At 45.7% G+C, this 72,089-nt stretch overlaps 2 protein-coding genes across 2 annotated transcripts; one reads left to right on the top strand and one right to left on the bottom strand.

The window, feature by feature from the left end:
* The first annotated feature begins 861 nt into the window (after positions 1-861).
* On the top strand, positions 862-13,317 carry serpinf1 (serpin peptidase inhibitor, clade F (alpha-2 antiplasmin, pigment epithelium derived factor), member 1). Its single transcript, XM_079566362.1, has 8 exons — positions 862-956; positions 1,148-1,208; positions 4,237-4,426; positions 7,465-7,620; positions 8,758-8,961; positions 9,637-9,776; positions 11,299-11,509; positions 12,980-13,317. Exons 2-8 carry the CDS (start codon positions 1,149-1,151, stop codon positions 13,228-13,230), a joined length of 1,212 nt encoding a protein of 403 aa, XP_079422488.1. The 5' UTR covers positions 862-956; position 1,148; the 3' UTR covers positions 13,231-13,317.
* Positions 13,318-23,531: 10,214 nt separating this feature from the next.
* Positions 23,532-55,714, bottom strand: LOC306970709 (olfactory receptor 8G17-like; the record flags this gene model as incomplete). Its single annotated transcript, XM_079566736.1, has 3 exons — positions 23,532-23,757; positions 32,800-33,728; positions 55,685-55,714. The coding sequence occupies 3 exons, from the start codon at positions 55,712-55,714 to the stop codon at positions 23,532-23,534; spliced, it is 1,185 nt and encodes a 394-aa protein (XP_079422862.1).
* Positions 55,715-72,089: the final 16,375 nt, after the last annotated feature.

A 72,089-nucleotide genomic window follows, 5' to 3' on the forward strand; every position in this document is an offset into this window, starting at 1 on the left:
TGTAGAAACAATGTGTTACTAATGAAACAACCAGGCATGCATGTGAGTAAGCTATTGCACCACACTTGCATGCACACTCATCCTGGTGTTCATCCTGGCTGTTGTACATGTTTTAGTGAAAACGAAGCACCGAGAGCAAACCTACGTAAGGACTGAACCAGGAGCGTGCAAAGCTGAGGCCAACCGGGTCCTCTGACCTTGAGAATGTTGGGGTCATGACCCTGGTCAGCTTAGCCTGGCCCTCCAGACTCGTCTGCTTTCTGTTGGAAACGCAGGAGCGTCTCGGTCTCTGTTTGTTGCCAATAATTGATCCCTGAGGTTTTCTTTTTTGGCTCCGATCATGTCAAATAATAATTCAGCTTTATGACTTCATCTGGTATTGGAAGAGTTGAGTTGTTTGTCTATTGATCGATTGATTGGTCAATCTTCAGTGCCACTTATATCTGTTATTTTTCGGGTGTCGCCACGTTGATTTATCCGCCCTTTAAAACTCGCAGAGATAAAACTGAGTCCTGTGCCACAGATCTTTAGGAAGAGTAGGATGATTTCATTGCTTGACCAGTCAGGCACTGTCCCCTGACCAACTGTCCACACCCCTCAAGATCTTATTGTTCTGCTGATTCTGCAGATTCTTTCTCGCCGCAGCTCAAGCAGAACGACGACCCACAGAGTCTCCGGGTCCAGACCTCCACACAAACGCTTTACACCAGGTTCAGCATTATTCCATAAACTCCCTCTCTCTCTCTCTCTCTCTCTCTCTCTCTCTCTCCCTCTCTCTCTTTCTCCTCCTCCCTCCTCCCCCTCTCTCTCTCCCTCTCTCCCTCTCTCTCTCTCTCTCTCCTCCTCCCTCCTCCCTCTCTCTGTTCTTGTGATTATCTGGTGTAAAATTTCTTCCAGATGTGAGTTTTGACCACTGTTTGAGACAGACAGAGGAGCAGCCGTCGGAGCTAAACCAGGTCAGACTCTTTTTTACAACATAAATGCAGCATTTTCCAGTGTGGAAAGTTTTGACAGGATTGAAATAGGAAGTAAAATATTTTTAAAATGCAAAAGGAACATGTGTCTGTCTGCAAAAAGGTTTGGACTCGGACTAAACCAGGTTCCAGAGCAGATCTTGAGCAGGTCTAACTCAGTGTGTCTGTTGCAGGATGCAGGTCCGGTCCTTACTCTTATTCTGTGCTGTGTTTCTGGGCTCAGCTCTTGCTCAGGTATAGTCTGTTTAACTACATTTCCCAGAAGTCTAAGGCTGGGTTGCACCAACAAGGTTTAACTTGTCAAGAACTCAAAAGAAGAATTGTTTTGCACTACCTATTTGTAAGCTTCATTTAAGATTAGGGAGAGGAACATTTGCTTTATGCAAAAGAGAGACTATTTGTAGAGAGAATCAAGAAGACGTTACATTAGCAAACATTTCAGATCCACTACTTACAAAACCTGGAGTTTAGAGTTAATGAGGGAAATGTAGAGAGATTAGAACAATTCAAGGTCTTTCAGGTTTTAAAAACTAAACTAAAGGTTTTCAGAGGACCTACGTCTTTTAAGTGTGCAAATGTTGTTTTTTATGCTGCTCAAACTAAATAAACTAAAACTAACTAAAAGTCCTACATGTGTAAAACTCCACACATTATTATGTCCTTCTGTTTGACTTTTATATAAATAAATATATAAAATCATGAAAGGAAAGAAAGGAATAGATGAATAGATGACATTGTTTTGTTGGTGCAACCAGGCCTCAGTGTTTAAACCCAGATTGTTTCCATGTGTTTTCTCTGGAATCTGAGATTTCACTGAATCTTGGACAAACCTCATTTCTCTTATATAACACTTTTCTGATGCCAGTAAAATGTTCCCATCCAGTCAAAAAAAAAAAAAAAAAAACGGTTACGGGAAAAAGTCTTTGATTGATTTGTTCATTTGGTAAGTTTTGCTGTCCATACAACATTATTCACATTCACATCATTCTATTATGATCCCAGACAAAAGCTCTTTTGTGATCATTTCTTTAGTAGGCTAATTGTAAATGTGTACATTTTGATTTACAATGCTTTGCAGACAAATGTTCTTGAGTCACCATGACGCAAAAACCTTTGTCTGGGTCTGAGAGCCTACATAGACACGGTAGATATTAGTGTGCTATGCTGCCCGTTTTCACGGTCTGACGTGGCTATGGTGGTAAAGTGGGTCGGGGCCGTCGTGTAGCCGGACAGCTGTGATTCTAATACTACAGACACAGAATGTTGTTTTGTCCTTGACCAAGACAAGCCCCATTGCGGATGACACATATTGGCAGCTACGCCTTCCTCCAGCTACCCATCAAGGCATGTCTGCAATACTTTATCACCACCAAGTGTGGAGTGAATGAATAATGTCCTTACAGTGTAAAGCTGTATAGGCTTGTCTGCGTTATAAAGCGTGTAAACCATAATACAAGTAAGAGTCAGTGGTTCTCAAATCCAAGATTCAGCTTCGACCTCTCATGATAAGCTGCATCCATGATAAAAGATTTACATAAAATGTTTTACAGTGTTATGCTTTTGTAGTGTATGATGTCAAATAACAGTATCTCCATGGAGAATTCTTGGCAATAACTGCATTCCATTAACAACAGTCCTGCAACCACCTTTTAGGACTGACCCTATCTACTGTCTGACATAACAGCACTCGCTATACTAACCCCTATCTACCGTCTGACATACCAGCACTCGCTATACCAACCCCTATCTACTGTCTGACATAACAGCACTCGCTATACTAACCCCTATCTACCGTCTGACATACCAGCACTCGCTATACCAACCCCTATCTACTGTCTGACATACCAGCACTCGCTATACCAACCCCTATCTACTGTCTGACATACCAGCACTCGCTATACCAACCCCTATCTACTGTCTGACATACCAGCACTCGCTATACCAACCCCTATCTACTGTCTGACATACCAGCACTCGCTATACCAACCCCTATCTACTGTCTGACATACCAGCACTCGCTATACCAACCCCTATCTACTGTCTGACATACCAGCACTCGCTATACCAACCCCTATCTACTGTCTGACATACCAGCACTCGCTATACTAACCCCTATCTACTGTCTGACATACCAGCACTCGTCATACCAACCCCTATCTACTGTCTGACATACCAGCACTCGCTACACCAACCCCTATCTACTGTCTGACATACCAGCACTCGCTATACCAACCCCTATCTACTGTCTGACATACCAGCACTCGCTATACCAACCCCTATCTACTGTCTGACATACCAGCACTCGCTATACCAACCCCTATCTACTGTCTGACATACCAGCACTCGCTATACCAACCCCTATCTACTGTCTGACATACCAGCACTCGCTATACCAACCCCTATCTACTGTCTGACATACCAGCACTCGCTATACCAACCCCTATCTACTGTCTGACATACCAGCACTCGCTATACCAACCCCTATCTACTGTCTGACATACCAGCACTCGCTATACTAACCCCTATCTACTGTCTGACATACCAGCACTCGTCATACCAACCCCTATCTACTGTCTGACATACCAGCACTCGCTACACCAACCCCTATCTACTGTCTGACATACCAGCACTCGCTATACCAACCCCTATCTACTGTCTGACATACCAGCACTCGCTATACCAACCCCTATCTACTGTCTGACATACCAGCACACGCTATACCAACCCCTATCTACTGTCTGACATACCAGCACTCGCTATACTAACCCCTATCTACTGTCTGACATACCAGCACTCGCTATACTAACCCCATCTACTGTCTGACATACCAGCACTCGCTATACCAACCCCTATCTACTGTCTGACATACCAGCACTCGCTATACTAACCCCATCTACTGTCTGACATACCAGCACTCGCTATACCAACCCCTATCTACTGTCTGACATAACAGCACTCGCTATACTAACCCCTATCTACTGTCTGACATACCAGCACTCGCTATACCAACCCCTATCTACTGTCTGACATACCAGCACTCGCTATACCAACCCCTATCTACTGTCTGACATACCAGCACTCGCTATACTAACCCCTATCTACTGTCTGACATACCAGCACTCGCTATACCAACCCCTATCTACTGTCTGACATACCAGCACTCGCTATACTGCCCCATAGCTACTGTCTGACATACCAACGCTCTCCCAACTGCCCCCTAGCCACTGTCTGCTGCACTAACTATCTCTCTGCTGCCCCCTAGTCGGACCCAGCTGAGGACACAGCCCCAGAGGAGGAGCATGTGGAACTGTTCACCACACCCACAACAAAGATGGCCGCTGCTGCCTCAGACTTCGGCTACAACCTGTTCCGATCTTTGTGCAGCAGAGAGAGCGGCAACGTCTTCCTGTCCCCGCTCAGTGTGTCTGTGGCCCTCAGCCAGCTGTCCCTGGGTACGGGAGGAAACATTCACATATACAGAGGAAACATTCAGAAATACAGAGGAAACATTCACAAACACAGAGGAAACATTCACCAATGCAGAGGAAACATTCACATATAAAGAGGAAACATTCACCAATACAGAGGAAATATTCACAAATACAGAGGAAATATTCACAAATACAGAGGAAACATTCACAAACACTGAGGAAACATTCACAAATACAGAGGAAACATTCACAAACACAGAGGAAACATTCACAAATACAGAGGAAACATTCACAAACACAGAGGAAACATTCACAAATACAGAGGAAACATGCACATATACAGAGGAAATCAATGTGTTAAGGGTGTCACGGTAGTGCAGTGGTTAGCGCTTGTTCCTCACATCTAGAAGGTCCTGAGTTCAATTCCCACCTGGACGGGGCCTTTCTTTGTGGAGCTTGCATGTTCTCCCCGTGTCTGCGTAGGTTTCCTATACCACTAAAAACATGTACAATAGACCAGGATGAATGCGAGTGTGTTACAATCCGGTGTGGCTTGTTCATTAATATGCACTGTCCCGACCAAATAAACCAATAAAACCAAAACTAAAAAGTACAGTGGGAGGAAGCTGAGTGCACCATCTGGAACTTCTTACATTTCTGCCTAAATTGGTCAGAAATTGTGGTCTGATCTTTATTAAAGCAGTACTAAGTAACTCTTCCCCCTAGAGGCCATAAGCGCAACTGCAGGTGTAGTAGCAAGTTACGATTTTTTAACTTATTAAGTGTCTTGGAGAGTAGACAGGAAAGGCGAAGGGAGACAGGGTTACTGTGCATCCAATTATACAATGGCAATATTTTTTTTCAAAGTGACGTTAGCCCGCAGTTAGCTTTGCCCGTTAGCATATTAGCTTGTTCTTCGTGATTCCATTGGTGTGTATTGCTTTCTCCAGACCGGTGGCAGTCAAGTTGCAAACATGGTTTTCTGGTCAGAGACACCAGGGGGAGATGAAAGACCCTCCAATCATCCCATAAACACTTGTATTACCCCCACAGGGACTACGGGAAGGATTTATTAAGGTAAACACGTTTCTTGGTACTGCTTTAAAATCACAAGAACAGTGTTTGCTTAAACTAATACCAACCAATTACATATTATCATTTTCTTATGGGCCATAACATGTAAACAACAATTACAGAAATGTATGCTGACATTTAGAGTCAGCCAACCTGAAGTCCAGTCACTGAGGTGTGGCTTAAAGCTGGGCACTGAGGAACACACACTGGTTAAGAGCTGTCCCGTGTTGAGATGTGCACCATGCCTCACTTCAAAGAGTGCTCTGAAGACCTACTATCAACAATTGTTGATTTGTTTAAAGCTGGAAAGGTTTACAGAACCATCTCTAAGGGCGTTTTCACACAGGCTTTAGTTAGGTCGACCTAAAGGGACTTTCAGGCCACCTGAGTGCGGCTGTAACAGGTGGCCTTGGAGCAGAGCACCTCACTCTCAGGTTCGGGGCGGGTGTGGTGTGAATGGGTCATCCTCGGACCCAGCTGCGCTCGCTTTGACGCCTCTTTTTTGCTTGAAGAATGAATCCACACTGCATGAGGATGTTTGGGTCATCTCCTGCTGCAGTGAAACTGTCTTCTTCATGAGTCGATTAAAGTGCAGTAGTCCTCGCTTCGACTCCATACGCCTCACTGTATTCAGCCACAAGGGAGAGGAGTGATCATAGTGTAACATCGGGGAAGTGTTCACGTACGTGCGCGCGTGTTGATGCCTGTTGTCATGGGAATAAGTTCATCCAAACATTGCGGCACGTTTGAACCCAACTGATCTTTGACTAACACAAAGTGGAATAGATTGGGAGGAACACATGGAAAAATAAATTCAAAAGTTTATCAAGATATTTTGCAGACAAACTTGATGCCATCTGTCCAGCAGCTGAAGGGGGCGCTGCCAAAGGGGGTCAGCCAGCTATTGAATAGAAGGGTGTACTCACTTATTCCTCCCTGTCCTGTGAATCTTTACACGTTATGGCCAATCCAAATATGATAATATCAATCCCGTCAGACCTTGGAAGCTAAGCAGGGAAGGGCCTGGTCAGCACTCTGATGGGACATGTCACTGGGTGGTTTAAGCAGACACTCTTTCATCATTCCTGTGATTTAAATAAAGATAACAACACATTTATCACTAATTTAGGCAGAAATGTAAGAAATTCCAGACCCCTGACCCTGTGTACTTCTGTGAACCTGCCCTGACCCTGTGTACTTCTGTGACCCTGTCCTGACCCTGTGTACTTCTGTGAACCTGCCCTGACCCTGTGTACTTCTGTGAACCTGCCCTGACCCTGTGTACTTCTGTGAACCTGCCCTGACCCTGTGTACTTCTGTGACCCTGTCCTGACCCTGTGTACTTCTGTGAACCTGCCCTGACCCTGTGTACTTCTGTGAACCTGCCCTGACCCTGTGTACTTCTGTGAACCTGCCCTGACCCTGTGTACTTCTGTGAACCTGCCCTGACCCTGTGTACTTCTGTGAACCTGCCCTGACCCTGTGTACTTCTGTGACCCTGTCCTGACCCTGTGTACTTCTATGACCCTGTCCTGACCCTGTGTACTTCTGTGAACCTGCCCTGACCCTGTGTACTTCTGTGACCCTGTCCTGACCCTGTGTACTTCTGTGAACCTGCCCTGACCCTGTGTACTTCTGTGACCCTGCCCTGACCCTGTGTACTTCTGTGACCCTGTCCTGACCCTGTGTACTTATGTGACCCTGTCCTGACCCTGTGTACTTCTGTGACCCTGCCCTGACCCTGTGTACTTCTGTGAACCTGCCCTGACCCTGTGTACTTCTGTGACCCTGCCCTGACCCTGTGTACTTCAGTGAACCTGCCCTGACCCTGTGTACTTCAGTGAACCTGCCCTGACCCTGTGTACTTCTGTGACCCTGCCCTGACCCTGTGTACTTCTGTGACCCTGTGTACTTCTGTGACCCTGCCCTGACCCTGTGTACTTCTGTGACCCTGTACTGACCCTGTGTACTTCTGTACTGCACAGGAGGCTCACAGTACTCACAGAGGGACCTGAACCGCGCTCTGAGGTACCACACTCTGCAGGACCCTGCTCTCCATTCCACCTTGCGAGCCCTCCTGACCACCAGCACCGCCACAGGCAAAGGCCTAAGCACTGCCGCCCGACTGTACCTCAGCCGCCGTGAGTAATGCCTCCAGCTAGGTACTCCCAACCCCCGACTGTACCTGAGCTGCTGTGAGTCACACCTCCAGCTAAGTACTCCTGACCCCCGACTGTACCTCAGCTGCTGTGAGTCACACCTCCAGCTAAGTACTCCCAACCCCCGACTGTACCTGAGCTGCTGTGAGTCACACTTCCAGCTAAGTACTCCTGACCCCCGACTGTACCTCAGCTGCTGTGAGTCACACCTCCAGCTAAGTACTCCTGACCCCCGACTGTACCTCAGCTGCTGTGAGTCACACCTCCAGCTAAGTACTCCTGACCCCGACTGTACCTGAGCTGCTGTGAGTCACACCTCCAGCTAAGTACTCCCAACCCCCGACTGTACCTGAGCTGCTGTGAGTCACACCTCCAGCTAAGTACTCCTGACCCCCGACTGTACCTCAGCTGCTATAACACCTCCAGCTAAGTACTCCCAACCCCCGACTGTACCTGAGCTGCTGTGAGTCACACCTCCAGCTAAGTACTCCTGACCCCCGACTGTACCTCAGCTGCTATAACACCTCCAGCTAAGTACTCCTGACCCCCGACTGTACCTCAGCAGCTGTAACACCTCCAGCTAAGTACTCCTGACCCCCGACTGTACCTCAGCAGCTGTAACACCTCCAGCTAAGTACTCCTGACCCCGACTACCTGAGCTGCTGTAACACCTCCAGCTAAGTACTCCCAACCCCCGACTGTACCTGAGCTGCTGTAACACCTCCAGCTAAGTACTCCTGACCCCCGACTGTACCTCAGCAGCTGTAACACCTCCAGCTAAGTACTCCTGACCCCGACTACCTGAGCTGCTGTAACACCTCCAGCTAAGTACTCCTGACCACCGACTGTACCTCAGCTGCTGTAACACCTCCAGCTAAGTACTCCTGACCCCGACTACCTGAGCTGCTGTAACACCTCCAGCTAAGTACTCCTGACCCCCGACTGTACCTCAGCTGCTATAACACCTCCAGCTAAGTACTCCCAACCCCCGACTACCTCAGCTGCTGTAACACCTCCAGCTAAGTACTCCTGACCCCCGACTGTACCTCAGCTGCTGTAACACCTCCAGCGAGGCACTCTGAAGCTCACAGGAGATGCTCATGTCTGATGTGGTTCCAGGTCTGCGTCTGAAGCAGGAGTTCTTCTCTTTGGTGGAGCAGAACTATGGAACCAGGCCCAAGGCTCTGCAGGGAGGAGCCAAGGACCAGAAGGAGATCAATGAGTGGGTGTCTCAGCAGACTGGAGCAAAGGTGCAGAGGATCCTCACCAAAGCCCTGCCCCGCAACCCTGGGGTCACCGCCATCACCGCCAGCTACTTCAAAGGTTCTCCTCTGCCTCGCCTGGTCCTCTCTGCTGCACGGTCTAAGCCATCTCACAGCCACCAAATCAACAACATCACCAAAACCTTACCAAAACAATACAATATAGCATGTAATAGCATCTGTTGGAGCCATATGAACCTCTCGGGCTTCTACAGAGTCAGGACTAGACATGATGATGCTGCCTCAGTTTTGTGGCTGCAAGAGTCTTCCTGATATCCGGATATGAGACAAGCGTCTAGTGTGGCAGTGTTAAAAGCAAGCTCCACACGAGCATATGGCAGCTGTGATTTGGCTTAAACCCTTCAATTGTGATTGATTGATTGATTGATTGATTGATTGATTGATTGATTGATTGATTGATTGATTGATTGATTGATTGATTGATTGATTGATTGATTGATTGATTGATTGATTGATTGATTGATTGATTGATTGATTGATTGATTGATTGATTGATTGATTGATTGATTGATTGATTGATTGATTGATTGATTGATTGATTGATTGATTGATTGATTGATTGATTGATTGATTGATTGATTGAGTGAGTGATTGATTGTTGTTGGAGTTTAATCTTTCAATGCCTTTATTGTTTAGTTTTGTATATCTGTGTTTGTGTGAGGCCCATCTGACTCCATCCTCTGCTCCTCTGTGGTTAAACCCTGTGTGTCTGAAGGGAAGTGGGTGACACGATTTGGAAACTCTGGAGCCCGGGGCCAGTTCCAGGTCGATGGCGCTCCTTCGGTTCAGGTTCCCATGATGCAACAGGACAACTACCCCATAAAAATGGGCATCGACTCAGACCTGAGCTGCACGGTCAGACTTTCACACATCTTAAAACATTTAGGATTTTAATTTTGTGATTGATGTGGTATAGAGAAAGGGGTGGTAAAAAATGTAAGCAAGATAAACCTCATTACAAGCTGGACATGTATAATGGGTCAGACCAAGGGCAATCGACAAACTCCTAAGGATAATAGTAATAAAAAAAAATTTAGTAAAAAAACTCAATCTCCTGTTCCAAATTATAATGCAACTCATCGTTTCAATACACTTAAAATCTGGTAATAAACTGAAAATTGTCATTTGTTGAATTTGTAGCATTAGGAGGTCATATTTACTGAAATCAAAAACGATTTCAATCAAAAACATCAGGTCAAGTTATATTTTAACATAGGACCTTCTTTGAGCAGCTTCAAAATTCATGAATCCATTAAACTTGTGAGTTTTTGGACAGTTTCTGCTTGGATTTCTTAGCAGGATGTTAGAATAGCCTCCCAGAGCTGCTGTTTGGATGAAAACTGCCTCCCTGCTTGAGGCTCCAAAAGTTCTCAATAGGGTTGAGGTCAGGGGAGGAGGGGGTCCACATCATGAGTTTCTCTCCTTTTATGCCCATAACAGCCAGTGATGCAGAGGTTTTCTTGTTGTTCGGGAAAGCACGGCTCTTCTTTTTGTACCATAGAAGAAAGTGGTCAGTCAGAAACTCAGAGGTCATTTTCACACTTTCCTAAAGGGGCCGACCAGCTCTCTCCTCATGATTCTGGCCCAAAACATGACTCCGCCCCCTCCTTACTGATGTCACAGCCTTGTTGGGACATTGTGGTCATTCACCAACCATTCACTACTCCATCCATCTGACCATCCAGGGTCACACGGCCTCATCAGTGAACAAGACTGTTTGAAGATGAGTCTCATGTATTTCTGAGCCACTGCAGCCGTTTCTGCTTCAGCTTCAATGAACAGTTTAGGGGAGGCCGGATAGAAGGTTTATGCACAACTGCAGCCTCTGGAGGGTCCTACACCCTGATGTTCAGAGACTCCAGAGGCACCAGCAGCTTCAAATACCTGTATACTGCTTTGTAGCTGCTGTTCTATTCATCTGATGTATTTGTCTGGCAGAAACCGTCCTCATTGTGCCTTTATCTGCACAAACCTGCGTGTGCTCTGAATCAGCCACAAATCTCTTATCAGTACGATGATTACGCTTAATCTTTTGTGAAATATTGAAGGTTTTCATACCTAGACCAAGGCATTCAACTATTCCACACTTTTCATCAATAGAGAGATCCTTTTTCTTTCCCATATTGCTTGAAAATGATGGTCTGCTTAATAATGTGGAATTTCCTTCCCAGACGTCTGAGATTGATGTCAGTGATTCAAAGAGCCCTGAGACACAATACCATCCATGAGTTTCTTCTGTCATCTTTATGAAACTGAAATATCATGTGCATAATACTTTGCAACACACTTTATAGTTTGGGCAGATGTAGTGGTGTTAGGGATGAGGGTGGACATTCGAAATCGGTGATTATCACACTAAGTGCTTGTGTCGTCTCAGATAGCAGAGCTCCCCCTGCAGGACGGCCTCAGCATGTACCTCTTCCTCCCGGATGCTGTGACCTCTAACATGACGGCGGTGGAAGACGCGCTGACGGCGGAGTTTGTCCAGGACCTGTCCATGACCATGTTACCCGCGCAGGTGTCACTGAGCATGCCCAGTCTGCGCCTGGCCTACAGCACCGAGCTGCTGCCCCTGCTCCCAGACCTGGGTAGGTCCAGCTCAGCTCACATGAGTGTCATTAGAAACCCATCACATGACAAGCATGCACCTCCTCAGTCCTTTTTTCTCTTTAGTATGTTACTGTGGCATCAAAACTCAATTGCAATTTTCATCAGTCTTTCAAATGTGTCAAAACAAGACTTTACAAATGTCTTTATCAAGACCAAAACAAGGAGAAAATGTATTTGAGAAATGAGACCTAAAACATAACTTGTGCCCATTATTGATTTCCTGTTTCTTAATCAACCTTTATTTGTGCACTGCTTTACAACAGCCCCTGCTGAAGCAAAGGGCTATTTCAAAACAAAGTAGAAAAGTCAAATCCATGTGTGCAATTAGCAGACAAATGCAGTTTTCAATGTAGCTACAGGGGCAGGTCAATGACAGGTCGTAGAGCTTCATCTCGATGCGACGTGTGTGATTGTTTTATTTTCACTCCACCAGCCCAGTGGAATTCATTCTAACCATGAAACTGAAAATATGAGACTGATTGTTGTCAAATAAAAAGAGGCAAAGAACTAGAGATGCGCTGACTACATTTAATGATTCATGTGGTCAGCGGCACGGTAGCACAGTGGTTAAACATGTTTGTAGTCCAGTGCGTGGTTTTCATAAGTTTATTGAAGCATATGATTCTCTGATCCGAATGCCTGGGCTCAGGAAACCACAGCTGCTGATCGTCATGAAGATTTCCTCTTTTCAGACGGTGTCTCCATTTCACTTGCGTCCGTCGCACCTGTCGCCACACCACCTGTCACCTGCACATGTGCGCATTCACATTGACAATACTCAGGAACTTGCTGTGCGATCCGCGTTAGGTGTGAAGCCACCTTAAAGGAACAGGCCACTGTTCTTCCATACTGAGATATGTTCTTACCTGAGCTTAGACGAGTTGATGTGTACCTGTCTGGTCTGTGTGCCCGTGGAAGAGCTTGGTCACTTCCAACTTAACCCCCGTTTCGAGCTGTAAGAATATACTGGGAGAGGCCAAATGCTAACAACAATGGCACAACGACCAGACAGGTACACATCAACTCAGGTAAGAACATATCTCAGTATGGAAGAACGGTGGCCTGTTCCTTTAACAGTGGAGGACCAGCAGCAGAAGAAGACACACTGTTTGCTCTTGGTCCAGGCGTTGCCCTGCAGAGCACAGCGCTCTATGGGTTGATGTGCAGCAGCAGTTCACATAAATAGGATGGTGCGAATCCACAAATAGATTTGAAAATAAACACTAAAAGTCTAAGATCAACCCAGCCCTGGAGGAAAGTCACTGTGTTCGTGAGCAGATGTGCAGCAGCGGTTTGCACCGTTTGCAGACAATTTAAAGTGTTTTTAAAGTTTTTCTTTTCAACAAAAAAAGGCGTTTATTTCAGTGGGATTGAAGGCCTGATTTATGTGATGTAGTTGATGATGCGTCTCCAAATACCACCATTACCATGACCTGCACTGTCCGCAGGGCTCACGGATTGGCTGGCGGACACCGGTTTGGAGCTGATCTCGACGCAGCCGGTGAAGCTGAACGCCGCGGCGCACAAAGCAGTTCTGGAAACAGCGCCCGAGGGCCTGCAGTACGCCCCCGACCCCGCCCATCCAACCGCCCTGACCTACCACGTGGACCGACCGTTTCTCTTCCTGATCCGCGACCAATCCACCGGAGCGCTGCTGTTCATGGGCCGCGTCACCAACCCCAAAGTCCTGCAGGCCTGAGAGTCACGCCCAAGCGAGGGGACAAACAGGACTCAAACCAGGACTGATCCGGACTCAGGCCATGGTCACATTTGATCTAGAATTGGGACAGTTAGTCTGAGCAGATGTTTGTAAAAGCTGAGACACAAATGTTTTAATCATGTAAATCTATAAATGAATGACCAAAGTATTGGAATCAGACAGATCTTTTCATTCATTGCATCATGATTCACATTGAACATTGATTTTTTTTCCTCTCATAAGCTCTACAAGGCCACCCCACACACTCTTTTACTTCAGATTTGTGTCACTAATAGTGGCGGTTTGCGCTCGTACTTCACAGCTACAAGGTCCGGGTTTGATTCCCACCTGGACGGGGCCTTTCTGTGTGGAGTTTGCATGTTCTCCCCGTGTCTGTGTAGGTTTCCTCAGAGTACTCCGGTCTGGTTGGTGCAGATGTGTGCAGTGGCGACAGGGTTTCTGTCAGTGCCCCCAGGGGAAACTGAACACCAGTAAGTCTGTGAAAGCCGATATACATTAAAATATATTGAATAAAAAACTGGATAAGACGTGGTGCTCGTGGACGTGGCAAACGTGCTGGCCACTGGCTGGTAAGGCCAACCCCTACGCCACCAATGCAAAACCAGGAGCAACATGTTCATTGATCCAACAGCAGAATGTGAGACACACTCATTGTTTGTGATTTGTTTATCCTGAGATACGAGACTTAGTACTCTAAGTCTCGTATCTCAGGATCAGCTCATTTCTCTGAATTGTCTCGTTTGTTAGTCGAGTTGTTTAGCCCATTAGCTTTGTTTTCTCCATTTATTCTCAAGGTTCAGTGGCTAGCATTCACGGTATCACTGGCCCATGTTCAATAAATATTGGCTCTGGCGTGTTTAAAGATACTGTTTGAAAGTAGTAACATTTTTATATTTGATATAAAGAGATTTTAAAGAGCTTGACAGAGGAAAATCCATGAGCAAATGGAGCTTAAGTCTTTGCCTTCTATGAAACTGGAATAACGTTTGAAAAACTGCATGAACGTTATTTTCTTGCTAGATAAGACACAAGGTTAGTCACTCACACAGTGTCTGCATACACTGGTGTCTGAATGAGCTTGTGAATGGGTGACTGGTTCCTTGATGTAAAGCGCTTTGAGCTACTGAAGCAAGTAAAAGGAAGCTTTATAAATGTGCGTTTATCGAAATAACTAAAATAGATCAAAACAGTATCAAGGAAATAAGTGGTGTTTCTGTTTGATTATGTTGCACCGGGTTAGAAGGGCCAGTCACAACATGGCCACCAAACAGTGGCCTTAACAACTCTACAGGATCAATTGGTTTGTAGGTTACCTACCAGAAACTCTTAAAGTAGTTGATCCTGGAGCATCACTGAGGCCACTGTGATCAAAACTAAAGACCATGCTAACCACCCAAACAAGTACGTACGAATAAAACGTTTTTGTTTTTTTTCCACACATAAAAAGTTCCATAATGCACCTTTATGGTCTGGGCGTCCGTCTCTGTCCAGCCGTGTGCGGCTCTGACAGACACAGTACCGCTTTACACATGCTGGCCCTCATTTTAACTTGCGTACGGTGAAATCAGAGCGTATGTGGGGTGTACGAAAAATGACCGCCTGTTTTGGCATTTATCAATCTGAGCGCACCGTACGCCGAGTGTACGGTGCGCTCAGATCCTACACCAAGTCAGGAGGTGGTGTACATGATACACCAATTTTAACTAAACACTAAACAACGCTGGAAAACAGTTTTTAGCAACATGAATTGCATTGCCACACCGCATATCATCCACATTGATGATTTAAACATGAAACAAGGCTACAGCGTTAATGTTTATGGGCAGACTTGATTCAATGTTGCGCTGCATCGACCTGCTCCTCCAGCCACGGGACGAGCTCAGAGGCTCAGCCCGACCAGAGACACTAGAACCTGGACTGCGGGGATATTTTCTTTTTTAAACAAAAAAGGCCGCTGCTGCTGCGCAAACTTTGTGTGGGCTGCCCCGCCTCACATGCCGCTGCCGTCGGGACTCCGGGACTCACCTGGGTCTGTGCAAGGCTGCTCCGTGTTCTGGCTGGTTTGAGCGTCAGGTCTGTGGACCGTATTCCGTGGCGCGAGCAACCCGGGTGTCAAATAAATCCTTCGACAGCCCCACAGCTTTCTTCGGTCCGGACGGGTTCGTACGGTCCGGGACTGGCGCGCGCAGGGTCTGCTGACCGCGCGCTCTCCTCTCCTCAGGGGGAGGATCAAAGCTCGTCCCGTCGTCGGGCTGTCTTCGGTCCGGACGGGTTCATTATTCCGGTTGGCTGTGAGCTCTCCCTCCCTCCGGGAGGGAACAGGTGCGGGCTGAAACAGGCTGAAAGACGTGCAGTTCTGCCCCGGCTCCAGCGGTCAGCTCCGCTGAGTCCGCGGAGCTGACCGCTGCTTTCGCTGGTTCAGTTCATGGTCCAGAGTTTGCTCGGACTGCAGCGTTACATCCACACTTTCTTCTTTTTAGAAGGTGCAGATGTGTATCTGTAGGGACTTTTCTGAAGCGCCCACTTAGTTAATGTTGCTAGGTCCATCAACCCTTCTGAAGCTGACGCTGGAGTGACTGGTGTTGGTGACTCTTATTGGAGCAATATCCAATATACGTGATATCCTCCAGATCGAGGCTAAAGGGATATGCAGCACAGGGATATATTCAAAGTCCATCTATTGAGACTAAAGCATTCAGACAGAGAAACCTCATGATCTCTTCCTCAAATGCAACAGCACAGCCTTGTGGACCAGTCGTGCTCTTGCACTGCCTGGTAAGCTTTTATTTTTGTAGTATTGTTAAAAATATGAGCATTGCTTGCTAAGGTTAGCTAATGCTAGCTAAACCCACAGGTGCCACAATGATAATAGGCTGACAAAAGTATTGTGAACAAAAAGGGAGACTGCTAAATATTTAACAAAAAAACGGTAAGCTTTAGGACAGTTATGTGGCACCATTGTGAGACTGTAGACTGAGGCTTGTAAAAGTTAAAGTTACAGCTCTAGAGCCAGTTTGTGTAACGTTATGTGACTGTCAGTAGCTAGATGTTAGCATGCTAAGCAGACGTATGCTTGTTTATTTTTTTGTCCATTGTAGGCTCCAGTTGTGTTTTCGGCTTTGGGAAGGAAAACACTGGACTCCCCAGACTCACTCCTGTGGTCCCTAGTGTCCGATTTACATCCTCCATAGTCAGATCGCTCCACCATTTTCCTTCTTCTTCTTCGTGGGGATTTTGGTGGTTATCTGCTCACTGCTCCGTGCTGGTATGTCCCATTTCTTTGAGGTCGACCTCGCTTCATAATAACGGTTGTTGTGACGTATGATTGGACAAATACAATTTTGGGGCGGGATTTTGCGAAGGGTCAGTTTGTCCTGTCTTATAAAACCCAGTCGGGTCGACCCATCATTCTGACACCACGCCAATCCGACACACCGTCATTCCAACACCCCTCTATTGCGACATCCCGCCAATCCGACACTTTTTGGTACCGCTTTTCCGACAGTCGTTTTAAGTGTATCTGTCTGTGTTTGGTGAGAATAGCTGATAATGAGAGAGGCGTCTCTTTCCCTGGTCTTCCCATCTCCCATCTATGCGCATGTTCACCGTCCCTCTGCAGCGGCTTTGGGCAAAGGCAGTGACAGGTGCTAGTCTGTATTTTACAACTAAACACTGAAGTCTGCGGGAAAGACGCAGTGTAGACTGTTCAACGCGTGTGTTTTACACTCAGACACTGGAGCTGTCGCTGAAGGGCACACACTGACCGAGCCACGCGCTCCCCTTCGTTCAGAACACTGTCCAAAAACAAGTCCTTCCCCACAAAGCAAAAGAGTTGCAAATAGTTCTGTAGTGACACTCTACATGATCAGGTGACATGTTGATCACCACTTTGCTGCTAGAATGTCAAACACACATTCAACTGCCATTCGCCCGAGACAACCTGTAATTGAAATCTTGCTTCGGTCTTCTAAGACTCATGCCAGAGTCAGGTCTCATCAGGTATGTTTTGAGTGTGAATGCAGCATCGCCCATTATTACATGTGGCATAAGTCCATGTGCTGGTGCATTCGGTAAAAGTCTGTGTGCTGGAACCTGCAGGGTTTTGTCCTCCAGCCCTCTCTTCAGAGGTGATGTAGAAAATATTCCACCATCACCGGCTCCTCCATACTCACATACTCAGGGTACTGTGGATGATCCTGCCGACAGTAGCTACTCCCAGTCTGTACTGGAAGGCCAAACTTGTGAAAATCTCACCAGTGGCAAGGAACCTGAAAGATAGAAATATGATTATAGTACTATAAAACAATAATTCAGGCTGTAAAATGTATACTTTGGAACAGAATGTAATTATAACCTTTTATGTGTATGTTATAATGTAATTACTTTTTTATCTAAACAGCTGAAGAGGTGGAAGCAACTAAGAGATTCCTTTATGAAATATAAAAAAAACCTAGTGGATCTGAAGCTGAAGGTACAGGGTGGCGATATGAAAATCAAATGTCTTTCATTATTCCACACCTGCAACCAAGAAGGTTTGCACCGCTTCCATTTATTTATATATGTTTGATTTACTTCAAAAAACTCAAATGTAAAAACAGTGTCTTCTGTAGATCTAGGGGCTCTGTATCAGTGACACAACTAGAAGAAGTGTCACCTGAGGAGGAGTCGGGGAAGAACAGGAGTCGCTAGATCTGCCTATTCTGGACACTCAACAACTTCTCACGGCACCAACAGTCCGACCACAAATAAGAGCTGTGGATGCAGCGCACCGGTCACTCTCTGCCTCCAACCGTAGTCCAGTGCAAGATGTGGACACCCCTTCTGACCCACCTCGCTGCAACACTCCACAACCTCGGTCCAGCACTCCACAACCTCGGTCCAGCACTCCACAACCTCGGTCCAGCACTCCACAACCTCGGTCCAGCACTCCACAACCTCGGTCCAGCACTCCACAACCTCGGTCCAGCACTCCCCAACCTCGGTCCAGCACTCCCCAACCTCGGTCCAGCACTCCCCAACCTCGGTCCAGCACTCCCCAACCTTGGTCCAGCACTCCACAACCTTGGTCCAGCACTCCACAACCTCCGTCCAGCACTCCACAACCTCGGTCCAGCACTCCCCAACCTCGGTCCAGCACTCCCCAACCTTGGTCCAGCACTCCACAACCTTGGTCCAGCACTCCACAACCTCCGTCCAGCACTCCACAACCTCGGTCCAGCACTCCCCAACCTCGGTCCAGCACTCCACAACCTCGGTCCAGCACTCCCCAACCTCAGTCCAGCACTCCACAACCTCGGTCCAGCACTTCTTTCTCTTAGTTGGGTGCTTTTGGGATTACACATTCTTTGTAAATTAGATGCAAAATTTAAATTTGGCAAAAATTGTAAATGTGCCATAATGTCTTGCATTTGGACTTGATGAAATTATAATGTTGATATTAAGTGCCAAATGTTAAGCAAACAAGCCTAAAATTAAATGAATGTGAAATTGTTATAGTCTACCCACATCTAAGTGACAAAAATTCTAATTCTGAAGACGTTTTTTGTATGACTGGCTGTTAGAGTGACCACTTGTTCCTGGTGACCACAGGTCACACACACAGGTGACCTTTGTCTGCCTGTGCTGCATATTTTGATAAATGTCCCATTTTTAAAGTCAGTTTTATGTAGAGGATGACAAATTATCCTTTTAGCGTTTACTTTGTTTGGTTTGCATAATCATTTTACTCAAATTGTTAAATACCTAAATATGACTCCATACATGTGGTTAATTTACTGTTCTCAATTTTCAGTCAAAAATGCAGAGATGGACAAAAAGCAGAAACAAATAAGTTAGTGACTCTTGGCTAAAATAGTAAAAAGAAAAAAAAAAATTAATCTGAGCTTGAACTTCTCATGTCTTCCATTTGCATGATTAGTCCTCTTTTCACCATTGACATGTTGGGTGTATGGAATGTTACAAGACAATGTAAGCTTGTATGATTTAGCATTTGAGAAGGTGTAGGCCACACCATGCTCTGCAGTTAAGCTTTTTGACAACCATTAGTTTAAGTTTTGCCCAGGTGTGGCCGGTAGTCTCATTTTCGCTTTTCTTTTGTTTTGGGTTTAGTTGTGGAATTATTTGGCCATTAGTTTGGACGTGGGATCTGCTTCTACGGCTGCATAGCAGTTGGCCAGTGAACATGTCTTTTTGTTGATTTTGGCTGGTGCATCTGGGCCATCTTTAATTTGTTACTTTGCTTATTTTTCTTTTCACTTTTTTGACCATGGGAAATGTTTAATTGAATTTTTATGTTAAACTAATGGCTACTAATTACAGTTAACATCTAAAAATAAGAAACGTAAAAAAAAAATTAGAAGAAAATGGTACTAGTTAACAAGAAACGTTTTGACCTTTATTTAAAAAGGAAAATCCTACTGAAATTAAACATTTTGTTCTGACATAAGCCTAAATAGTCAGCATAAACATAGGCTGTGTTGTAATATTGATTCACCTGATAATTGTGTTGTGCATTAACCTCTGTTTATTTTTGAGTTTAGTAACTATCTGACTCAACTGGATGAGATGAAGAGAAAAAACTAACCAAATGCATTTTAGATAAACAGCAGGACAAACGACAACAGTGTCCTAATTCACCATGCTAAAATATAGAAGAGAGTTTTGGTAGAAAATATGTGCCTAAACCTCAAACAATGGACTATCACTAAGGGCAGATCATGTATAAAACCTCTGGTTTGACTGCCTGGGAGAAAATAGAAACTACCTTAATTAACTGGAGAATGAGAACATGTCAATTGTACTAGTTGCACAGTTGCTTGAAAGGAACCGTAAGCAAATGACAAAGTCTTGATGACATCCCCTAATCTACAGAACGTTGCATGAACTTTATCAGAAGCCACACTCAGCTGACAAATCTCCTCAATATGAGGGAGTTCCTGTTTTACCCCCTGGATCTTGAGTATCCTTTCCTAGACCATCCTCGGCATCTCAGATGACACCCAAAGCGGCAGTAACAACAATTAAAGCCGCAAGCGCTGATGGAGGCCCTCACCCCTGGGGACTCGTTCTTGCAACCGCCCCCGCTCGCTCTCGTCCCTTGCGACCACCTCCGCTCACTCTCATGCCTTGCGACCACTCCTTATCACACTAGCCCCTTGCGAGCCCCCCTGACTACTCTAGCCCCTTGCATGCCCCACGATCGAACTCGCTCATTTTGACCGCCCTTGATCGCTCTAGACCCTTGCGAGCCCCCTGAACGCTCTCGCTCCTTGCAACAGCTCGCTTTGCCAAAACCTACTTCCATCTCTGCCTCACACCCAACCTGGCCTCAGCCTTCAGCCGTCAAGAGAAAGCATTACAAAAGTGTCAAAACCATATTTGAACTGACCACCTCCTATACCAAAGACCAGCGCTCTATGACTGAGCTGTAAGTTAACACCAATGTGGGCCTGATGTGGGCGACTCTTCTCGAAACTACCAGACAGAAATTTGTTCCCAGCATGCTAATGGAGGAGAGTGGTCAATTCAGGTCATGTGCCCCCCCATACATTTCCCAATAGTCCCTTGCCGAGACTGTGTCCGGCTCGGGCCTAAATATTAAGAAAACGGAGTGAGATAGAGGCATGGTGTGGTGTATTTTTTTGTTTGTTATTATGAGTAGAATCTATCTACAAAGTTTAGTGGAAATCGAACAAAATAATTTTTCCAAGGTATAGGTAGGGGGCGCTATAGTGGTGAGCACCGTGCAGCTATTGATCTCTATGGAATCAGACCGTAAGTGGCCTTCTGTCAGCCAAGTATGATCCAGACTGGATAGAACGCGTGCCTGCGAGATGTTGTCAAATGTACAGGAAAAACATGTTTTGTGGGGGCGCCATTTGAAAAGGGGGGTGCTGAGTGAGAAAAAGCTGGATGTTTTTTGTAGCCCCGTGTCAGGAGAGTCTCTTAAACCAGGTGTGGGCTTATTCTGCTGAAAATTCAGGGACTAGTTTGTTGAAACACAAGGCACGTCCAGACGGAGTCACAAATAAAAGTCAAAGCCACGCCCACATCTTAGAAAATATGACACACATGTAATATATTTTTTGTTTTGTTTTATTGTGTAGAACATACCTGCAACGTTTCATACAAATCGTCCAAACTAAAATTTTCAAGGTATTGAAAAGTTGCTTGAATACTGTGATGAAGTTCGTCTGAAAATGAGTTAGTTCTGTTCAGCTCGGGGTGCTGCATCAGTGACACGAGTGTGAGCTCAATATTTTAATGCGTGTTTGACTTATAAACAAAAATGTGTCATTTTTGAGACTTTGACCTTGGCCACGCCCACATCTTGTAAAATATGACATGACTGTAATGTATTTTTTGGTTTGCTAAAGTGTTTAGAACATATTGGCATAAAAACTGCAGTTTTCAAGGTATGGCTAGGGGGCGCTATCCTGGGAGCAGGCTACACATTAATGGCTTCATTATGGTCAGTTTCAGGTGGTGCATTAGTGACATGAATTTGAGCTCTGTGGGTTTATGCCTGTGAGCGTGAGCTGTCTTCGGAACAATGCGAAATCTACGCTTTTTTCGCCGCGGCGTTACGAGGAGACGGTGAAACAGTTTTGTTGTGGGCGTGGCCAAAACGTCCACTCCCATAAATTTTCACGCTGCTCCAATATCTTCGCCAAATGTGGTGAGTTTTCGGCCACGTTCAGTGGGTCAAAAATGTGATCATTTCCGGAGAAAAGTTGTAGAAAACCAAAAACAATAGTCCCTTGCTGAGACTGCGTCCGGCTCGGGCTGCAGTGACCTGATCGTGGCTGTCGACCACAAGCCGTTACTCAAACTCCTTGGGGACAGGGCACTCGATGACATACCCAATCCTCGTCTCAGGAACCTCAAGGAAAAGACCCTGCGCTACCGGTTCCGCATCATACATGTACCAGGTATGAAGAACAGGGCTGCGGATGCCATGTCACGTAGGCCGGTTGGCATGCTGTGCCCGTCACCTATGGATTTGCCAGATGACAATGCCGCCATAGTGACCCACCCCTCACCCTGCGCACATGGCTGATGTCCTATCCCTGATACGACTGACAGGGCCAGTGAACGACGATGTTGAGGAGGGCGACCTTTCCTGGTGCAGGGCTTGAATCACTGCAGTCTGTGACGTGGGATCGCGTCAAGGAGGCCACCAGCAGTGACGACGACATGCTTACCCTGGAGGAGATGGTGGCGGACGGCTTCCCCGAGTCGAGAACCGGAATGCCGGTGGCCATTCGCAGCTTCCACCAGTACCGCGAAGCCATTACGTCTGCTGATGGGGTGGTCCTGTACAAAGACAGGGTGGTTATCCCACCCTCGCTCCGCGGCGAGGTACTGAATGCCCTGCACGCTGCCCACCAGGGTGTGTCCATGATGGCCGCTCGTGCTGAGTCGTCCGTGTTCTGGCCAGGCAAAACCGCCGACCCCTCCCATCATGGCCGTTTACCCCTTCCAGGCCGTGTGTTCAGACGTTTTCATGCACAGGGGCGTGCACTACCTTGTGATAGTGGGCCGCTACTCGAATTGGCCAATCATCTCAAGATCGACGGGTGGGGCCGCAGACCTCATATGCCATCTACAGCGCGCATTTGCCACATACGGGACACCTGAAGAACTTGCGTCAGACGGGGGTCCTGAGTTCACCTCCACTGAGACCAGGTCTTTCCTACATAGATGGGGTGTGCACCATCGCCTTTCATAGGTGGCCTTCCCTCACAGCAGCGGCCGTGCAGAGATTGGGGTGAAGACGATGAAGCGGCTCATCACTGACAATACTGGCCCGCACGGCGAACTTGACACCGATGCTGTGCAGAGGGCGATACTACAATACCGTAATACACCGGACCCTGACACGAAGCTATCTCTGGCGTTATTCGCGATTTCATCCCAATTCCCCCCGGGAAGTACAGGCCGCACGTAACATGGCGTGAGACACTAGCAGCGCGAGAGGAAGCCCTCTGCAAACGCCACATCCGCGCTGCTGTTACTTGGGCGGAGCACACCAAACGACTCCCACCCCTCAAGGTGGGGGACTTTGTCCGTGTACAGAACCAGACGGGACCTCACCCCAACAAATGGGACAGGACGGGCAGCGTCGTGGAGGTGCGCCAGCACGACCAGTACGTGATCAAGATTGACGGGTCGGGCCGGGTCTCGCTTCGGAACCGGAGATTCCTGCGCAAATTCTATTCATAATGTTCATAATGACCAGCTTCCTCCTCGATCGATCTATGAGTACTTGGTGCCTCGTGTCACGTCACCAGCACTTCCTTCGACGCCGTTGCCACCCAGTCATGTGCCGCCTGTGGGCTCTCCCCGGTGCAGTTTGCAGCCAGGTCCCCTCGTGCCTGCGGTGCCAGCCCTGGACATCCCGTGTACTCCGCCTCCGGCCTCTGTGGCCCCCTTGCCCCCTTCGCCGCATAACGGGTCGCCGGCAACGGATCGGCGCCGGTCCACCAGGAAGGCCGGTACGCCCATCTGGCATAAGGAGTATATTGTGGGATAGTCATTTATGGGTTATTTTGTGGCCTTTGTGTTCATGTTGGACATTGTTTCCGGTGCATTCTGCTCCATACGCTTTCATGCTAGCGTTGCACTGTGGTCCGCCACACTGTTTTTCGTTATCAGCCTTTGTGTTACTGTATTAAAGGCTCGGGGGGAGATAGGGAATATTGCACTATAGTCCTTTATTTTGTAGGACGTAGCGGAACAGGAAGTCAAATGAACATGTAAACCTTCCGGCATCTTGAGACGCTCATGACATGTTTGGTTATTGTCATTTCACTGCAGACATTTATTAAAGCAAGTGAACAAATGGAACACTGTTCTTATTTATGTTTTACTTTGTGTGATCACATGTGTTTAAATGTGATCAAAGGGAGGAATTTTGGAAATATTTGTCTTCTTGTTTGCAGTTTTCCAAATATAATATGTTCTTAGCTTAAAGTGAAATAACAGTTGTTTCTTTGCTATCTCCTGTGACCTCCTGTTGACCTAAGTTGGCATTCTCCTATTGACCTGAGTGACCATGAAATAAAGCTAGATTACAGTTGTCCACTTGTTGCTACAGTTGTATTTACGACATCTGTTTAAAGACATCGATTTTAGTGTCCTGGTGAAGAATGCTTTGTTGTAAACCACTCTGTGGTATAAAAGCTGGCTGCTTTGTTAAACCTGCAGACTCTCCTGCGACTGTCTTCACTCTGTCAACTTGTGCTAATAAAGGCTCTAAGAACTACTTTGCTTTAGCATTTTTCGTAGCATGTTTGTTCAACATCCAGGGTCACACCGCCTCATCAGTGAACAAGACTGTTTGAAAATGAGTCTTCATGTATTTCTGAGCCACTGCAGCCGTTTCTGTTCATCAGCTTCAATGAACAGTTTAGGGGAGGCCGGATAGAAGGTTTATGCACAACTGCAGCCTCTGGAGGGTCCTACACCTTGATGTTCGGGAGACTCCAGAGGCACCAGAAGCTTCAAATACCTGTCTGCTGCTTTGTAGCTGCTGTTCTCTTAATCTGATGTGATTGTCTGGCAGAAACCGTCCTCATTGTGCCTTTATCTGCACAAACCCGAGTGTGTCTGAATCATCCACAAATCTCTTAACAGTGCAATGATTACGCTTCATCTTTTGTGAAATATCGAAGGTTTTCATACCTAGACCAAGGCATTCAACTATTTCACACTTTTCATCAGCAGAGAGATTCTTTTTCTTTCCCATATTGCTTAAAAATGATGATCTGCTTAATAACGTGGAATGTCCTTTTTCAGTAGTTTTTCCCTGAACTGGGCTTAACCTGAAAACTAATCATCACAGGTCTCTGACATTAATGTCAGTGATTCAAAGAGCACAATTATTTTTGCTCGTGTAAGACACAGATGCTTTATTATCATTTTACTCAAGTAGAAGTAAAAAGTATTATATGATAAGATGTACAATTTCTTCAAAAAGTATGCTCACCTCTGCTTTTACTTGAGTATTTGTTTGGGAGACTACTTTTTACCTGTGCTTGAGTGAATCATGAAGCTACTTGCATAGGAGATGTCAGCAAAGCTGTAACCGTCTGTAAGTGTCAGTGCTGCACAGCCCACAAGGCCCACAAGGGGGCTCTCTAGTGCTACAGGCTCCAGCGTTACCTTCTGCTGAAAGCAATGGAAACATTTGACCAGCGTATAAGCACATCAATAAATCAAAGCTCCTTTATTGAATTTTGTTTTATTTTTTTATGCAATAAAACGGACAAGAATATGAACAAACAGAAAGAACACCCACAAACATCACATTAAAGTGATTAAATGAATCACATTTTAGTCCTTGGTCTAGTCAGGATGATGGTCAGATTATCCTATTGTACATGTTTTTGTGGAAGTGGAAACCTACGCAGACACGGGGAGAACATGCAAACTCCACAGAAAAACGGTGTGAATCGAACCCGGCATGAGCACTAACCTCGTATGAAATTTAAAAAAAATAATAATAACCGTGGTGACACTGTGAGTACATCTTTACGATGTGTAAAATAGATTTACTGTGTGTACTGTCTCTTTATGTGTTTCTAAGATATTGCCGTTGAAAATATTACACTTCACTGTCACCACTGGACCATAAATCTGACTTTTACTCAGCACTCACAGTACCTCTCCAAGTACTGCTGTACTCTGACTTGAGCAAATATTTGGGCAACTACTTTTGACTCCTACTTGACTGCAATGATTGAAAGTAACGTAAATATTGTGGCTCCTTTTACCTGCTTGAACTGTAAAGTCACACATTTCCAAAGAGCACCTGTCATGTTTACTCAAAGCGCTCCCCACCTCTCCTTCTCTCTTTCATAATTAGACCAATGAATGAGTGGTATTATATCATTATCATGCAAATGATGCAGAGCTGGAACAAGTACAAATGTAAGAGTGTCAAAGGCAGCCAAACGTCGAAGTCCAGGCCCAGGTCCAGCTTGAAGCTGTTTGAGTGCTAAGCTGTGTCCATGTAAAAAGTGAATAATAACCTTTGAGACCCACATCATGAGGTCGGCCTCGAGGAACCTTTTACAACTCTTTATAAACTGCACTGTGCAATTATCACTGACTCTCAAAGTTTGAAACATGAACCACAGCTCTATGAAACTACACAGTATGAAGACACTGTTTCATCCTCATCTCTGCTGCTGCAGCTCAGTCACAGAAACAACAAGAACAAGTCAAATATTCACTAAATCCTTTGCCATAAGTTCACATTTCCGAGGTAAAACTTTCCGATGCTGCTGTGGTTCTAACGCTGCATGACCTGATTTATACACTGCTCACAAAAACTTAGGGCACACTCAAAAACACAATGTAACTCCAAGTCAGTCCAATTTCTTTTATTTCTTTCTTTCTTTTTTAATTTAAGTTTATTTGAATAGGGACAAGTATGTCACATAAACTCATGTTACATACTACAACATTTTAGCCAAAAGCTAATTCTCAATGTCCGTCCCCAGTTGGGCCTTTACAAAAAAATTAAACAATACATAGTTAAAACACATATAATAATACAGCACAACACTATTTCAACCTGAAAAGACTCACAGAAACGGAATGACGGTATGAGTGTTTTATTAACGAACATGAATGATTATTGGCGCTCAGACCCCGGCGGAAGACTGAACGAACCATATGGAATGCATGGCTTTGACGAGTGATAGCCATGATCTTCCCCGGAGCCTGGACCCTGGTGGTGGTGGAGGAGACCTGGGTTGGCCACTTGATGAGCGGAGCCGAGGAGGAGCCAGGCGGAGAAAGGGGTGGAGGAGGGTCGTAGCACGGCTGGCGAGCGGCTGAGTGATTGACCAGGAAGCTTAAAAAGGGGATCCTGAGCGATGACGGGCTTCTGAGGGGATGAGCAGCTGCGGTGATTGGCTGTTGTGAAGGTGCGGCTTGATCGGAGTCCGTGATTGGATGATTGGAGTGCGCTGCCGGTGATGAGGTGATGAATGAATGCAGCTGGTAGGTCTTCCAGGTTGAATTTGGGCATAAGCTTCATATAAACACAGCAGACGGTCAGTGGTCACATTTCTGACCTCTGATTAAAAAGTCTTTTAGTTTGTGTTTGAAAAGGACAAACTCTGGGATATCAAACTGTCCAGTTAGGAAGCCACGCTTATTGTGAATCAGTTTCACTTGGTGTTGTGGAAATTAAACAGACACAGGTGGAAATGAGAGGCAATTAGCAAGATCACTCCAAAAGAGGAATGGTTTTGCAGGTGGTGACCACAGACCATTTCCCTGTCTTCATCCTTTGGACCGTATTTTTGGAACACTTTTGCATTTGTCCAGTGTTCTCACCACTAGAGGCATCATGAGGAGCATCTACAACCCACAGAAGCTGCTCAGGGAGTGATGCTCATCCAAAATGGCACGTCCAGTCGTGCTGTGGCAAGAAGGTTTGCTGTGTCTCCCAGCGCAGTGTCCAGAGCATGGAGGAGATACCAGGAGACAGGCCAGTACACCAGGAGACCTGGGGGGGCCGACCGAGGTCAACAACCCAGCAGCAGGACCGCTATCTGCTCATGTGTGCACGGAGAAACAGGAGAAGCACTGCCCGAGCCCTACAAAATGACCTCCAGAGGGCCACAAATGTGCATGTTGGTCCTCAAACGGTCAGAAACCGACTCCATGAGGGGGGTATGAGGGGGGTATGAGGGGGGTATGAGGGGGGTATGAGGGTGGTATGAGGGGGGTATGAGGGGGGTATGAGGGCGGTATGAGGGGGGTATGAGGGGGTATGAGGGGGGTATGAGGGTGGTATGAGGGTGGTATGAGGGTGGTATGAGGGGGGTATGAGGGTGGTATGAGGGCGGTATGAGGGCGGTATGAGGGGGGTATGAGGGGGGTATGAGGGTGGTATGAGGGCGGTATGAGGGTGGTATGAGGGGGGTATGAGGGGGGTATGAGGGGGTATGAGGGCGTTGGGCCGGTGCTTACTGCCCAACACCGTGCAGCCCGATTGGCATTTGCCCGAGAACACAGCGATTGGCAGATTGGCCAATGGTGCCCTGTGCTCTTCACGGATGAGAGCAGGTTCACCCTGAGCACATGTGACAGACGTGACAGAGTCTGGAGACGCCCTGGAGAACGTTCTGCTGCTGCAACATCATCCAGCATGACCGGTTTGGTGGTGGGTCAGTGATGGTCTGGGGAGGCATTTCATTGGAGGGCCGCACAGCCCTCCATGTGCGAGCCAGAGGTTCCCTGACTGGCATTGGGGACCGGGATGAGATCCTCAGACCTATTGTAAGACCATATGCTGGTGCTGTGGGCCCTGGGTTCCTTCTGATGCCTGATAATGCCAGGCCACATGTGGCAAGAGTGTGTCAGCAGGTCCTGCATGATGAAGGTATTGATGTTCTGGACTGGCCTGCCCGTTCCCCAGACTTAAATCCAATAGAGCACATCTGGGACATCATGTCTCGGTCCATCCATCAACGCCACGTCGCACCACAGACTGTCCAGGAGCTGACTGATGCTCTAATCCAGGTCTGGGAGGAGATCCCTCAGGAGGACATCCGTGGTCTCATCAGGAGCATGCCCAGGCGTTGTAGGGAGTGCATTCAGGCACGTGGAGGCCACACACACGACTGAGGATGATACAGACTCGTTTGGAGGAATTTCTACAGAATTTGGATCAACCAGTGACCTGATTTGTCACTTTGATTTTGACTATAATTTTGGATCCAGACCTCCAGGGGCTGAGAATTTGATTTCCATTTATCATTCTTATGTTATTTTGTTCTCAACACATTGCCCTACACTATGAATAAAGATTTTCATCTGAAAAATCCAATTGATTGACATCTAGGATGTGTTTTTTTGTGAGCAGCGTATATATACCATATATATATAAATATATATATAAAAAAAAAAAAAAAAAAAAAACTCTTCCTCACCCTCCGCGGGCGGTCTCTTTCTCCTCCTGCTCGGGTCCTCTACCAGAGGCCTGGGAGCTTGAGGGTTCTGCGCAGTATCTTTGCTGTTCCTAGAACTGCACTTTTCTGGACCGAGATGTCTGATGTATTTCCTGGGATCTGCTGGAGCCACTCCTCCAGTTTGGGGGTCACTGCCCCGAGTGCCCCAACGACCACGGGCACCACTGATGCCTTCACCCTCCAGGTTTTCTCCAGCTCTTCTCTGAGCCCCTGGTATTTCTCTAGTTTCTCATGTTCCTTTTTCCTGATGTTGAAGTCGCTTGGTATTGCTATGTCGACCACCACGCTTTCCTCTGCTCTTTGTCCACCACCACAATGTCCGGTTGGTTCGCCATTACCATTTTGTCCGTCTGTATCTGGAAGTCCCACAGGATCTTGGCTCGGTCATTCTCGACCACCTTTGGAGGTGTTTCCCACTTTGACCTTGGGGTTTCCAGCCCATACTCTGCACAGATGTTCCTGTACACTATACCAGCCACTTGGTTATGGCGCTCCATGTAAGCTTTCCCTGCCAGCATCTTACACCCTGCAGTTATGTGCTGGATTGTCTCATTGGCCTCTTTGCACAGTCTACACCTGGGGTCTTGTCTGGTGTGGTAGATCTGGGCCTCTATTGCTCTGGTGCTCAAGGCCTGCTCCTGTGCAGCCATGATGAGTGCCTCTGTGCTGTCCTTTAGTCCGGCTCTGTCTAGCCATTGGTAGGATTTCTGTATATCCGCCACTTCAGTTATGTTTGGGTGGTACATGCCGTGTAGGGGCTTGTCCTCCCATGACGGGACCTCCAGCACCTCATCTTCTGTTCCCCATTGTCTGAGACATTCACTGAGCACGTCATCTGTCGGAGCCTTGTCCTTGATGTACTTATGGATCTTGGATGTTTCATCCTGGATAGTGGCTCTCACACTCACTAGTCCTCGGCCTCCTTCCTTACGGCTAGCGTACAGTCTCAGGGTGCTGGATTTGGGGTGGAACCCTCCGTGCATGGTTAGGAGCTTTCGCGTCTTAACATCTGTGGTCTGTATCTCATCCTTTGGCCAGCTTATTATTCCTGCAGGGTATCTGATTACTGGTAGGGCGTAGCTGTTTATTGCCCGGGACTTGTTCTTGCCATTGAGCTGCTTCTTAGGACCTGCCTTACTCGTTGGAGGTATTTGGCCGTAGCCGCTTTCCTTGTCACCTCTTCGAGGTTGCCATTTGCTTGTGGGATTCCGAGGTACTTGTAACTGTCCTCAATGTCTGCTATTGTTCCTTCTGGGAGTGAGACCCCTTCTGTGTGGACTACCTTCCCTCTCTTAGTCACCATCCGACCACACTTCTCTAGTCCGAATGACATCCCAATGTCTGCACTGTATATCCGGGTGGTCTGGATCAGTGAGTCGATGTCTCGCTCATTCTTAGCGTACAGCTTGATGTCATCCATGTAGAGGAGGTGACTGATGGTGGCCCCGTTCTTGAGTTGGTATCCATAGCCAGTCTTGTTGATGATTTGGCTGAGGGGGTTCAGACCTATGCAGAACAGCAGTGGGGACAGGGCGTCTCCTTGGAATATGCCACATTTGATGGAGACTTGTGCAAGTGGCTTGCCATTGGCTTCAAGGGTGGTTTTCCACAACCTCATGGAGTTTGCAATGAAGGCTCTTAGAGTCCTGTTGATGTTGTAGAGCTCCAGGCATTCAATGATCCAAGTATGTGGCATTGAGTCGTAGGCTTTCTTGTAATCAATCCAGGCAGTGCTCAGGTTAGTGTGTCGGGTTCTGCAGTCTCGAGCGACTGTTCTGTCTACCAGGAGCTGGTGTTTGGCACCTCTGGTATCTTTACCGATTCCCTTCTGAGCTGTGCTCATGTATTGATCCATGTGCTTACTTATCTTAGCCGCTATGGTGCCGGACATGAGCTTCCACGTTGTGGAGAGGCAGGTTATTGGCCGATAGTTGGATGGGACTGTACCCTTTGAGGGATCCTTCAGGATCAGGATTGTGCGCCCTTCGGTTAACCATTCAGGGTGATTCCCATCCCTCAGCAGCTGGTTCATTTGTGCTGCCAAGCGCTCATGGAGAGCCGTGAGTTTCTTAAGCCAGTAGGCGTGTATCATGTCAGGGCCTGGTGCTGTCCAATTTTTCATACCTGAGGCTCTTTCTTGGACGTCTGCCACTGTGATGGTAACTGGATTCTGTTCAGGGAGGTTGCTGAACAGAAGCCATATATATATATATATATATATATATATATATATATAAACTTGTTTCAAACTTTCACAAGTTTCTGACAATAGTTGGAGGAGTTTTGGTCCATTCATTCAAACAGAACTGCTGTATCTGAGACACAATTGTAGCCACCATGTGTGCCTATGCCTTTTCAGCTCTGCCCAGACATTTAAACTGGACTGAGATCATAGACTTTGTGATGACCGATTCAAAACATGGACTTTGTTTTCCTTAAGCCACTTTGTAAGCAGTTTGTCAGTTTGCTTTGGGTCATTGTCCATTTGGACCCATCTGTGTCCAAGCTTTAACTTCCTGCTGATGTCTGAGATGTTGCTCCAATATTTCTTTCATCTTCATGATGTCATATATTTAATGAAGTGCATCAGTCCCTCCCGCAGCAAAACAACCCCACAGCATGATGCTGCACCCCCGTATTTCACAGTTGGGATGGTGTTCTCAGGCTTTTTCCTCCAAACGTGACCATGTCTTTATCCTTTTGTGCATTTGAAAACTCCAACCTGGCTTTTTGATGTTTCTTTTGGAGTCAGAGCTTCTTCCTGCAGAGTTCCCTCTCAGCCCATGTCGGTACAGACTTGTTTCACTCTGGATAATGACAAACTCTTACCAGTTTCAGCATCTTGCATTTGTTCTTGGGGTGATCTTCACATGTACTGCATTATACTTGTATAATTGTTTGAATATAATATAAAATGTGATGCAACAAAACTGCCAATCATTTCACGTAAACTTTTGGGAGATAGCTTAGTGGCTTGTGGGATTGTTCTTAGTTCCTTATGGGCTGATGAGGAACATCCTGAGGTTCCTCTGCTGAGCGAGGTATTATAGGAGACATACAGCTCCTTTAACTCCCTCCTAACTACGCTGACACGTTTAGATGCTCCTTGTCACGGCTGACGATGAACATTGGCCCCAGAGGACAGCGTCTGGAAGACCAAGAGTATGAGAGACCAAGTGTGTCCAATTTACTCTAAAATGGCACAAAAAAAAAAACAATCACGGGAAATTAAGGACAATACTGTTCAAATGAAGCCAGGTCACTCATTTTCTCAAGAAGCTGCTTTTTCATTTGGTTCCATGAAGGCTTTAAGGCTTTAAGGCTTTAAGCCTTAAAAACAGAGCATACAAAAAGAGCAGTGAGTTTGTTGAGAATCAGCACTATCAGGCCGGTTACGTGTTGACCCGTTCAGTCAGGTCTTGAGCATTTGAGTGTCAGGGCTGGAGCTGGTGTGGCTGTCGGGGAGGTTTTGGCTGAGGCGTCCCAGCTCGGCTGGTGCCATGCTCGGTTTGGCCTTTCACAAGACCTCCACAGAGTTTTTTGTTTTGTTTTTTACATTCTCCTGCGGGGCCTGAGTGCCCGGGCCCACGAGCTGCGGATCTCCCTGGACTGCACCCCGTAGATGATGGGGTTCACGCTCCCTGGCACCGTGAAAAGCAAGATGGCCGCCATCTTCCTGTAGTGGGCGAGCAGTGGGAAGCGGTGCAGCACGATGAGCACGGCTCCACTCAGCAGCAGCAGGAGGTAGACCAGCAGGTGGGTGGAGCAGGTCTGCAAAGCTCGCCGGTTTAGGCTGGAGTTGCGACCGCTCAGACACACCACGGTGATGCGAGAGTAGGTCAGGACCATGGACCCAATGGAGGCGCTCAGCAGCAGCACGGTGAAGAGCAGCCCGTAGATGTTGTTGATGAGGGTGCTCTCACACGACAGTTTGAACAGAGACGCGTTGTCGCAGTACGGGTTCGTGATCAAAACACGGCAGCGTGTTAACCTCACCGAAAGGCCAATCAGAACGCTCACCAGCACGATGGCCACGCCCCACGCGGACGCCGTGAGCTTCAACAGCATCTTCCGACTCATGATAGAGGAGTACCTGAGCGGATCACAGATGGCCACATAGCGGTCGAAGGCCATGATCATCAGGACGGTGTGAGAGGCCGTGGCGAACACATGCGTCACGAACGCCTGGGTCACGCACTCGGGGTACGAGATGATCCTCTCCGACGGCGGGCGCAGCATGTCGGACAGTAACCGCGGGATGATGTGCGTGCCCCCGATGATGTCGTTGATGGACAGGTTACAGAGGAGCAGGTACATGGGCTGGTGCAGGCTGCGCTCGCTCAGTATCACAACTATGTTGCCCACGTTGGCCACCATGATGAAGACGTAGGACACGAGGAAGAAGGTGAAGACCGGCAGACGATTATGGTCGGACAGAGCCAAGCCCTCCAGCTGCAGCAGAGACCTGCTCCCGTTCTCCATCATCTGAGGACACATGAGGAGAACATCACACATGTGTCATGTTCTCCTCATGTGTGTCATGTTCCCCTCATGTGTGTGATGTTCTCCTCATGTGTGTCATGTTCTCCTCATGTGTGTCATGTTCTCCTCATGTGTGTCATGTTCTCCTCATGTGTCATGTTCTCCTCATGTGTGATGTTCTCCTCATGTGTGATGTTCTCCTCATGTGTGATGTTCTCCTCATGTGTGATGTTCTCCTCATGTGTCATGTTCTCCTCATGTGTGATGTTCTCCTCATGTGTGATGTTCTCCTCATGTGTGATGTTCTCCTGATGTTCTCCTCATGTGTGTCATGTTCTCCTCATGTGTCATGTTCTCCTCATGTGTGTCATGTTCTCCTCGTGTGTGATGTTCTCCTCATGTGTCATGTTCTCCTTATGTGTCATGTTCTCCTCATGTGTCATGTTCTCCTCATGTGTCATGTTCTCCTCATGTGTGATGTTCTCCTCATGTGTGATGTTCTCCTCATGTGTCATGTTCTCCTCATGTGTGTGATGTTCTCCTCATGTGTGTCATGTTCTCCTCATGTGTGTCATGTTCTCCTCATGTGTGTCATGTTCTCCTCATGTGTCATGTTCTCCTCATGTGTCATGTTCTCCTCATGTGTGTGATGTTCTCCTCATGTGTGATGTTCTCCTCATGTGTCATGTTCTCCTCATGTGTGTCATGTTCTCCTCATGTGTCATGTTCTCCTCATGTGTCATGTTCTCCTCATGTGTGTCATGTTCTCCTCATGTGTGTCATGTTCTCCTCATGTGTCATGTTCTCCTCATGTGTCATGTTCTCCTCATGTGTCATGTTCTCCTCATGTGTCATGTTCTCCTCATGTGTGTCATGTTCTCCTCATGTGTCATGTTCTCCTCATGTGTGTCATGTTCTCCTCTTGTGTGTCATGTTCTCCTCATGTGTCATGTTCTCCTCATGTGTCATGTTCTCCTCATGTGTGTCATGTTCTCCTCATGTGTCATGTTCTCCTCATGTGTCATGTTCTCCTCATGTGTCATGTTCTCCTCATGTGTGTCATGTTCTCCTCATGTGTGTCATGTTCTCCTCTTGTGTGTCATGTTCTCCTCATGTGTCATGTTCTCCTCATGTGTCATGTTCTCCTCATGTGTGTCATGTTCTCCTCATGTGTGTCATGTTCTCCTCATGTGTGATGTTCTCCTCATGTGTCATGTTCTCCTCATGTGTCATGTTCTCCTCATGTGTCATGTTCTCCTCATGTGTGTCATGTTCTCCTCATGTGTGTGATGTTCTCCTCATGTGTGTCATGTTCTCCTCATGTGTGATGTTCTCCTCATGTGTCATGTTCTCCTCATGTGTGATGTTCTCCTCATGTGTGATGTTCTCCTCATGTGTGATGTTCTCCTCATGTGTCATGTTCTCCTCATGTGTCACGTTCTCCTCATGTGTCACGTTCTCCTCATGTGTCATGTTCTCCTCATGTGTCATGTTCTCCTCATGTGTCATGTTCTCCTCATGTGTCATGTTCTCCTCATGTGTGTCATGTTCTCCTCATGTGTGTCATGTTCTCCTCATGTGTGATGTTCTCCTCATGTGTCATGTTCTCCTCATGTGTCATGTTCTCCTCATGTGTCATGTTCTCCTCATGTGTGTCATGTTCTCCTCATGTGTGTCACGTTCTCCTCATGTGTGATGTTCTCCTCATGTGTCATGTTCTCCTCATGTGTCATGTTCTCCTCATGTGTCATGTTCTCCTCATGTGTGTCATGTTCTCCTCATGTGTGATGTTCTCCTCATGTGTCATGTTCTCCTCATGTGTCATGTTCTCCTCATGTGTCATGTTCTCCTCATGTGTCATGTTCTCTTCATGTGTCATGTTCTCCTCATGTGTCATGTTCTCCTCATGTGTCATGTTCTCCTCATGTGTCACGTTCTCCTCATGTGTCACGTTCTCCTCATGTGTCACGTTCTCCTCATGTGTCATGTTCTCCTCATGTGTCACGTTCTCCTCATGTGTCATGTTCTCCTCATGTGTCATGTTCTCCTCATGTGTCATGTTCTCCTCATGTGTCATGTTCTCCTCATGTGTGTCATGTTCTCCTCATGTGTCATGTTCTCCTCATGTGTCATGTTCTCCTCATGTGTGTGATGTTCTCCTCATGTGTGTCATGTTCTCCTCTTGTGTCATGTTCTCCTCATGTGTCATGTTCTCCTCATGTGTCATGTTCTCCTCATGTGTCATGTTCTCCTCATGTGTGTCATGTTCTCCTCATGTGTCATGTTCTCCTCATGTGTCATGTTCTCCTCATGTGTCATGTTCTCCTCATGTGTCATGTTCTCCTCATGTGTCATGTTCTCCTCATGTGTGTGATGTTCTCCTCATGTGTGTCATGTTCTCCTCATGTGTGTGATGTTCTCCTCATGTGTCATGTTCTCCTCATGTGTGTCATGTTCTCCTCATGTGTGATGTTCTCCTCATGTGTGTCATGTTCTCCTCATGTGTCATGTTCTCCTCATGTGTGATGTTCTCCTCATGTGTCATGTTCTCCTCATGTGTGATGTTCTCCTCATGTGTGTCATGTTCTCCTCATGTGTGTGATGTTCTCCTCATGTGTGTCATGTTCTCCTCATGTGTCACGTTCTCCTCATGTGTCATGTTCTCCTCTTGTGTCATGTTCTCCTCTTGTGTCATGTTCTCCTCATGTGTGTCATGTTCTCCTCATGTGTCATGTTCTCCTCATGTGTGATGTTCTCCTCATGTGTGTCATGTTCTCCTCATGTGTGTGATGTTCTCCTCATGTGTGATGTTCTCCTCATGTGTGATGTTCTCCTCGTGTGTGTCATGTTCTCCTCATGTGTGTCATGTTCTCCTCATGTGTGTCATGTTCTCCTCATGTGTGATGTTCTCCTCATGTGTCATGTTCTCCTCATGTGTGTCATGTTCTCCTCATGTGTGATGTTCTCCTCATGTGTCATGTTCTCCTCATGTGTGATGTTCTCCTCATGTGTCATGTTCTCCTCTTGTGACATGTTCTCCTCATGTGTCATGTTCTCCTCTTGTGTCATGTTCTCCTCTTGTGTCATGTTCTCCTCATGTGTGTCATGTTCTCCTCATGTGTCATGTTCTCCTCATGTGTGATGTTCTCCTCATGTGTGTCATGTTCTCCTCATGTGTGTCATGTTCTCCTCATGTGTGATGTTCTCCTCATGTGTCATGTTCTCCTCATGTGTGATGTTCTCCTCATGTGTGATGTTCTCCTCTTGTGTCATGTTCTCCTCATGTGTGTCATGTTCTCCTCTTGTGTCATGTTCTCCTCATGTGTCATGTTCTCCTCATGTGTCATGTTCTCCTCTTGTGTCATGTTCTCCTCTTGTGTGTCATGTTCTCCTCATGTGTGTCATGTTCTCCTCATGTGTCATGTTCTCCTCATGTGTCATGTTCTCCTCATGTGTCATGTTCTCCTCATGTGTCATGTTCTCCTCATGTGTCATGTTCTCCTCATGTGACATGTTCTCCTCATGTGTCATGTTCTCCTCATGTGTCATGTTCTCCTCATGTGTGTCATGTTCTCCTCATGTGTGTCATGTTCTCCTCATGTGTGTCATGTTCTCCTCATGTGTGTGATGTTCTCCTCATGTGTGATGTTCTCCTCATGTGTCATGTTCTCCTCATGTGTGTCATGTTCTCCTCATGTGTCATGTTCTCCTCTTGTGTGTCATGTTCTCCTCATGTGTCATGTTCTCCTCATGTGTGTCATGTTCTCCTCATGTGTGTCATGTTCTCCTCATGTGTGATGTTCTCCTCATGTGTCATGTTCTCCTCATGTGTCATGTTCTCCTTATGTGTGTCATGTTCTCCTCATGTGTCATGTTCTCCTCATGTGTGTCATGTTCTCCTCATGTGTGTCATGTTCTCCTCTTGTGTCATGTTCTCCTCATGTGTGTCATGTTCTCCTCATGTGTCATGTTCTCCTCATGTGTCATGTTCTCCTCATGTGTGTCATGTTCTCCTCATGTGTCATGTTCTCCTCATGTGTGATGTTCTCCTCTTGTGTCATGTTCTCCTCATGTGTCATGTTCTCCTCATGTGTGTCATGTTCTCCTCATGTGTCATGTTCTCCTCATGTGTGATGTTCTCCTCATGTGTCATGTTCTCCTCATGTGTCATGTTCTCCTCATGTGTCATGTTCTCCTCATGTGTCATGTTCTCCTCATGTGTGTCATGTTCTCCTCTTGTGTCATGTTCTCCTCATGTGTCATGTTCTCCTCATGTGTGTCATGTTCTCCTCATGTGTCATGTTCTCCTCTTGTGTCATGTTCTCCTCATGTGTCATGTTCTCCTCATGTGTGTCATGTTCTCCTCATGTGTGTCATGTTCTCCTCATGTGTGTCATGTTCTCCTCATGTGTGTCATGTTCTCCTCATGTGTCATGTTCTCCTCATGTGTGATGTTCTCCTCATGTGTCATGTTCTCCTCATGTGTCATGTTCTCCTCATGTGTCATGTTCTCCTCATGTGTCATGTTCTCCTCATGTGTGTGATGTTCTCCTCATGTGTGTGATGTTCTCCTCATGTGTGTGATGTTCTCCTCATGTGTGTCATGTTCTCCTCATGTGTCATGTTCTCCTCATGTGTCATGTTCTCCTCATGTGTCATGTTCTCCTCATGTGTCATGTTCTCCTCATGTGTGTGATGTTCTCCTCATGTGTCATGTTCTCCTCATGTGTGTCATGTTCTCCTCATGTGTCATGTTCTCCTCATGTGTGTCATGTTCTCCTCATGTGTGTCATGTTCTCCTCATGTGTCATGTTCTCCTCATGTGTGTCATGTTCTCCTCATGTGTCATGTTCTCCTCATGTGTCATGTTCTCCTCATGTGTCATGTTCTCCTCATGTGTGTGATGTTCTCCTCATGTGTGATGTTCTCCTCATGTGTCATGTTCTCCTCATGTGACATGTTCTCCTCATGTGTCATGTTCTCCTCATGTGACATGTTCTCCTCATGTGTCATGTTCTCCTCATGTGTGTGATGTTCTCCTCATGTGTCATGTTCTCCTCATGTGTCATGTTCTCCTCATGTGTGTCATGTTCTCCTCATGTGTCATGTTCTCCTCATGTGTGTCATGTTCTCCTCATGTGTCATGTTCTCCTCATGTGTCATGTTCTCCTCATGTGACATGTTCTCCTCATGTGTCATGTTCTCCTCATGTGTCATGTTCTCCTCATGTGTGATGTTCTCCTCATGTGTGTCATGTTCTCCTCATGTGTGTGATGTTCTCCTCATGTGTGTGATGTTCTCCTCATGTGTGTGATGTTCTCCTCATGTGTGTCATGTTCTCCTCATGTGTGTGATGTTCTCCTCATGTGTGTGATGTTCTCCTCATGTGTGTCATGTTCTCCTCATGTGTGATGTTCTCCTCATGTGTGTCATGTTCTCCTCATGTGTGTGATGTTCTCCTCATGTGTGACATGTTCTCCTCATGTGTCATGTTCTCCTCATGTGTCATGTTCTCCTCATGTGTCGTGTTCTCCTCTTGTGTGATGTTCTCCTCTTGTGTCATGTTCTCCTCTTGTATCATGTTCTCCTCATGTGTGTCACGTTCTCCTCATGTGTCATGTTCTCCTCTTGTGTCATGTTCTCCTCTTGTGTCATGTTCTCCTCATGTGTGTCATGTTCTCCTCATGTGTCATGTTCTCCTCATGTGTGATGTTCTCCTCATGTGTGTCATGTTCTCCTCATGTGTCATGTTCTCCTCTTGTGTCATGTTCTCCTCTTGTGTGTCATGTTCTCCTCATGTGTGTCATGTTCTCCTCATGTGTCATGTTCTCCTCATGTGTCATGTTCTCCTCATGTGTGTCATGTTCTCCTCTTGTGTGTCATGTTCTCCTCATGTGTGTCATGTTCTCCTCTTGTGTCATGTTCTCCTCTTGTGTCATGTTCTCCTCTTGTGTCATGTTCTCCTCTTGTGTCATGTTCTCCTCATGTGTGTCATGTTCTCCTCATGTGTCATGTTCTCCTCTTGTGTCATGTTCTCCTTATGTGTCATGTTCTCCTCATGTGTCATGTTCTCCTCATGTGTGTCATGTTCTCCTCATGTGTCATGTTCTCCTCATGTGTGATGTTCTCCTCATGTGTGTCATGTTCTCCTCATGTGTCATGTTCTCCTCATGTGTGTCATGTTCTCCTCATGTGTCATGTTCTCCTTATGTGTCATGTTCTCCTCATGTGTCATGTTCTCCTCATGTGTGTCATGTTCTCCTCATGTGTGTCATGTTCTCCTCATGTGTGTCATGTTCTCCTCTTGTGTCATGTTCTCCTCATGTGTGTCATGTTCTCCTCTTGTGTTATGTTCTCCTCATGTGTGATGTTCTCCTCATGTGTGTCACGTTCTCCTCATGTGTCATGTTCTCCTCTTGTGTCATGTTCTCCTCATGTGTCATGTTCTCCTCATGTGTGTCATGTTCTCCTCATGTGTGTCATGTTCTCCTCATGTGTCATGTTCTCCTCATGTGTGATGTTCTCCTCATGTGTGTCATGTTCTCCTCATGTGTCATGTTCTCCTCTTGTGTCATGTTCTCCTCTTGTGTGTCATGTTCTCCTCATGTGTGTCATGTTCTCCTCATGTGTCATGTTCTCCTCATGTGTGTCATGTTCTCCTCATGTGTCATGTTCTCCTCATGTGTCATGTTCTCCTCATGTGTGATGTTCTCCTCATGTGTCATGTTCTCCTCATGTGTCATGTTCTCCTCATGTGTGTCATGTTCTCCTCATGTGTCATGTTCTCCTCATGTGACATGTTCTCCTCATGTGACATGTTCTCCTCATGTGTCATGTTCTCCTCATGTGTGATGTTCTCCTCATGTGTCATGTTCTCCTCATGTGTGATGTTCTCCTCATGTGTCATGTTCTCCTCATGTGTCATGTTCTCCTCATGTGACATGTTCTCCTCATGTGACATGTTCTCCTCATGTGTCATGTTCTCCTCATGTGTGATGTTCTCCTCATGTGTGATGTTCTCCTCATGTGTGATGTTCTCCTCATGTGTCATGTTCTCCTCATGTGTGATGTTCTCCTCATGTGTGATTGTCTCCTCATGTGTCATGTTCTCCTCATGTGTGTCATGTTCTCCTCATGTGTGATGTTCTCCTCTTGTGTGTCATGTTCTCCTCATGTGTCATGTTCTCCTCTTGTGTGTGATGTTCTCCTCTTGTGTGATGTTCTCCTCATGTGTCATGTTCTCCTCATGTGTGTGATGTTCTCCTCTTGTGTGTCATGTTCTCCTCATGTGACATGTTCTCCTCATGTGACATGTTCTCCTCATGTGTCATGTTCTCCTCATGTGTCATGTTCTCCTCTTGTGTGTGATGTTCTCCTCTTGTGTGTCATGTTCTCCTCATGTGACATGTTCTCCTCATGTGTCATGTTCTCCTCTTGTGTGTGATGTTCTCCTCATGGGTGATGTTCTCCTCATGTGTCATGTTCTCCTCTTGTGTGTCATGTTCTCCTCTTGTGTGATGTTCTCCTCATGTGTGTCATGTTCTCCTCTTGTGTGATGTTCTCCTCATGTGTGACCGCACCGACTAAACCAGGGGTCCCCAACTACCGGACCTGGGTCCAGATCTGGACCTCCAGAGGCTTCAGTCCGGACCCAAAGCCGTCAATATACTTCATTTCTAAGGCTGAATTATAAATTATCTAGTGATGTTAATTATGGCCTTTGTAATTAATTAATCGCAATTAATCACATTGAAGCCTCGGTTCTTTAGGGCATGTGTTGTTTTTTAGAGGCATATTTTCGATGCTTCTTTGTGTTTTCCTGGAGTTTGAGGCCGGTGTGAACGTTTCACACACTGATCTTTTTAACTCGGTTTATGTCGCTTTAACCCTTGTGTCATCCTTTCATTTTCTTACATTCGCCTCCCTAGTGAACACAATTGTACATGCTTTTCAAACTGCTATAAAAAACACAGATTTCTTTCTTTTTTTTTCTTTTTTTTTGCATAAATCCCTTGAACTACTTGATGACTTTCCAAAACTACCAAACATTCAATAGTTTTATGGATTTTAACCCTTTCAATGCCAGTTTCATTATGTAAACTTTGAAAAATGTCTAACTAAAAACAGAATGTGTTGAATACATTCTGAATAATAAACATTGTAGAGCTGGGGCTTTGATGGTGTTTAGAGCCTTGGATGGGTCAAAGTTTGGACACATTGATTTGACTGCATTTGTAGTTTCTCTGTAGTGGACGATTCTTTGTCCAAATGTTCGTGGCCCCATTGACTTCCATTTTAAAGACATTCAGGACTTCCAATTTTCTTTGCTCTCCTGTGTCCATATAAAAGTCATATATTTTATAATGTCAGCATTTCATTTTGAAGAACAAGAGTCAGATTTGACATTTTGATTTGATTTGTATTTTTTCAGTTTGGACCTTGTTCCTATTGTCGGAATGAATGAAATGGAATGAAATCATGGTGTTTCCCATTAGGATATAATGGGGCCATTCAGACTTTAAATCTCACTGTGTGATGTCAGCGTTTCATTTGGAAGAAAAGGACTTGAAAAAGGACTTGAATTTGATGTTTTAACAGCATTTTAGAATTTTCCACTTTTCTAATATTGGACACAGATGCTGTATCTTCAGTCAGCTTATACTGAATCTGTGGCCAAGAGGAAACAACAGGATTAGTTTGCTTTTGTGTTTTCTATAAAATATATGAATATTTGTAAAATGAACTAGTGATTTATCGACAATAATGTTTAGTGTGAATATTTTGACAGTTTATAAATCTTCAACACCAAAACAGCTCAGTGGGAGCGTCACAATCAGTGGTTAGTTTTGAAGCAGAAAAGTCTCCGTTTTGAAAACGAGGCTCAGGTTTGTAAACCTGAGGGAAACACGAGAATAAATCCATTTTTGTGTGTTGAGGTCACTTTCAGCTGCTAATTATGTTATTGTTAAAAGTGAAGCTTTAAATGGCTCTGGAAGAGCAAAGAAAAACATGTGTTTATAATGGAAGTCAATGGGGCTGTTTCAGCCGCTGCCATTTTCACATAAAGAATCGTCCAATACAGAAAAACTATAAATGCAATTAAATCCATTTCACTTCTCATCTGTGACACAAACACGGCTCTGGAATCAGACAAAGCCACAGCTCTCTGCATTTTATTATTACAAATATAATCCCACTTTTGTGTAACAATTTTTTGCAGTTTTAAGTTTTGAAACTGTGATTTTAAGAGTTAAAATCCAGAAAATTATGACATGTTTGGTAGTTTTGGAAAAGTTTCAAGTAGTTCATGTGATTTATGTAAAAAGAAGTGGAAAAAAATATTGAAAAATGTCGATTTTATGGCTGTTTTTAGGTGTGTACATTTTTGTACACTAGGGGGCGGCGTATGGAAAGTAAATCTCTCACTACAGAAAAACTTCAAATGCTGTCGAGTAAATTTTTGTCTCAACTTTGACACGTCCAAGGCTCTAAAATCCACCAATGCCCCAGCTCTGAACTATTCATTATTATAAAGATAATGAGGTTTTTATGTTGTTTTGCAACACAAACTTCAAAGTTTTTGTTTTCAAACTGGCAAACAAAGGGTTAAAATCCCCAAATAAAAAACATGTTTGGTAGCTTTGAGAAGGTGAGAAGTGATTCTTCAGATTTATGAAAAAAAAGTATGTAAAAAAGTATGTGGTTTTTATAGCAGTTTGAAAAACGTGTATATTTTTGTACACTAGGGGGCAAACGTGTAGAAAATGCAGAAAATAATAAAAGACCTGAGAGAAAAACAAACACTGGATTCGGAAAATTTGGCTCAAAAGAACATTTTCTGTAGAAATCCACGTCTCAAGCTGCTACACGGGAAAAAAAATGGTCATCAAATAAAAAAGAAATCTGGCAAAATGTACAAAAATGTACATAGGATGACACAAGGGTTAAGCGGGTGAATAAACAACTTAAACAAACCATAACAACCAACCAAACCATACCAATAACACCATACCAACCAAACCATACCAAAGAAACCATACCAAAGAAACCATACCAACCAAACCATACCAAAGAAACCATACCAAAGAAACCATACCAACCAAACCATACCAAAGAAACCATACCAATAACACCATACCAACCAAACCATACCAATAACACCATACCAACCAAACCATACCAAAGAAACCATACCAACCAAACCATACCAAAGAAACCATACCAAAGAAACCATACCAACCAAACCATACCAAAGAAACCATACCAACCAAACCATACCAAAGAAACCATACCAACCAAACCATACCAAAGAAACCATACCAAAGAAACCATACCAACCAAACCATACCAAAGAAACCATACCAACCAAACCATACCAAAGAAACCATACCAAAGAAACCATACCAACCAAACCATACCAAAGAAACCATACCAACAAAACCATACCAACCAAACCATACCAACCAAACCATACCAATGAAACCATACCAACCAAACCATACCAAAGAAACCATACCAACCAAACCATACCAATGAAACCATACCAACCAAACCATACCAAAGAAACCATACCAACCAAACCATACCAAAGAAACCATACCAAAGAAACCATACCAACCAAACCATACCAACCAAACCATACCAACCAAACCATACCAACCAAACCATACCAAAGAAACCATACCAACCAAACCATACCAAAGAAACCATACCAACCAAACCATACCAAAGAAACCATACCAACCAAACCATACCAATGAAACCATACCAAAGAAACCATACCAAAGAAACCATACCAACCAAACCATACCAAAGAAACCATACCAACCAAACCATACCAATGAAACCATACCAACCAAACCATACCAAAGAAACCATACCAACCAAACCATACCAATGAAACCATACCAACCAAACCATACCAAAGAAACCATACCAACCAAACCATACCAAAGAAACCATACCAACCAAACCATACCAAAGAAACCATACCAACCAAACCATACCAAAGAAACCATACCAAAGAAACCATACCAATGAAACCATACCAACCAAACCATACCAACCAAACCATACCAACCAAACCATACCAAAGAAACCATACCAACCAAACCATACCAAAGAAACCATACCAACCAAACCATACCAATGAAACCATACCAACCAAACCATACCAACCAAACCATACCAAAGAAACCATACCAACCAAACCATACCAACCAAACCATACCAACCAAACCATACCAACCAAACCATACCAATGAAACCATACCAACCAAACCATACCAATGAAACCATACCAACCAAACCATACCAACCAAACCATACCAAAGAAACCATACCAACCAAACCATACCAAAGAAACCATACCAACCAAACCATACCAACCAAACCATACCAACCAAACCATACCAACCAAACCATACCAAAGAAACCATACCAACCAAACCATACCAACCAAACCATACCAACCAAACCATACCAACCAAACCATACCAAAGAAACCATACCAACCAAACCATACCAAAGAAACCATACCAACCAAACCATACCAAAGAAACCATACCAAAGAAACCATACCAACCAAACCATACCAAAGAAACCATACCAACCAAACCATACCAAAGAAACCATACCAACCAAACCATACCAAAGAAACCATACCAAAGAAACCATACCAACCAAACCATACCAAAGAAACCATACCAAAGAAACCATACCAACCAAACCATACCAAAGAAACCATACCAACCAAACCATACCAAAGAAACCATACCAAAGAAACCATACCAACCAAACCATACCAAAGAAACCATACCAACCAAACCATACCAACCAAACCATACCAAAGAAACCATACCAACCAAACCATACCAAAGAAACCATACCAAAGAAACCATACCAACCAAACCATACCAACCAAACCATACCAAAGAAACCATACCAACCAAACCATACCAACCAAACCATACCAAAGAAACCATACCAAAGAAACCATACCAACCAAACCATACCAAAGAAACCATACCAACCAAACCATACCAAAGAAACCATACCAACCAAACCATACCAACCAAACCATACCAAAGAAACCACACCAACCAAACCATACCAAAGAAACCATACCAAAGAAACCATACCAATGAAACCATACCAAAGAAACCATACCAAAGAAACCATACCAACCAAACCATACCAAAGAAACCATACCAAAGAAACCATACCAACCAAACCATACCAAAGAAACCATACCAACCAAACCATACCAAAGAAACCATACCAAAGAAACCATACCAACCAAACCATACCAAAGAAACCATACCAACCAAACCATACCAAAGAAACCATACCAAAGAAACCATACCAACCAAACCATACCAAAGAAACCATACCAAAGAAACCATACCAACCAAACCATACCAAAGAAACCATACCAACCAAACCATACCAAAGAAACCATACCAACCAAACCATACCAAAGAAACCATACCAACCAAACCATACCAAAGAAACCATACCAACCAAACCATACCAACCAAACCATACCAAAGAAACCATACCAACCAAACCATACCAAAGAAACCATACCAAAGAAACCATACCAACCAAACCATACCAAAGAAACCATACCAAAGAAACCATACCAACCAAACCATACCAACCAAACCATACCAAAGAAACCATACCAACCAAACCATACCAATGAAACCATACCAAAGAAACCATACCAAAGAAACCATACCAACCAAACCATACCAACCAAACCATACCAAAGAAACCATACCAACCAAACCATACCAAAGAAACCATACCAACCAAACCATACCAACCAAACCATACCAACCAAACCATACCAAAGAAACCATACCAACCAAACCATACCAAAGAAACCATACCAACCAAACCATACCAACCAAACCATACCAACCAAACCATACCAAAGAAACCATACCAAAGAAACCATACCAAAGAAACCATACCAATGAAACCATACCAAAGAAACCATACCAAAGAAACCATACCAACCAAACCATACCAAAGAAACCATACCAAAGAAACCATACCAACCAAACCATACCAAAGAAACCATACCAACCAAACCATACCAAAGAAACCATACCAAAGAAACCATACCAACCAAACCATACCAAAGAAACCATACCAACCAAACCATACCAAAGAAACCATACCAACCAAACCATACCAAAGAAACCATACCAAAGAAACCATACCAACCAAACCATACCAAAGAAACCATACCAACCAAACCATACCAAAGAAACCATACCAACCAAACCATACCAAAGAAACCATACCAACCAAACCATACCAAAGAAACCATACCAAAGAAACCATACCAACCAAACCATACCAAAGAAACCATACCAAAGAAACCATACCAACCAAACCATACCAACCAAACCATACCAAAGAAACCATACCAACCAAACCATACCAAAGAAACCATACCAACCAAACCATACCAAAGAAACCATACCAAAGAAACCATACCAACCAAACCATACCAACCAAACCATACCAAAGAAACCATACCAACCAAACCATACCAAAGAAACCATACCAAAGAAACCATACCAACCAAACCATACCAAAGAAACCATACCAATAACACCATACCAACCAAACCATACCAATAACACCATACCAACCAAACCATACCAAAGAAACCATACCAACCAAACCATACCAAAGAAACCATACCAAAGAAACCATACCAACCAAACCATACCAACCAAACCATACCAAAGAAACCATACCAACCAAACCATACCAAAGAAACCATACCAACCAAACCATACCAAAGAAACCATACCAAAGAAACCATACCAACCAAACCATACCAAAGAAACCATACCAACCAAACCATACCAAAGAAACCATACCAACCAAACCATACCAAAGAAACCATACCAAAGAAACCATACCAACCAAACCATACCAAAGAAACCATACCAACCAAACCATACCAAAGAAACCATACCAAAGAAACCATACCAACCAAACCATACCAAAGAAACCATACCAACCAAACCATACCAACCAAACCATACCAACCAAACCATACCAATGAAACCATACCAACCAAACCATACCAAAGAAACCATACCAACCAAACCATACCAATGAAACCATACCAACCAAACCATACCAAAGAAACCATACCAACCAAACCATACCAAAGAAACCATACCAAAGAAACCATACCAACCAAACCATACCAACCAAACCATACCAACCAAACCATACCAAAGAAACCATACCAACCAAACCATACCAACCAAACCATACCAACCAAACCATACCAAAGAAACCATACCAACCAAACCATACCAAAGAAACCATACCAACCAAACCATACCAACCAAACCATACCAACCAAACCATACCAACCAAACCATACCAAAGAAACCATACCAACCAAACCATACCAAAGAAACCATACCAAAGAAACCATACCAACCAAACCATACCAAAGAAACCATACCAACCAAACCATACCAATGAAACCATACCAAAGAAACCATACCAAAGAAACCATACCAACCAAACCATACCAAAGAAACCATACCAACCAAACCATACCAATGAAACCATACCAACCAAACCATACCAAAGAAACCATACCAACCAAACCATACCAATGAAACCATACCAACCAAACCATACCAAAGAAACCATACCAACCAAACCATACCAAAGAAACCATACCAACCAAACCATACCAAAGAAACCATACCAACCAAACCATACCAATGAAACCATACCAACCAAACCATACCAATGAAACCATACCAACCAAACCATACCAAAGAAACCATACCAAAGAAACCATACCAATGAAACCATACCAACCAAACCATACCAATGAAACCATACCAACCAAACCATACCAACCAAACCATACCAAAGAAACCATACCAACCAAACCATACCAAAGAAACCATACCAACCAAACCATACCAATGAAACCATACCAACCAAACCATACCAACCAAACCATACCAAAGAAACCATACCAACCAAACCATACCAACCAAACCATACCAACCAAACCATACCAACCAAACCATACCAATGAAACCATACCAACCAAACCATACCAATGAAACCATACCAACCAAACCATACCAACCAAACCATACCAAAGAAACCATACCAACCAAACCATACCAAAGAAACCATACCAACCAAACCATACCAACCAAACCATACCAACCAAACCATACCAACCAAACCATACCAAAGAAACCATACCAACCAAACCATACCAACCAAACCATACCAACCAAACCATACCAACCAAACCATACCAAAGAAACCATACCAACCAAACCATACCAAAGAAACCATACCAACCAAACCATACCAAAGAAACCATACCAAAGAAACCATACCAACCAAACCATACCAAAGAAACCATACCAACCAAACCATACCAAAGAAACCATACCAACCAAACCATACCAAAGAAACCATACCAAAGAAACCATACCAACCAAACCATACCAAAGAAACCATACCAAAGAAACCATACCAACCAAACCATACCAAAGAAACCATACCAACCAAACCATACCAAAGAAACCATACCAAAGAAACCATACCAACCAAACCATACCAAAGAAACCATACCAACCAAACCATACCAACCAAACCATACCAAAGAAACCATACCAACCAAACCATACCAAAGAAACCATACCAAAGAAACCATACCAACCAAACCATACCAACCAAACCATACCAAAGAAACCATACCAACCAAACCATACCAACCAAACCATACCAAAGAAACCATACCAAAGAAACCATACCAACCAAACCATACCAAAGAAACCATACCAACCAAACCATACCAAAGAAACCATACCAACCAAACCATACCAACCAAACCATACCAAAGAAACCATACCAACCAAACCATACCAAAGAAACCATACCAAAGAAACCATACCAATGAAACCATACCAAAGAAACCATACCAAAGAAACCATACCAACCAAACCATACCAAAGAAACCATACCAAAGAAACCATACCAACCAAACCATACCAAAGAAACCATACCAACCAAACCATACCAAAGAAACCATACCAAAGAAACCATACCAACCAAACCATACCAAAGAAACCATACCAACCAAACCATACCAAAGAAACCATACCAAAGAAACCATACCAACCAAACCATACCAAAGAAACCATACCAAAGAAACCATACCAACCAAACCATACCAAAGAAACCATACCAACCAAACCATACCAAAGAAACCATACCAACCAAACCATACCAAAGAAACCATACCAACCAAACCATACCAAAGAAACCATACCAACCAAACCATACCAACCAAACCATACCAAAGAAACCATACCAACCAAACCATACCAAAGAAACCATACCAAAGAAACCATACCAACCAAACCATACCAAAGAAACCATACCAAAGAAACCATACCAACCAAACCATACCAACCAAACCATACCAAAGAAACCATACCAACCAAACCATACCAATGAAACCATACCAAAGAAACCATACCAAAGAAACCATACCAACCAAACCATACCAACCAAACCATACCAAAGAAACCATACCAACCAAACCATACCAAAGAAACCATACCAACCAAACCATACCAACCAAACCATACCAACCAAACCATACCAAAGAAACCATACCAACCAAACCATACCAAAGAAACCATACCAACCAAACCATACCAACCAAACCATACCAACCAAACCATACCAAAGAAACCATACCAAAGAAACCATACCAAAGAAACCATACCAATGAAACCATACCAAAGAAACCATACCAACCAAACCATACCAAAGAAACCATACCAACCAAACCATACCAAAGAAACCATACCAAAGAAACCATACCAACCAAACCATACCAAAGAAACCATACCAAAGAAACCATACCAACCAAACCATACCAAAGAAACCATACCAACCAAACCATACCAAAGAAACCATACCAAAGAAACCATACCAACCAAACCATACCAAAGAAACCATACCAACCAAACCATACCAAAGAAACCATACCAACCAAACCATACCAAAGAAACCATACCAAAGAAACCATACCAACCAAACCATACCAAAGAAACCATACCAACCAAACCATACCAAAGAAACCATACCAACCAAACCATACCAAAGAAACCATACCAACCAAACCATACCAAAGAAACCATACCAAAGAAACCATACCAACCAAACCATACCAAAGAAACCATACCAAAGAAACCATACCAACCAAACCATACCAACCAAACCATACCAAAGAAACCATACCAACCAAACCATACCAAAGAAACCATACCAACCAAACCATACCAAAGAAACCATACCAAAGAAACCATACCAACCAAACCATACCAACCAAACCATACCAAAGAAACCATACCAACCAAACCATACCAAAGAAACCATACCAAAGAAACCATACCAACCAAACCATACCAACCAAACCATACCAAAGAAACCATACCAACCAAACCATACCAACCAAACCATACCAAAGAAACCATACCAACCAAACCATACCAAAGAAACCATACCAAAGAAACCATACCAACCAAACCATACCAACCAAACCATACCAAAGAAACCATACCAACCAAACCATACCAAAGAAACCATACCAACCAAACCATACCAATGAAACCATACCAACCAAACCATACCAAAGAAACCATACCAACCAAACCATACCAATGAAACCATACCAACCAAACCATACCAAAGAAACCATACCAACCAAACCATACCAAAGAAACCATACCAACCAAACCATACCAAAGAAACCATACCAACCAAACCATACCAAAGAAACCATACCAACCAAACCATACCAAAGAAACCATACCAACCAAACCATACCAAAGAAACCATACCAACCAAACCATACCAAAGAAACCATACCAAAGAAACCATACCAATGAAACCATACCAAAGAAACCATACCAAAGAAACCATACCAACCAAACCATACCAAAGAAACCATACCAATGAAACCATACCAATGAAACCATACCAAAGAAACCATACCAACCAAACCATACCAAAGAAACCATACCAACCAAACCATACCAAAGAAACCATACCAAAGAAACCATACCAACCAAACCATACCAAAGAAACCATACCAATGAAACCATACCAATGAAACCATACCAAAGAAACCATACCAACCAAACCATACCAAAGAAACCATACCAAAGAAACCATACCAACCAAACCATACCAACCAAACCATACCAAAGAAACCATACCAACCAAACCATACCAAAGAAACCATACCAACCAAACCATACCAACCAAACCATACCAAAGAAACCATACCAAAGAAACCATACCAACCAAACCATACCAAAGAAACCATACCAAAGAAACCATACCAACCAAACCATACCAAAGAAACCATACCAAAGAAACCATACCAACCAAACCATACCAACCAAACCATACCAAAGAAACCATACCAACCAAACCATACCAACCAAACCATACCAACCAAACCATACCAAAGAAACCATACCAACCAAACCATACCAATGAAACCATACCAACCAAACCATACCAAAGAAACCATACCAACCAAACCATACCAAAGAAACCATACCAACCAAACCATACCAACCAAACCATACCAAAGAAACCATACCAAAGAAACCATACCAAAGAAACCATACCAATGAAACCATACCAAAGAAACCATACCAACCAAACCATACCAACGAAACCATACCAAAGAAACCATACCAATGAAACCATACCAACCAAACCATACCAAAGAAACCATACCAAAGAAACCATACCAAAGAAACCATACCAACCAAACCATACCAATGAAACCATACCAACCAAACCATACCAAAGAAACCATACCAACCAAACCATACCAATGAAACCATACCAACCAAACCATACCAAAGAAACCATACCAACCAAACCATACCAAAGAAACCATACCAAAGAAACCATACCAAAGAAACCATACCAACCAAACCATACCAATGAAACCATACCAACCAAACCATACCAATGAAACCATACCAACCAAACCATACCAAAGAAACCATACCAACCAAACCATACCAAAGAAACCATACCAACCAAACCATACCAACCAAACCATACCAAAGAAACCATACCAAAGAAACCATACCAACCAAACCATACCAAAGAAACCATACCAACCAAACCATACCAACCAAACCATACCAAAGAAACCATACCAACCAAACCATACCAATGAAACCATACCAACCAAACCATACCAAAGAAACCATGCCAACCAAACCATACCAACCAAACCATACCAAAGAAACCATACCGAAGAAACCATACCAATGAAACCATACCAACCAAACCATACCAAAGAAACCATACCAACCAAACCATACCAAAGAAACCATACCAAAGAAACCATACCAACCAAACCATACCAAAGAAACCATACCAACCAAACCATACCAATGAAACCATACCAACCAAACCATACCAAAGAAACCATACCAAAGAAACCATACCAACCAAACCATACCAAAGAAACCATACCAACCAAACCATACCAAAGAAACCATACCAACCAAACCATACCAACCAAACCATACCAACCAAACCATACCAAAGAAACCATACCAAAGAAACCATACCAAAGAAACCATACCAACCAAACCATACCAAAGAAACCATACCAATGAAACCATACCAAAGAAACCATACCAACCAAACCATACCAAAGAAACCATACCAAAGAAACCATACCAACCAAACCATACCAACGAAACCATACCAAAGAAACCATACCAATGAAACCATACCAATGAAACCATACCAATGAAACCATACCAACCAAACCATACCAACCAAACCATACCAAAGAAACCATACCAAAGAAACCATACCAAAGAAACCATACCAACCAAACCATACCAAAGAAACCATACCAACCAAACCATACCAACCAAACCATACCAACCAAACCATACCAAAGAAACCATACCAACCAAACCATACCAAAGAAACCATACCAACCAAACCATACCAAAGAAACCATACCAACCAAACCATACCAACCAAACCATACCAAAGAAACCATACCAACCAAACCATACCAATGAAACCATACCAATGAAAAACCATACAAACCAAACCATACCAACCAACCAAACAATCATTAATATAATAACCACCATGCATCCATCCATTTTCTTCCGCTTTATCCGGGGCCGGGTCGCGGGGGCAGCAGTCTCAGCAGAGATGCCCAAACTTCCCGATCCACACACACCTCCTCCAGCTGTTCTGGGGGGACCTCGAGGCCACACCAGGCCAGCTCGGAGACATAGTCCCACCACCGTGTCCTGGGCCTTCCACGAGGCCTTGTCCCACTAGGGATGCCCGAGCCACCTCAGCTGCTCCTTTCGACGTGAAGGAGCAGCGACTCTACTCCGAGCTCCTCTTGGGTAACTGAGCTCCTCACCCGATCTCGAAGGGTGCGCCCAGCCACCCTGCGAAGGAAACTCATTTCGGCCGCTTGTATTCGCGATCTTGTCCTTTCGGTCATGACCCAAATCTCATGACCATAGGTGAGGGTGGGAACGTAGATCGATCGGTAAATCGAGAGCTTTGCCCTCCGACTCAGCTCCCTCTTCACCACGACAGACCGATACAGCGACCGCATCACTGCTGACGCCGCACCGATCTGTCTGTTGATCTCACGCTTCAAATGAAACCATACCAACCAAACAAACCATACCATACCATACCAACCAAACCATGCCAACCAACGAAACCATACCAACTAAACAATATAACCAAACCATACCACCTAAACCATACTAACTAAACCATACCGACAAGGAGGACTCCCCACCGACCTGAAGAGGGGAAGCCAACTTTTTCCGGTGGAGAACCATGGCCTTGGATTTGGAGGTGCTGATCCTCATCCCAGCCGCTACACACTCGGCTGCAAAAACGCCCCAGAGCAGCTGTAGGTAATGATTTGTTGAAGTTTTGTTGACAAAACACATGTTGCCTGATTGGCCGAACTTCCACGAACCTTCAAGCACCCGATGAAGGGTATAGAGCTGGTCCAGTGTGCCACGACCAGGACAAAAAACACATTTTTCCTCCTGGAACCCAGGCCGGATCCTCCTCTCCAGCACCCTGGAGTAGACCTTACGAGGAGGCTGAGGAGTGTGATCCTTCTGTAATTGGACTCTGTAATTGACTTCAGCTTGGGTGATGGGCGAGCCCTCCTCCGAGTCCCCAGCCTTTTTCTTCCTCATTGGAAGAAGTGACGGTGGGATTGAGGAGATCCTCGAAGTACTCCACGGCTTGATAACATCCCCAGTCAAGGTCAGCACAGTAAACAGTGTTGGTGAAGCACTGCTTCCCCCTCCTGAGGCGCCGGATGGTTTGCCAGAATCTCTTTGAGGCCGCCCGATAGTCCTCCTCCATGGCCTCTTCGAACTCCTCCCAGACCCGAGTTTTTGCCTCTGCGACCACCCAAGCTGCAGCACACTTGGCCTGCCAGTACCTCTCAGCTGCCTCAGGAGTCCCACAAGCCAACAAGGCCAGGTAGGACTCCTTTTCCAGCTTGCACATGTTTTTAGAGGTATGGGAAACCGGAGTACCCGGAGGAAACCTACGCAGACACGGGGAGAACATGCAAACTCCACACAGAAAGGCCCCGTCCTGGTGGGAATCGAACCCGGGACCTTCTAGCTGTGAAGCCGAGGCGCAAACCGCTGCGCTACCGTGCCGCCCTCTGACACCCTTGTGCTCGAACATGGTGTTCGTTATGGACAAACCGTGACTAGCACAGAAGTCCAATAACAGAACACCACTCGGGTTCAGATCTGGGAGGCCGTTCTTCCCAATCATTCCCTCCCAGGTCTCACTGTCGTTACCCACGTGCAGTCCCCCAGTTGGAGCACCATCTAGTACCCCTCCCAGGGACTCCAAGAAGGCCGGGTACTCTGTGCCGATGTTGGGCCTGTAAGCTGAGACAACAGTGATAGACCTGTCCCCGACCCGGAGGCGTCCACCGGGGTGAACTCCAACACGTGACGGCTGAGCTGGGGGGATATGAGCAAACCCACCCCAGCCCGCCGCCTCTCCCCGCGGGCAACTCCAGAAAAATGGAGAGTCCAGCCTCTCTCCAGGAGTTGGGATCTGGAACCCAAACTGTGCGTGGAGCTGAGCCCGACTATATCTAGTCGGTATCTCTCAACCTCCCGCACAAGCTCAGGCTCCTCCCCCCCAACGGTGACGTCCCATGTCCCGAATGCCAGAAGCTGTGCACGCAGAGCAGGTCATCGAGGCACCTGCCTTCGACTGCCACTCAGTCCTCTCTGCACCCGACCCCTAAGGATCCCTCTGTGGATGGTGGGTCCACAGGAGGGCGGGCTTCAGGCTGTGCCCGGCCGGGCCTCGTGGGCTGAGGCCGGACTACCAGACACTCGCATTCGAGCCCCAGCCCCAGGTCTGGCTCCAGGGTGGGGCCCCGGTTGCGCCATACTGGGCGACGTCACGGTCCTTGTTATTGTATGTCCATATGGGTCTTCTGAACTGCTCTTCGTCTGACTCGTCACCTAAGACCTGTTTGCCATGGGAGACCCCACCAGGGGCATAAAGCCCCAGACAGCAGAGCTCCTAGGATCATTTGGGCACTCAAACAACCCCACCACATTAAGGTAGCAGCTCACGGGGTTGTACCAACGAAACCATACCAAAGAAACCATACCAACTAAACCATACCAACTAAACCATACCAACTAAACCATACCAACTAAACCATGCCAACTAAATTAAGATTATTTTTCCCAGTGACTTAGTTTGTTCTGTTGGAAAAAGTAGACAAACGAAACAACGTTCAGTCTCATAGCCTGTACCATGGGCTACACGCACAGTTTCCCCACACGACATCTTCATGACCAGCGGTCGTAAGTAGCTTTTATTGTAGAGCTAAAAAGTGTTAAATTATTATAATATAACATGTAAACAATTAAATATAATTTAAATTACTAACAGGACGCTTCTTTTTTGCGCAGGCACGTGCAAAACTTTTTAATTTTTACTTTGTTAGCCTCAAGACAAAAACATCCACCGTTATGAACACGGAGGTTTCCTCCAGTGAAGTCGTTACGTCTCACGTAATATTTTTAACCTGCTCCAGCCACATCCCAACGTTTACTCTCCGTCCTTTACCAAATCTTGAGCTATCGCTTCATTTCTGTGGGACCTGTTCACTTTTAATGGGAAGAGATAACGGGTCACTGTGCATATAGCCCATAGCATCTTTCCCATTAACCTTAACACCCAACAGAACCAAGCACGTTTTCTCCACTTAACCAAAGTCTAAAAGCTTCTTGAAAACAGAATCACAAACAAGATGAAAACTCAACAAAAAAGTGAACAAAGAAGCACTGAAAAAGTGAACAATATGTGTCAAAAAAACAACAAAAGAGCAACAAAAAAGTGAAAAGAACGATGAAAAAAAGTTTTAAAAAAGCGACAATACAAAGAAAAAGATTTGTTTGATCAGATTTCGAACACATTGGCACATATGGCTAATCGGGATCAATATCACCTTTAGTCATGTTCATTCTCTTAAATTTTATTCTAGTTTTAGCCAACTAAAATTGCATGTAAATTTAGTCTACTAAATCTATGATTAATTTAGTCAACTTTACATGAATAACATTTATTATAATGTTATTTAATCACATCCGATCCTTCCTGTTTGTTCCACATGAGCAAAGCACATTTGGAATTTAACCTCTTAACCCCCACCTGAACCAATCACATTTTCTGCAGTTTGACTTTACCCAAATCTAAAAGCTTCTTGAAAAAAGCATCAAAACAGACAAAAACGAGACAAAAATGAGGATGAAAACTTTACAAAAAAGTGGCAAAAAAGTGATGAAAAAGCGACAGCAACATGGCAAGAACGCGAGAAAAAAAGAGCCATAAAGCCCAAGAGAAAATGCACTCAGTTCAGGCAGGGGTAACGAGCTTGAGTTATAATAATAATAATAATAATAATAATAATAATAATAATAATAATAATAATAATAATAATAATAATAATAATAATAATAATACATTTCATTTATAATGCACTTTACATTTGACACCAAATCTCACAGCGCTCTGAATTATCTTACAAACTGTCCTTCAAGTTTTGATGAGTCTCTTCTTTTCATTTTGACTTCTTTTGATTTTAGTCGATGAAAATATCTGGACGTTTTAGCCACAGATTTAGTTTAATAAACAACTTTTAATTTAGCTTTAGTCTCAGTTTGTCAGAAAAACATCACTGATTAAAATGATGACGCAATATTTTAGTCGACAAAATGAACACAGTGTTTTTCTCGAAAGTTTTTCATTTAAAATACACTAAAGGAGGACAAAAAAAAATATTCTTCTATTACTAGAAAAAACACCTGAACCGACCACATTTTCTAGTTTGGCTTTGCCCAAATCTAAAAATAAAAGCATCAAAATTGTGTTAAAAACAAGGATGAAAACGCGGCGACGTGACAGAAAAGTTACCATCACTTTAGTAGGTCTTAGCTTTCAAATGTAGCACCAACCTGTTGCTTTCCATTAGAGAAGCTTTTAGATTTGGATTTAGATAGAACTGGAGAAAGTGCTCCCGGTTCAGGCGGGAGTTATGAGGTTCAGGCGGGGGTTAGTCATATATCACGCTCCATAAGTGTCGACTAAACCAAGACAACAGCAGGTGTAAAGCATTTGTGTGACTCCAGGTGGATACATACATCTGTCAGAAGGGCTCACATGACCTGCTCCGGCTCGGGTCTTGGTCTGGTTCAGCCTGGACTCGCTCTGGACTGAACATAAAGCCTCAGCCTCCCCTCCTGGTCCTCCCACATGGAGCATCAGGGACACGTCACAGAGCAGAGGCTGACGGATCATCCAATGGTTTAAGGCCACGCGCTGCAGGGGAATAGAAGCACAAATCAGAGCAGACACTTACTGTCCATTAATGAAGAAGAAGAAGAAGAAGAAGAAGAAGAAGAAGAAGAAGAAGAAGAAGAAGAAAAAGAAGAAACTTTATTTATATGGCACCTCTCACAGATAAAATCACAAAGTGCTTCACAGAGAATCACAGAAAACATGACATCATTTACAGGAACAATCACAGCCTTGTCAACTCAAAGCTCGTCTGAACAGCAGCGTCTTCAGCTGCTTTTTGAAGGAATCAGCAGAGTCGGCTACGCAGCGACAAAGGAAGGTCATTCCACAGTTTAGGAGCAGCGGCTTCAAAGGACAGGTCACCTCTGGTTTAAAGTGGGTTCTTGGGACAGTGAGGAGGTTCTGGCTCGAGGACCTAAGGGTGCGACCCGAGGAGTCGGGCACAGCAGGTCAGATACATATCTGGGAGCCTGACCATGCAGCGCTCTAAAAGTCAAAACTAACATTTTAAAGTCAATTGAAATTTGCTGGGGAGCCAGTGCAGTGAGGATAACATGGGAGTGATGTGTGACCGTCTGTGAGATCCTGTCAAAGCCGCGCTGCAGCATTTTCAACCATTTGAAGACAATTCAAAGCAGGTTTGTTAAAACAAGTAAAAAGGGAGTTACAGTAATCTAAACGAGACGAGATAAAAGCATGAATCAACAATTCTAGATCAGAGTTGGATAAAATTGGCCTCAACTTGGATATGTTTCTCAAATGGAAGAAACAGTTTTTCACCAGGTGCCTCGAGTGGCTTCAAGAGAGAAAGACTGGTCAAACCAAACACCAAGATCTCTGATGCTCGACTGAACCGAGGAGCCCAGAGAACCTGCTCTGGACATAATGACATCAATAACAAGTCATTGTATGTTTATGTTGTGTTGTGTAAGACTAATGCATCATTATTATAAAACATGCCTTATAAAAAGAAGGCATTCTCCTTATAGAAATGAAATAAAATTGTTTTAGTTGTTTTTCAGAGGCTAGAAAATACACACATGAAAAAGACCATGGCAATTTTATTCCCTATTCTTATTATTTCAAAGTGAGACATAGTTCCCATATAATGGTAAATCTAGTCATATACCTGAAAGATTATATACAAATGATATTATTTTTGTTTTTGACTTATTTGAATTAGTCACATGTTTAATTGAGGCCTGGTTATTTTGGATATTTCCTCCTTAATGGCTCTGTATCCCCTTAACGCCTGAATTTATTTCCAATTATACAAAAAATTGTAGCTGTATTCAAATGACAACATTTATTTGTTCTAAATGATTACAAATGTAAATGTAAGATACACTGAACACTTGTGTACTAAGGTTATGATCTTTGAATAGTAAACAGAGCTAACGCTTTTCACAAAATACTTTGACTAAATTTTGAGCAGCTGATGCCGTCTTGCAGCAGGAGCTCTGGAAATCAGAATCAGAATAGTTTTTATTGCCATTGTTTGTAAACAGGTTCACAAACTAGGAAGAGTGATTTGCAACATTAAACATAGAAACATATAACACAGAGTTTAGATAAAAATAAGTTATAAACTTGAAACTATAAGGCTTTAGGGGCATGCATAAGAATATTAAAATAAATACGATAAAAATAAGAGGTCAAATATGGGATTGTATTTATGGTGCATGAAGTGATAAAGTGACAAAGTTATAGCAGGAGCTGTAAGTGCGGACAGACCACACAGTGCATTAGAGCAGACTACAGTCTGTCCTGAGTTATTCAGTCTTTATCGTTCATGAGTCTGACGGCTGTGGGGACAAAACTGTTCAAGTGGTGGGCCTGTGGGTCTTGATCGACCGTAGCCTCCTGCCTGAGGGGAGAGGGGTGAATAGTCCGTGTCCAGGGTGAGAAGGGTCAGCAGTGATCCGACCCACATGACCCCGTGTCCTGGAGGTGAACAGGACTTGGAGAGATGGAGCTCACAGCCAACCACCCTCTCAGCAGCACAATGCGCAGGAAGGGCATCCGGACTGTCAGGAGTATCTTCATTACTGCTGTTCCTCTCATCAGCGCCCTCACTGCTGCTGCTGCTGCTGCTTCATCACCTCATGTAGGGAGAGAAAAAGCACTTCATAAAAGGTGCAGACAATTTATCTACAAAATATCTACAATTTTTATTCTAATGATCATATTTTACTCCCTTTCCTGGGGTTTTATTACACATTGTACATCAGATACTTCTATTTACCATCACTTACTTGTAAATGATATATAATTGCACATTATTTTCTGACGTGGAACTCTTGTTTGTGGTCCAATAGGTGTTGCCTGTTTTATTGATGTTTCACTGTGTTAATGTTCAGTGCAGCCTGTGAAGCAACTCCTGGTGTGATATTGGGCTATGCAAAACCATTGATTGATTGATTTGATCTTAATAAATGAGTCATTTGTCTCCATTAAGTGTTTGAAGCACTTGTTGCACAAAACCACACTGTCTTTAAAACATCCTTTACATACGTGTTGGACCGGAGTGTTCGTCACGTCAGAGAGAGGCAGCTGGACTCGTCCCCTCCCTCTCTCTCATTCCTCTGTCCTCTGCTGCTCCGGACACACGGCTGAGGGAAACCAGGAGCACCCAGGTCTGGACCAACGCAAAACCAGGAGCACCCAGGTCTGGACCAACGCAAAACCAGGACTGAACCAGGACTAACCAGGTCTAACCAGGTCTAAACCAGGTCTAACCAGGTCTAAACCAGGTCTAACCAGGACTGAACCAGGTCTAACCAGGTCTAAACCAGGTCTAACCAGGTCTAAACCAGGTCTAAACCAGGTCTAAACCAGGTCTAAACCAGGACTGAACCAGGTCTAACCAGGTCTAAATCAGGACTAAAGCCGGGCTAACCAGGGACTGGATCTCTGGACAGATGAAGTTCCGTGCTGGACTCGTGTCGGTCAGTCTGCTGCTGATCTTCCTCCCAGGTCAGTGTATTTCTATGACTCTAAATCTCTTTTCAGTGATGTGGGAAACTGAGCACGTGGGTGTGTAAAGTGGCACTGTCCAGGGCAAACACAGAATGCTCTTTGTGACGTTTTGTAGATGGAAAGAAGCCTGAGATGGAGCCGCTGCGTTCGGAGAGATCAGATGATGAAACTGATGGCAGAGTTGTAGAGTTGTAGAGAGTGTCCAGGGTTTTTGATGACTTTTTATAAAAGACCCCATAATCAAAAATAGGCAGCAGTATTATCTTGATACAGGGTGTGTTTGGAGCCATGAGTGAAGGAAAATAAATGATATTCCAGCTTTAATGTTAGCTTGTAAATGATGGATGTGTATGGCAAATGACAGGGATCCAGCCAGATACTGGCAGGAATCTGACAAACTCAGTAGTTGCATTTATCCACTGGAATAAAATGCATGATTTGGGTGGTGTCAAAGGTGAAGCTTATGAAAGGCCTGTACAGGATGGTATCTTCTGCGTAGAGGTGAATACGGGAGCAGCCAGTGGCTTGGACTATTTCATTGATGTAAATGGAACAAGAAAAGAGTTGGCCCTATGACAGGGCCCTGTAGCACCCCATAGAGACAGGGAGCAGCTCTGAGAGGACATTTTCAACCATCACCTGATCAGAGAGGTAGCTGGCAAACCAATCACTACAGCTGCCGCACAAACTGATACTGGAGTATCACTGTGGTGCTGGACAGAATGGAGACCTTCAGGACCTGCACTGGAGCTGGAATGCACCGTGTCCTAGTCAATAGTTGATTTAATGAGTCATGGAATCTGGCTACACACGTCTCCGCCCTGTTTTTTTTTACATGTATGATTATATATGCATATTTACATGTACTTTTTTAAAAGAGTGAACATCAAGGCACAGCGAGGGCACACTCTGACTTCACTGCTGTAACTCAGCCTGGGCTTCAGTGTCTGCGGATCTTTACTTGTTCTTTACTTTTACAATAGCAGACTAGGACTAGTTTAGTTATGTGTCCCAAATGCTGTCTAATTGCCCCATATCAATGAGTTGGTAGAAAACAGGCAAGGCAAGTTTATTTGTAGAGCACAATTCAGACACAAGGCAATTCAAAGTGCTTCACAGTTGCATAAAACTACAAGAAAACAGATACAATCAATAAAAACATCAACTTAAAATGAATTTATAGATAAGTAAATAGTGCTAAGACGCCTGAGGGTGAGCAGCTGAGGCCGAGCCGGGGACAGGGGGCTAATGTACTTACCCGGATGGGGCACAGACCACACAATGGCACTGGATGGAGGATCGGGCGAGGAGGTGGAGGATAACTGAACCTAGTTGTATCCGATACAACAATGAGCACATCAGACTATTTCTTTTTCTTGTTTGGACACCCAGATCTTTGGACACAGAGGGTTTTAGTGATGTCTGATGAGCATCCTAAATGCTGTTAAAACAAATAATATCTTATTTTGAATATATGGCCTCACTTTTCTGCAGTGAACTGACAATACAGTCAACAACACAAATGCGGATATTCTATTTAGGCCCATACAGAGACTTGAGATCATTGATTTTTCTGAATTCAAGTGTGTGTGAAATATTGCACACTTATTTCATACTGTACTTTATGAAATATGCAAAACAAAAGAGTGATTCAATCTTAAATATACACAATTAAAAAGAAAGAAACAATAAAAAATAAAAAAAAGGTCCTTAAAATCAGGCATTTGACGTCAACAATCACAAAATAATGCCCCCAAAGCTGAAGAAACTGCTTTATGTCATTTCTAATGTAGCAACGCCTGACCTTTTTGTTTTCCTGTGTAAGCTCAGTGTCTTTTTGTTTGTTTGTTTGTTTTGTTTGTTTTGTTTGTATACTTTATTGTCCCCGTAGTGAAATGTGTCCTCTGCATTTAACCCATCCTGTGTGTCCTCCACATCTGTATGTTAAGCACCTGTTTTCCCTCACACAAAATGGAAGGAAAATACACCTGACGGATGCAGCTTTCTTGAAATTTAAAGAAATATACAGCGAGAACCATATGTATACATACATTTTATAAGAAAGACACATTTGTATTTTTTAATTGCAAAGAAATATTTTTTATTTGTTTTAGATCAATTAGAATTAGATTTTTTTTTCTATTGCTAAATGTCAGAAGAAGGAGAGAGAAAACCTTTTTTTTGTCAAAAACCTTTGCTTTTTACAAAACCATAAGTTTACATAGAATTGATTAATATTTGGTAGCATTGCCTTTAAACTGTATATTTTGGGTCAAACGTTTGGATTTCCTTCCACAAGTTTCTCACAATAGTTGGAGGAGTTTTGGTCCATTCGTCCAAACAGAACTGCTGTAACTAAGACACATTTGTAGCCACCTTGTGTGCCTATACCTTTTCAGCTCTGCCCAGACATTTTAACTGGACTGAGATCATAGACTTTGTGATGACCGATTCAAAACATGGACTTTGTTTTCCTTAAGCCACTTTGTAAGCAGTTTGTCAGTTTGCTTTGGGTCATTGTCCATTTGGACCCATCTGTCCAAGCTTTAACTTCCTGCTGATGTCTGAGATGTTGCTCCAATATTTCCACATAGAGTTCTTTCTTCATGATGTCGTCTATTTAGTGAAGTGCATCAGTCCCTCCCGCAGCAAAACAGCCCCACAGCATGATGCTTCCCCCCTGTATTTCACAGTTGGGATGGTGTTCTCAGGCTTTTTCCTCCAAACGTGACCATGGGCATTATGGCCAAACAGACCACAGGATATGTCTCCAGAAAGAAAAGTCTCTATCCTTTTTTTATTTGTAAACTCCAAACTGGCTTTTTGATGTTTCTTTTGGAGTCAGAGCTTCTTCCTGCAGAGTTCCCTCTCAGCCCATGTCGGTGCAGACTTGTTTCACTGGATAATGACTCTTACCAGGAACTCTTACCAGCATCTTCACCAGGTCTTTTGCATTTGCTCTTAGGTTGATCTTCACATTTCAGACACAGTTTGTGTCTCTGGGACACAGAACCCGCCTTCTTTCTGATCTGTATGAAAGCTGGCCATTTTCAGACTGAACTGAAAGTGGCAGCACTGTCTTAGTGTTTCTTTTTCTGTTGGATCACTTCTGATTCAGAGCGTGGACCTGCTTTGGCCAAACTTCCTCTCATTGCAGTCTTCAGTTTTACACTGTTTGAAGTTTGAAAATGTGAAGAAAACTCACTACTTGCATAATAATAACTGTGCACACAGTGTATAGTCGACTGTGACATTCACTAAAGATCAATCATGAGCTGACAGCAGAAAAATGTAAACACTTTGGTAAATGTGCTGAAGGAGACGCTCGGAGCTGAAAGGAGAGTGTGGAGAGAGTCGGTCGCGTAAACACAGACAGAACACACGGCGACGGTGGCTGAGTGGTTAGACTGTCGGCTCATGGCTGGAAGGTCCCAGGTTGGATTCCCAATTTGTTGACTAAACAACTCTTTATAAGCTGCACTGCTCAATTATCACTGACTCATCCTGTCCTTTAAGGGCCTGTCTCACCGGCCCGGAGACTAGCTGGAGACTTGAGTTGCCGCTGATCTCGGAGATGTCTCCGATACGTCCTATGCAGGTGAGTCTTCTGGTAGTTTTGGTGCAAACAGACATATCGGATTTCTGAGGAGACTTTCACAAGTCTCCGTGCAGCCTCCATGCAGCCTCCATGCAGTCTCCGGGTGGTCTCCGGGTGGTCTCCGGGTGGTCTCCGGGTGGTCTCAAATACTAAACATTGTCCTCAACCTGTGACGTTCCTCAGTGTCTCCTCGACTTGTCGAAGACGTCACAGAGACATAATGGTGACGTCTTGGAGACAGTTGGGCTGAGACATTTCATACTTAAAGAGACGTCACGGCCCCAACAACTGCTGTTATGAATGAGACTGATGTTTTCAGCCTGGACAGTGGGGGATGTCGGGGTGAGGCGGGACAGGGGGGGATGTCGGGGTGAGGCGGGTCAGGGGGGGATGTCGGGGTGAGGCGGGTCAGGGGGGGATGTCGGGGTGAGGCGGGACAGTGGGGGATGTCGGGGTGAGGCGGGACAGTGGGGGATGTCGGGGTGAGGCGGGTCAGGGGGGGATGTCGGGGTGAGGCGGGTCAGGGGGGGATGTCGGGGTGAGCCTGGACAGTGGGGGATGTCGGGGTGAGTGGGGACAGTGGGGGATGTCGGGGTGAGGCGGGACAGGGGGATGTCAGGGTGAGTGGGGACAGGGGGATGTCGGGGTGAGGCGGGTCAGGGGGGGATGTCGGGGTGAGGCGGGACAGGGGGGGATGTCGGGGTGAGGCGGGTCAGGGGGGGATGTCGGGGTGAGGCGGGACAGCGGGGGATGTCGGGGTGAGGCGGGACAGCGGGGGATGTCGGGGTGAGGCGGGACAGGGGGGGATGTCGGGGTGAGGCGGGACAGGGGGGGATGTCGGGGTGAGGCGGGACAGGGGGGGATGTCGGGGTGAGGCGGGACAGGGGGGGATGTCGGGGTGAGGCGGGACAGGGGGGGATGTCGGGGTGAGGCGGGACAGGGGGGGATGTCGGGGTGAGGCGGGACAGGGGGGGATGTCGGGGTGAGGCGGGACAGTGGGGGATGTCGGGGTGAGGCGGGACAGGGGGGGATGTCGGGGTGAGGCGGGACAGGGGGGGATGTCGGGGTGAGGCGGGACAGGGGGATGTCGGGGTGAGGCGGGACAGTGGGGGATGTCGGGGTGAGCCTGGACAGTGGGGGATGTCGGGGTGAGTGGGGACAGGGGGGGATGTCGGGGTGAGGCGGGTCAGGGGGGGATGTCGGGGTGAGGCGGGACAGGGGGGGATGTCGGGGTGAGGCGGGACAGGGGGGGATGTCGGGGTGAGGCGGGACAGGGGGGGATGTCGGGGTGAGGCGGGACAGTGGGGGATGTCGGGGTGAGGCGGGACAGGGGGGGATGTCGGGGTGAGGCGGGACAGGGGGGGATGTCGGGGTGAGGCGGGACAGGGGGATGTCGGGGTGAGGCGGGACAGTGGGGGATGTCGGGGTGAGGCGGGACAGTGGGGGATGTCGGGGTGAGGCGGGACAGGGGGGGGATGTCGGGGTGAGGCGGGACAGTGGGGGATGTCGGGGTGAGGCGGGACAGGGGCGGTGTCGGGGTGAGGCGGGACAGTGAGGGGTGTCGGGGTGAGGCGGGACGGGGGGGGATGTCGGGGTGAGGCGGGACAGGGGGGGATGTCGGGGTGAGGCGGGACAGGGGGGGATGTCGGGGTGAGGCGGGACAGTGGGGGATGTCGGGGTGAGGCGGGACAGTGGGGGATGTCGGGGTGAGGCGGGACAGTGGGGGATGTCGGGGTGAGTGGGGACAGTGGGGGATGTCGGGGTGAGGCGGGACGGGGGGGGATGTCGGGGTGAGTGGGGACAGGGGGGGATGTCGGGGTGAGGCGGGACAGTGAGGGATGTCGGGGTGAGGCGGGACAGGGGGGGATGTCGGGGTGAGGCGGGACAGGGGGATGTCGGGGTGAGGCGGGACAGTGGGGGATGTCGGGGTGAGGCGGGACAGTGGGGGATGTCGGGGTGAGTGGGGACAGTGGGGGATGTCGGGGTGAGGCGGGACAGGGGGGGATGTCGGGGTGAGGCGGGACAGGGGGATGTCGGGGTGAGGCGGGACAGCGGGGGATGTCGGGGTGAGGCGGGTCAGGGGGGGATGTCGGGGTGAGGCGGGTCAGGGGGGGATGTCGGGGTGAGGCGGGACAGGGGGGGATGTCGGGGTGAGGCGGGTCAGGGGGGGATGTCGGGGTGAGCCTGGACAGTGGGGGATGTCGGGGTGAGGCGGGACAGTGGGGGATGTCGGGGTGAGGCGGGACAGTGAGGGATGTCGGGGTGAGGCGGGACAGGGGGGGATGTCGGGGTGAGGCGGGACAGTGGGGGATGTCGGGGTGAGGCGGGACAGTGAGGGGTGTCGGGGTGAGGCGGGACAGGGGGGGATGTCGGGGTGAGGCGGGACAGTGGGGGATGTCGGGGTGAGGCGGGACAGGGAGGGATGTCGGGGTGAGGCGGGACAGTGAGGGATGGCGGGGTGAGGCGGGACGGGGGGATGTCGGGGTGAGGCGGGACAGTGGGGGATGTCGGGGTGAGGCGGGACAGGGGGGGATGTCGGGGTGAGGCGGGACAGGGGGGGATGTCAGGTTGAGGCGGGACGGGGGGATGTCGGGGTGAGGCGGGACAGGGGGGGATGTCGGGGTGAGGCGGGACAGGGGGGGGATGTCGGGGTGAGGCGGGACAGTGGGGGATGTCGGGGTGAGGCGGGACAGGGGGGGGATGTCGGGGTGAGGCGGGTCAGGGGGGGGATGTCGGGGTGAGGCGGGACAGTGGGGGATGTTTGGGTGAGGCGGGACGGGGGGATGTCGGGGTGAGTGGGGACAGTGGGGGATGTCGGGGTGAGGCGGGACAGGGGGATGTCAGGGTGAGGCGGGACAGGGGGATGTCAGGGTGAGGCGGGACAGGGGGATGTCGGGGTGAGGCGGGACAGGGGGATGTCGGGGTGAGGCGGGACAGGGGGATGTCGGGGTGAGGCGGGACAGGGGGGGGATGTCGGGGTGAGGCGGGACAGGGGGATGTCAGGGTGAGGCGGGACAGGGGGATGTCGGGGTGAGGCGGGACAGGGGGGGATGTCGGGGTGAGCCTGGACAGTGGGGGATGTCGGGGTGAGGCGGGTCAGTGGGGGATGTCGGGGTGAGTGGGGACAGTGGGGGATGTCGGGGTGAGTGGGGACAGTGGGGGATGTCGGGGTGAGGCGGGACAGTGGGGGATGTTGGGGTGAGGCGGGACAGGGGGGGATGTTGGGGTGAGACGACATTCCCCCCCGTTAAGGTGGCGGTTCCAGGAGGGGACTATGATTATTTACTGTGTAAATCCTTCTCTTCACCCTTACATTTTAATAAGTTGAAACACAGTCTGTGCTATTTGTATTTTACTTTACTACTGAAGGGAGGGGCAGGGAGATGTTTCAGTTCCTCTAAAGATGTAAATATGCACTCAATGCATCAGACATTGTGATTCATCTGATTTTTCTGACCAGGGACGTCACAGAAACGTCTCACAGGTGAAGGACGACAAATAGTGTTAGTATATAGTAATAGTGTTTGCAACAGCTCTTTGAGACCTCTCAGAAACTCCGCTGAAATCGAACCTGTTAGATTTCACCGAGACTACCTGGAGACTCGGTAAACCTGCATGGGACATCTCCGTGACCAGTGGCAAATCGAGTCTCCAACGAGTCCCCAACTAGTCTCCGGGCCGGTGAGATAGGCCCATTAGTTCACTGCAGACTCTGGTCAGGGTCTGTTCCTTCACAGAGGATCTTATGTAAACAAAGGTGCGCAACATTAGATTTCCTTTAATACAATTTAGGACATGGCTCATATTTTTATTGAATGAAACAATGTTTAGAGCGAGACTTGGACCGAACCCCCATGTTTTGTGTGGGTCGGGAATTTTATGGATCTGAACATTTGTTTTAAAATGAGCTTTTATTCGTCTCACCCTCACCCCATAAAGTCTGTCCGGGTTTATGATGTTTATACTCAAGGACTCAAGTAGGTCTATACTGGGACTAAAGCAGGTCTATACTGGGACTAAAGCAGGTCTATACTGGGTCTAAAGCAGGTCTATACTGGGACTAAAGCAGGTCTATACTGGGACTAAAGCAGGTCTATACTGGGTCTAAAGCAGGTCTATACTGGGTCTAAAGCAGGTCTATACTGGGACTAAAGCAGGTCTATACTGGGTCTAAAGCAGGTCTATACTGGGTCTAAAGCAGGTCTATGCTGGGTCTAAAGCAGGTCTATACTGGGACTAAAGCAGGTCTATACTGGGTCTAAAGCAGGTCTATACTGGGTCTAAAGCAGGTCTATACTGGGACTAAAGCAGGTCTATACTGGGACTAAAGCAGGTTTATACTGGGTCTAAAGCAGGTCTTTACTGGGTCTAAAGCAGGTCTATGCTGGGTCTAAAGCAGGTCTATACTGGGACTAAAGCAGGTCTATACTGGGACTAAAGCAGGTCTATACTGGGACTAAAGCAGGCTTATACTGGGACTAAAGCAGGTCTATACTGGGACTAAAGCAGGTCTATACTGGGACTAAAGCAGGTCTATACTGGGACTAAAGCAGGTCTATACTGGGTCTAAAGCAGGTCTATACTGGGACTAAAGCAGGTCTATACTGGGTCTAAAGCAGGTCTATACTGGGACTAAAGCAGGTCTATACTGGGACTAAAGCAGGTCTATACTGGGACTAAAGCAGGTTTATACTGGGACTAAAGCAGGTCTATACTGGGTCTAAAGCAGGTCTATACTGGGTCTAAAGCAGGTCTATACTGGGACTAAAGCAGGTCTATACTGGGACTAAAGCAGGTCTATACTGGGTCTAAAGCAGGTCTATACTGGGACTAAAGCAGGTCTATACTGGGACTAAAGCAGGTCTATGCTGGGACTAAAGCAGGTCTATACTGGGTCTAAAGCAGGTCTATACTGGGTCTAAAGCAGGTCTATGCTGGGTCTAAAGCAGGTCTATACTGGGACTAAAGCAGGTCTATACTGGGTCTAAAGCAGGTCTATACTGGGTCTAAAGCAGGTCTATACTGGGACTAAAGCAGGTCTATACTGGGACTAAAGCAGGTTTATACTGGGTCTAAAGCAGGTCTTTACTGGGTCTAAAGCAGGTCTATGCTGGGTCTAAAGCAGGTCTATACTGGGACTAAAGCAGGTCTATACTGGGACTAAAGCAGGTCTATACTGGGTCTAAAGCAGGCTTATACTGGGACTAAAGCAGGTCTATACTGGGACTAAAGCAGGTCTATACTGGGACTAAAGCAGGTCTATACTGGGACTAAAGCAGGTCTATACTGGGACTAAAGCAGGTCTATACTGGGTCTAAAGCAGGTCTATACTGGGACTAAAGCAGGTCTATACTGGGTCTAAAGCAGGTCTATACTGGGACTAAAGCAGGTCTATACTGGGACTAAAGCAGGTCTATACTGGGACTAAAGCAGGTTTATACTGGGACTAAAGCAGGTCTATACTGGGTCTAAAGCAGGTCTATACTGGGTCTAAAGCAGGTCTATACTGGGACTAAAGCAGGTCTATACTGGGACTAAAGCAGGTCTATACTGGGACTAAAGCAGGTCTATACTGGGTCTAAAGCAGGTCTATACTGGGTCTAAAGCAGGTCTATACTGGGACTAAAGCAGGTCTATACTGGGTCTAAAGCAGGTCTATGCTGGGACTAAAGCAGGTCTATGCTGGGTCTAAAGCAGGTCTATACTGGGTCTAAAGCAGGTCTATACTGGGTCTAAAGCAGGTCTATACTGGGTCTAAAGCAGGTCTATACTGGGTCTAAAGCAGGTCTATACTGGGACTAAAGCAGGTCTATACTGGGTCTAAAGCAGGTCTATGCTGGGTCTAAAGCAGGTCTATACTGGGACTAAAGCAGGTCTATGCTGGGTCTAAAGCAGGTCTATACTGGGACTAAAGCAGGTCTATGCTGGGTCTAAAGCAGGTTTATACTGGGACTAAAGCAGGTCTATACTGGGTCTAAAGCAGGTCTATGCTGGGACTAAAGCAGGTCTATACTGGGACTAAAGCAGGTCTATGCTGGGTCTAAAGCAGGTCTATGCTGGGACTAAAGCAGGTCTATACTGGGACTAAAGCAGGTCTATGCTGGGTCTAAAGCAGGTCTATGCTGGGACTAAAGCAGGTCTATGCTGGGTCTAAAGCAGGTCTATACTGGGTCTAAAGCAGGTCTATGCTGGGACTAAAGCAGGTCTATGCTGGGTCTAAAGCAGGTCTATACTGGGACTAAAGCAGGTCTATACTGGGACTAAAGCAGGTCTATACTGGGTCTAAAGCAGGTCTATACTGGGACTAAAGCAGGTCTATACTGGGTCTAAAGCAGGTCTATACTGGGACTAAAGCAGGTCTATACTGGGACTAAAGCAGGTCTATACTGGGACTAAAGCAGGTTTATACTGGGACTAAAGCAGGTCTATACTGGGTCTAAAGCAGGTCTATACTGGGTCTAAAGCAGGTCTATACTGGGACTAAAGCAGGTCTATACTGGGACTAAAGCAGGTCTATACTGGGACTAAAGCAGGTCTATACTGGGTCTAAAGCAGGTCTATACTGGGTCTAAAGCAGGTCTATACTGGGACTAAAGCAGGTCTATACTGGGTCTAAAGCAGGTCTATGCTGGGACTAAAGCAGGTCTATGCTGGGTCTAAAGCAGGTCTATACTGGGTCTAAAGCAGGTCTATACTGGGTCTAAAGCAGGTCTATACTGGGTCTAAAGCAGGTCTATACTGGGTCTAAAGCAGGTCTATACTGGGACTAAAGCAGGTCTATACTGGGTCTAAAGCAG

Source organism: Gobius niger, assembly GCF_951799975.1.
Source record: "Gobius niger genome assembly, chromosome: 11".
Taxonomy (NCBI): domain Eukaryota; kingdom Metazoa; phylum Chordata; class Actinopteri; order Gobiiformes; family Gobiidae; genus Gobius; species Gobius niger.

Excerpts from the sequence above, each read along its gene's own strand:
- serpinf1 (XM_079566362.1), top strand. The coding sequence starts at position 1,149 with ATGCAGGTCCGGTCCTTACTCTTATTCTGTGCTGTGTTTCTGGGCTCA. Across the intron at positions 4,427-7,464 it reads CCTCAGCCAGCTGTCCCTGG|GAGGCTCACAGTACTCACAG; the intron begins GTACGGGAGGAA and ends TGTACTGCACAG. Across the intron at positions 7,621-8,757 it reads CCGACTGTACCTCAGCCGCC|GTCTGCGTCTGAAGCAGGAG; the intron begins GTGAGTAATGCC and ends ATGTGGTTCCAG.